Here is a 72089-nt window from a genome sequence, read left to right on the forward strand (position 1 = left end):
GATGTTTGAAGAAGACATTATAGCTTGACCAATGAGAACAGAAAGGATGTTAGTGGAAAACTGGGAAACGAGGTTAGAGAGGGACCAGATTATATAGAACCTTGTTAAACATTGTAAATGTTTGAGGTTTTCCTCTCAGAGAAATGTGGAGCCATTAATAGGTTTGATGCAAATAAATAACATGATCCAACGGACTTTCAATATGATCATTCTGGCTGCTGTGTTGTGACCAGACAGCAGAGGAGGAAGAGTGGAAACGAGAAAAGCAGGAAGTCTCCTACGGTAATGTAAGAGAGAAACAACAGTGATGAAAAGTGAAGCGATTGTGATAGAAGTAATAATTTATCTGATTCTGGATATGTTTCATAAGTAGAAGAAACAGAATTTTCTAAATAGATTGAAAATTGAAATTATAGAAAGAGAAATTAAGGATAACCTCAAGTAATGCGGTCGAAGAAACTGGAAGGATGGAATTGGCATTAATTAAGATGATGAAAAAGCAGATTTGTAGGTAGACACTAAGAATTCAGTTTCAGATATGTTACATTAAAAATGTCTACTAGATATCCAAACAGGGAATCATCAAGTAGGCAATTAACATTGAGAGTCTGCAGGTCAAAGAAATTGCCCATATTGGAGCTATGATTAAGGATTCATTGTAATGCTGATGGTATTCAGAACTCATGTTGAAATTACATCAGCAAAGGGATGAATTAAGTGGTGAGAAGACTCTGGACTGATCCCAAGGGTACTTCAACGTTAAAAAAAAAAAAAAAAAAAGTTCAGAGAGAGGAAGATAAAACAACATATACAAAAAAAAAAAAAAATGAAGAAAGTATTTACACAAGAGGCAAATAATCAGCTATTTTAAAGGTGCTGATATTTCAAATAAGATATGGATTAATAGTTTTCCATAGGATTTAGTAATATGGTGAGCAGTAGTGACTGATGGGGTTGTTTTGATATATTAATTTATCGACTGGTTCATTTATGTAGACCAGAAAAATCATGAATGAATGGTGATGTGATAAATGTAATTAGTGGGTATTTGGCTGAAACTACTCATTTTGGAAGTTGGGTGTGTTTTCAGAAAATCTAGGCATTTTTTAATGTACTCAGAGGGTTATAATGTATTCACTAGTCTCATAAATAATCTGCATTTTATATCTCATGTGTTAAATATAATTCATTAAAGTAAACTCAACCATAACAAGCTAAGCATTATATTATTAGGAGATTCATAAAATAGCTGTTTAATTTTTTTGAACTATTTCCTACCTTTTGCTTTTATTACGACAAAACTTGTCAAAATCCAAATCTATCAACAGCTAAATGAATATACTAAATGTGTACATTTGTACAATGGATATTATTCAGTCATAAAAATAAATGAATTTCTGACACATGCTACAGGATGGCTGAGACTTCAAAACATTAGGCTTAGTAAAATAATCTATACACAAAAGGATATCATATGATTCCACTTATATGAAATATCCAGAATAGGCAAATTCAACAAGACAGAAAGTAGATTAAAGTTTACCAGGGGCTGGTGAGAGGTGTGGGGAGTTATTGCTGAATGTACAGAGTTTGTTTTGGATGATGAAAAGGTTTTGGAAGCAGATGGTGGTGGTGGTTGCACAAGGTGGTGAATGTACATAATGCCACTGAATTATACACTTAAAAATATCTATTGAAGTCCATAAGTGCATTAGTAGTTTAAAAAGAAGTGGCTTAAAACACATTTTGATAGGTGCTCAGTTTTGAGAATCAATCAAGTTTCCTATATGAAAAACTCCTACTTAGAAAAATAGCCCTCAAAATCTTCTTTCCAGCATCACCTCCCAGGACCTGAGCTAAAAATGTCAACTGGCTTCCTAAAGCTGGCCCAGATATTGCCCATGACCTTTCATTTTGTCTTCCATCTTCAAGTGCACAGTATCATCATAGGAATCACCTCAGCATTTGAAGCCCATACATTCATTCTTGATACTTTATGGAAAATGATTCAGTAAAGGAATGTGATGTATTCTGGTAACTACCTACCTGTTGATATTCACACCACCACCCAACATTTTTTTCTTCTTAAAAAAATAGATCCTGACTGTTGTGGAAAAACAGTTCTTTTTTTAATAGCCTAAAGGGAATAACAGTAGAAGTGTCAACCCATAATAAATTCTGTGTTATTAAAAGTATTAAAAAGTGATTTCCTGTTTGCATAAAACACCATTCTGTTTCTCTTAATTTATAACTTTTAACATTGAAGTTATTTATGTAGATGCACCACAGTCTAGCAGCACATTACTCTTACTGCAGGTATCATTAATCATGTAATGAGACAACTTGGAGTTCAACCTATAGAACAATTTAGCCTCAAGGCTGAGGACCCAGTCAGTCTTCCATCTGATGTAAACTGAAAGTCTCTGTAGACCACAGAGTAAATGCCAGTTTGAATGGTTCCATAATGTAATACATTTTTCCTTAAGAAAACCCTTCCTTCATAAAAAAAAAATCAACTTTTAAATTCAATAATGTTCTCTTTTACCAGCTTAGTTTTTCTCAAACATATTAATGAGTTTCACTTCAAATTATTACTCCAGAATCACTGCCATGATCAAACAAGCACTAGTATAAAAACAAATGCTTCAGGGATTTGTTTCATCATGAATAATATCATCAGTGATAATGGGCATAACAACTTTATGAGCCATTGTATGGTCTTACAATTGGGAAATTAAGTGAAAAGCAACTGTGCCTTTCTTGGGACTTAGTTTACTTGATGCATAAAATTACATTTTCAGACAGATTGTCCTATTCACTATATGAAGGTTGGATATGGTGTATGTAGTTTTCATAACTGGATATTGGAAATAATTCATTTGGGGTTAATCATACAGAAAACTGAACATGTAATTTTTATTTGAGGCAATAAAGATATCTAATCTAAATATTTTTTCAAGATAATATAGACCATGACATAGGCCAAGAAATATATTATTAATATTATGAGTAATAATCATAATGGAAAGGGTTTGGAATCTTGATCCTTTTATAGATAAACTGAGAATTAAGGTAGCATCTTCCATAAAGCAACTCCTGCTAGTCCCTGTGTGTTTCAGGAATGAAGTGTACCACTCAGTAGACGAAAGTCTAACTTTAAGTTAGCGAAAACTAATAGGGCATGTAGATGCATGTGAGAGTGAGCATAATCAAGACTTTTATTTTTCTACTTCTAATCGGAAAAAAAGTTCAAATTCCATTATGACATAATTGTTCTAATAATATTGATCTCTTTCCCAAGTACAAGGCTGAATTAATAATATTGCTTGCAATTTTGGCACATAATCCAAAAGGCCATTTATAGTTTCAGAGTGGATTAAGTAAGAGTCATGCAACATTTGAGTGCCCTGAGTTGTACATTCTGACATCCACAGATCCATTAAAACACCCTGTAGCCCTGTGACCACTCACCAATGACCTGCCCACTAAGAACCAACGAACTTAAATCCAAGCTTGCCCTCATCCAAGAGAGCCCCACTTCTCCATTTTCATGAGAGTATTGGAAACTGAAACGAAACACAGGGTCTTCTCATTTCTTCTGTGAAGAGGAGGAGCAGGAACAGTGCTTTTCAGAATTAGAATCAGTGAATGCAATTTAGCTTGGTTGTTTAAAATAGTATTTTGGAGGGAGTGGCCAAGATAGCCAACTAGAAGCAGCTAGTGTGCATGGCTTTCAGAAAGACAAATGGTAGGGGCGAGTAAATACAACACTTTCAACTGAAACATACAGATACTCACATCGGTACTAATCAAGGAAATAATTGACCCATGGAGAACAAATAAAGCAAAACAGAACAATGGCCCACTTGGGAGAAACAAGGAGCCAGGAGAACTTCCCTCGCCCAGGGAAAAGATGAGTGAATGTGCAATCCTGGGAAACCACTCTTGTCCCATGAATCTTTGCTACTCTCAGTCCAGGAGATCTCCTTTAGAACCCAGTCTACCAGGGCTTTCAGTCTGACAGACAGAGCTATGCGGAGTCTCTGTATAGCAGCCACTCAGGAATGCATGGAGACCCTGAAGCCTTAGATGCTTGGGCTTTCCGGTAAAAGTAGCTACAGTTTTGGCAAAGTGGGAGGTTAGACCCTCATACATACCCCTAGGAAAGAAGCTGAAAGCAGGGGACTGAGCAGCAACAACTTTTAGGCCCCATTTCCACAGCACCTCACAAGATTAGACCCACTGGCTTGGAATTCTACTGGTAGTGGCATTGCACTTCCCTAGATAGGAGATCCCAGTAGGAGGGATGGGTCGCCATCTTTGCTGTTTGGGGTAAATGGAAGGCTGGAATGTTACCCATTCCAGCCTTCAGGTTTTGGAGAGTCCAAGACAACTAGGGGTAGAAGGGATCCTCCAGCATAGCACAGCTGCTTTACCAAAACGTGGCCAGACAGCTGCTTTAAGTGGATGCCTGATGCCTTCCTCCTCACTGGGTGGGACCTTCCAGCTTGGGCCTCCAGCCACCCCTGTCCGTGGTCTCAGAGATTTGTAATCTCGCTGGGATGACGCTCCCAGAAGAACAGACAGGCTGCCATCTGTACTGTTTTACAGATTTTGCTGATGATACCTCCAGGTACTGAAATATCCAAGGCAACTAGGGACTGGAGTGGGCTCCAAGCATACTACAGCAGCTTTATGGAAAAGTGGCCAGACTATTACATGGGTGTTCATTCCCATATCTCCTCACTGGACAAATCCTCCAGGTCTGGGCCTCCAGCCACCCCCAGCAAAGCTATCATGCCTGTAGCAACTCAGCAACTCCTTGGACAGAGCCTCTGGGGGCAACTAAAAGCCTCTCTGCCACTGCCTCTGCAGTGAAACTGCCCTTGCCACTCTCAGACTGACAAAGGAGCAAAGACCCTAAGTGCCGTATCCACACCTCCAACAAGCTGCAGTCCACCCAAGGAGAGGAGGCCAGTCTATCTCCCACGAGTCTCATGCAGCTCCCACTGCTTGTCACTAGACAGGGAATCCCCGGCTTGGGCCCACAGCACAGACCCTTCATCCTGGGTTGATAGCATTGAGCAATTGCTGACCTGCATCTCTCTGGGGTGGAGCTCCCAGGAGACAAACAAATGACCCTTAGCTACAACCACTACTAAGATCCCTCTCTCTGCAGCTTACAAGTTGAGGAAAGAACATATGCACTGAGATTGCTGCAGAACTGCAGTGGACAGCCCAGGAGTGCCAAGTCACAATCCACAGCTAGCACTCAAGTGGGAGAGGAACTCATACTTTCAGAACATTGAGAAAGAACATGGCTGCAACTGTGAGGAAACATAGGGGAGCCATACAACAAAGCAAGAGTCTACTAACTGACCAATAAGCCTAAGGGTCATCTGCTGGGTCACATCTCAAAGCTTCAACACCAAAAATACCTCACTAATATACCCCCCTCTGAAACCAGAGACAAAAAGTCAGCTTCAAATAAAGACCCTACACAAAGCATTGACCCTGTGAAAACATGCAGAAATGAAGTCTACTGTCTGCACTGAATCTATACTGGAGTCATAAGAACACCTATGGGCAGAGATGGGAAAGAACCAACACAAGAACTCTTAACTCAAATAGCCAGAGTGTCATATATCCTGCAAACCACCACACCAGTTCTTCAACAAGAGTTCTTAACCAGGCTGAACTGTCTGCAATCACAGAAATAGAATTCAGAATATGAATAGGAGCAAAGATTATTGAGATTCAGGAGGATGGCAAAACCCAATCCAAGAAAAATTAAAATGACAATGAAGTGCTAGAGGAGCTAAATGATGAAATAATGAGGTTTTTTTTTTTTTTTTTAAAGAGAACATAATAGGCCTGATAGAGCTGAATAACACAATACAATAATTTCACAATGTAATCACAAGTATTAACAGCAGAATAAACCAAGTGGAGGAAAAAATCTCAGAACTTGAAGATGGGTTCTCTGAAATAAAACAGACAGAAATAAAGAAAAAAGAGTAAAAAGGATGAGCAAAACCTCCAACAAGTATGGGATTATGTAAAGAGGCCAAATCTCTGAATCACTGGCATCCCTGAAAGGGAGGGGGAGAAAGCAAACGACTTGAAAAACATATTTCAGGATATCATCCATGAAAACTTCTGGGACCTTGCTAGAAGGCCCCACAGTAAAATTCAGGAAGTACGGAGAACTTCTGCTACATTCTACCCAAGAAGATCATCCTCGAGATGCATAATCATCAGATTTTCAAAGGCCGAAATGAAAGGCCGAAAAGAAAGAATATTAAAGGCAGCTAGAGAGAAAAGACAGATAACCTACAGAGGGAACCTCATCAGGCTAACAGTGAACGTCTCAGCTGAAATCCCACAAGCCACAAGGCATTAGAGGCCTATGTTCAACATTCTTAAAGAAAAAGGTCTTCAAGGAAGAATGTCATATCCAGCCAAACTAAGGTTCCTAAGTGAAGGAGAAATAAGACTCTTTTCAGATAAGCAAAAGAACTGCTTTACACAAGGTCTTGAAAGTAGCCTAAATATAGAAAGGAAAGGCCACTACCAACTAATAAAAAAACACACTTAAACACACAGACCAGTTATCACTGTAAAGTAACCACACAAACAAGCCAATACAATAACCAGCTAACAGCACAATGACAGGATGAAATCCATACATATCAATACTAACAATGAATGAAAATGGGCTAAATGCCCCCACCTTAAAGGCACAGAGTAGCAAGCTGGATAAAAAACAAGACCCTATGGAATGCTGTCTTCAAGAGACCTATATCACTTGTAATTACACACATAGGCTCAAAATAAAGGGATGGAGGAAATCTATCAAGCAAATAGAAAACAGAAAAAAGGAGGAGTTATAATACTGATTTCAAACAAAAGAGATTTTAAAACAACAAAGATGAAAAAGGACAAGGCAGGGCATTACATAATGGTAAAAAGTTCAATTTAACAGGAAGACCTAACTATCCTAAATATATATGCACCCAAAACAGGGGCACCCAGATTCATAAATCAAGTTCTTAAAGACCTACAAAGAGACATAGACTCCCACACAATAATGGTGGGAGACTTCAACACTCCACTGACAGTATTAGACAGATTATTGAGGAAGCAAATTAACAAAGATTTTCAGGACCTAAACACAACATTGGATCTGATAGACATTTACAGAACACTCCACCAAAAAACAACAGAATATACAGTCTTCTCATTTTCATGTTGCACATACTCTAAAATCAACCACATAATTGAACATAAAACAATCCTTAGCAAATGCAAAAGAACTGAAATCATACCAAACACACGCTTGGAACACAGCACAGTAAAAATAGAAGTCAAGACTATGAAAATCACTCAAAACCATGCAATTACCTGGAAATTAAACCACACGTTCCTGAATGACTTTTATGGAAATAATGAAATTAAGGCAGAAACCAGGAGGTTCTTTGAAAGTAATGACAACAAAGATACAACAAAACAGAATCTCTGGGACATAGCTAAAGCAGTGTTAAGAGGGAAATTCATAGCACTAAATTTCCACATCAAAAAGATAGAAAGATCTCAAACTAACAACCTAACTTCACAACTGAAAAAAATTAGAGAAGCAAGAACAAATCAACTCCAAAGCTAGCAGATAATGAGAAACAACAAAAATCATAGCTGAGCTGAAGGAAATCAAGATGTGAAAAACCATCAAAAGATCAATAAATCCAGGACTTAGTTTTTTGAAAAAATTAATGAAATAGGTCACTAAGTAAATGAATAAAGAAGAAAAATGAGAAGCTCCAAATAAACACAATCAGAAGTGACACATACAGGGAATGTTATTACTGACTCCACAGAAATAAAAACAACTATCAGAAATGACTATGATATGAATACCTCTACACACACAAACTAGAAAACCTAGAAGAGATAGATCAATTCCTGGACACATATACCCTCCCAAGACTAAGGATTTGATTCCCTGTACATACCAATAATGAGCTCTGAAAATGAAGCAATAATAAATAGCCTACAAACCAAAAAAATGTCTGTGAACTGATAGATTCACAGCCAAATTCTACGAGATATATAAAGAAGATCTGGTACCATTCCTAAAGAAATTAATCTAAACAAATTGAGGAAAATGGACACCCCCTGAACTCATTCTATGAAGCCAGAATCATCTTGATACCAAAATCTGGCAGAGACAAAATAAAGAAAGAAAACTTAGGGACAATTTTCTTGAAGAATATTGATGCAAAAATCCTCAACAAAATACTTGCAAACTGAATGCAGTGGCACATCAAAAAGCGAATCCACCACAATCAAGTAGGCTTCATCCCTAGGATATGACTCATCACATACACACAACTAAAGACGAAAACCGCAGGATTATCTCAATAGATGCAGAAAAGGCTTTTGATAAAATTCAGCACCCTTCATGTTAAAAACTCTCAATAAACTAGGTGTTGAAAAAACATACCTCAAAATAATAAAAGCCATCTCTGACAAGCCCACAGCCAACATTATACTGAATGGACAAAAGATGGAAGCGGTCCCTTTGAAAACTTGCACAACTATGCCTTCTCTCACCAATCCTATTCTACATAGTATTGGAAGTCCTGACCAGAGCAATCAGACAACAGAAAGAAATAAAGTGCACCCAAATAGGAAGATAGGAAGTTAAACTAACTCTGTTAGCAGACAACATGATGCTGTATCTAGAAAACCCCATAGTCTCGGCTCAAAAGCTCCTCCAGCTGATAAACAACTTCAGCCAAGCTGCAGGATACAAAATCAATGTACAAAGATTACTAGTGTTCCTATACCCCAACAACAGCTGAACCAAGAGCCAAACCAGAAATGCAATTCCATTCACAATTTTCACAAAAAGAATAAAATACGTAAGAATATAGCTAACCAGAGAGGTACAAGATGATCTCTACAATGAGAATTACAAAACACTGCTCAAAGAAATTAGAAAAGACATAAGCAAATGAAAAAACATCCCATGCTCATAAATGGAAAGAATCAATATCATTAAAATGGCTATATTGCCTAAAGCAATTTAGAGATTCAATGCTATTCGTATTAAATTACCAATGACATACTTCACAGAACTAGAAAAACTGTCTTAAAATTCATATGGAACCAAAAAAAAAAAAAAAAAAAAAAAAAAAAAAAAAAAAAAAGCTCAGTCAGGGCAATTCTAAGCAAAAAGAACAAAGCTGGAGGCATCATGTCAACCCAACGTCAAACTATTCCGAAAAACTATAGTAATCAAAACAATGTGGTACTGGCACATAAACAGGCACATAGACCAATGGAACAGAATAGAGAGGCCAAAAATGAGGCCATAGATCTATGATCATCTGATCTTTGACATAGCTAACAAAAACAAACAATGGGGAAAAGACTCACTATTCTATAAATTATGATGGGATAACTGGCTACCCATAAGCAGAAGATTGAAGCTGGAACCTTTCCTTACACCACACACAAAAATCAACTCAAGATGGGTTAAGGACTTAAATGTTAAACCCAAAACTATAAAACTTGCATAAGATAACCTAGGCAATACCATACTGGATATAAAAATGGGCAAGGATTTCATGGCAAAGACACCAAAAGCAATTGCAACAAAAGCAAAAATTGACAAGTGGGATTTAATTAAACTAAAGAGCTTCTGCATAGCAAAAGAAACTATTATCAGAGTAAACAGACAACCAATAGAATGGGAGAAAATATTTGCAAACTATGCATCTGAAAATGGTCTAATATCCAGCATTTATAAGGAGCTTAAACAAATTTGCAAGAGAAAAGCAACCCCATTAAAAAATGGGCAAAGGACATAAACAGACACTTCTTGAAAGAAGGCATACATGTGGCCAACAAGCATCTGAAAAAAAACTCAATATCACTGATGGTTGGAGAAATAGAAATCAAAACCACAATAAGACACCGTTTCACACTGGTCAGAGTGGCTATTATTAAAAACTCAAAAAATTACACATGCTGGTGAGGTTGCAGAGAAAAGGGAATGCTTATACATTGTTGGTGGTAGTGTAAATTAGTTCAACCATTGTTGAAAGCAGTGTGGAGATTCCTCAAAGAGCTGAAAGTGTAACTGTCATTTGACCCAGCAATCTCATTACTGGGTTTATAGCCAGAGGAATGTAAATCATTCTACCATAATGACATATACCACAAATGTTCATTGCAGCACTATTCACAATAGTAAAGACATGGAATCAACCTAAATGCCCATCAATGACAGATTGGATAAAGAAAATGTGGTACATATACAACATGGAATACTATGCAACCATAAACGAGAACTAGATCATGTTTTTTGTGGGAACATGGAAGGAGCTGGAGGCTATTATACTTAGCAAAATTAACACAGGAACAGAAAACCAAATATTGCATGTTCTTACTTATAAGTGGTAGCTAAATGGTAAGAACTTATGAACACAAAAAAAGAAACAAGAGACAATGGGGTCTACTTGAGTGGGGAGGTAAAGAGTGGGGAGGAGAACAGAAAAGATAACTATTGGGTACTGGGCTTAATACCTGGGTGATGTCAGTAATAATATGTACAACTAACCCCCATTACTGTGTTTACCTATGTAACAAACCTTCACATGTGCCCCCAAACCTAAAATAAATGTTTTTTAAAAGTAAATAAAATAATACCCTTTTACCTTAAAACCATTCACTTGGATTTTGGAATAGTTTCATAACTGAGAAAAAACCTTTTAGAAAGGAGAAACCGTTAAGTAAACTAGTTCTCCATGATATCCCCTTTTATTGGGTAGACTTCTTTGTATAGAAAACTAAAAATGTGTCTGAATTTTTCAGGCAAGGACAAATAATATCACAACAAAATATCTTTCAAATCATGAAACAATAATATTTGAAGTAATTCTTCTTCTTCTTTCTTTCTTTTTTCTTTTTTTGGTTTTAATGGCTTTTTAGGTAGGTGATTGAACTCACTAAGTATGCCTGGATTTTCCAGTGTAAATAAATATTAATTATGAACTTACAGAAAAACAAATTTCACTTTTTCATCTAAATAGTCAGTTATTGTATTTACTGGGAAATTTCCAGGAATGTCGCTATAACAGAAGGCTTTTAGCAAAATGATCTCTTTCTTTGAAATAAATATTAGGGAAAATATTCTGTATTGCTATCTTTAATACAAACATGTTTAAAGGTTTATCTGAATTCTTCTTCAACTTCAGTAATACATGAAGTAGAGAACTCCTATTCACTATTCCAGAGTATGGTATTATAAAGACAGATTTTACTCCTCATTCTCGTAATAATAATAATATTTAATATGTCAGGCATTTTGCTAAACATTTCACATGTGTTTCACCTAGCATTATGGGATACTTACTATTCTAGCCCCATTTAACATATAAGTACCTTGAATGTTGGAAATGGTATGTAACTTGCCAAAGACACAGGCAGGGAAAGGCAGAGCAGAGCCTTGCTCTTCACTTCTCTGGGACTCAGTTTCTTTATCTGAAAAATAAGATTGTCGGACTGGATGTCCTTTTATTATAAAATGTCATTACTCTGGGATTTTCAGAGACCCTTCAAAATAATGCAGAGCCATCTACAGAAAGTAGTTTGGCTTACATAAAACTGGGATGTTATGGATAACTCTAGATTTTCTTCATTGTAAGCATCTTAAAAGTCTTGATAAAGTTGTTATTAAAGTCTTATTACAGGTATTTGAGGTCAGGTATGGTGCCTCAAGCCTGTATTCCCAGCACTTTGGGAGACCAATGGGGAAGAACTGCTTGAGCCCAGAAGTTCAAGATCAGTCTGGACAATGGAGGAAGATCCTTGTCTCTCAAAAACAAAACAAAACAAAACAAAACAAAACCCTGCTGGGTGTGGTGGTGCATGCCTGTGGTACCAGCTATTCCGGAGACTGAGGTGGGAGAGGATCCCTTGAGCCCAGGAGTTAGGCTGCAGTGAGCAATGATCACTCCACTGCTCTCCAGCCTGTCCCCCAGTCTGTGTCAAAACCAAAGTATTTGATAAAGGATTTCTGCTCTCCTGCTTTTTTATTGATTTTCATTTTTTTTTCTATCTTTAATGAATTGTCAGGGCCCAGTGAGGAAACAGAACAGATTGATGAATCTATAAATTAAGATCAGGTTGGCTGGGCGCGGCGGCTCATGCCTGTCATCCCAGCACTGTGGGAGGCCGAGGGGGGCGGATCACAAGGTCAGGAGTTCGAGATCAGCCTGACCAACATGGTGAAACCCAGTCTCTACTAAAAATACAAAGATCAGCCGGGGGTGGTGGCATGTGCCTGTAATCACAGCTACTCAGGAGGCTGAGGCAGGAAAACTGCTTGAACCTGGGAGGCAGATGTTGCAGTGAGCTGAGATCACACCATTACATTCCAGCCTGGACAACAGAGACTCCATCTAAAAAAAAAAAAAAAAAAAAAAGATCAGGTAAGATGAGGCTGAAGAAATGGTCTTTCTAGCTGTGTTCAGGCCTCGAGCTCTAGCCTTTCGGCAGGCTGTCTACCTTTCAATCCAGAAATTAAATTTCACATGGTATCCACAGCTCTTACATTTGATCTAAATATCTCCTCAGACCCTGGTATGAGGAAACAGCTTCAGATCTTGTTTGATTAATTACTATACAAAGGGTTAATCAGGAGTACTAAAAACAAATGTCAAGTCAAGGCAATAATCAGGAAGCAGTAAATATCATGGTTTAGAAGTAAGCAAGGCTAGGGCTGCTAAGTTTCGTAGGAATCCATTTGTTGCAAAACATATTTAAGATGTCCATTATGTATAAATTGTTCATTTCATTCAGTGTTTTATTTTTGTTTTTGTTTTTTTTTTTTTTTTTTTTACATTGCATTCCTATGTCTCTCTGTTTTGCACAGATCCTCTCTTTGTACTTGGAGTGTAAGTAATTTTAACAAAGGCAAAAAAGATCAGCCACTGTTGTTTATTGAACTACCATGTATTACATACTTCTCTATTTATTCTGATTTAAATCTTCAGACAATGTTGTGAGGACAGGAGTATTGTACTCATTCACCAAATCTCTTAGACCGTTCAGGGTGCTATAACAAAATATCTTAGACTGAGTAATTTATAAAAAAAAATAGAAATATATTGCTTACAGTTTTGGAGGCTGGGAAGTACAAAAATAAAGTGCCAACAGATTTAGTGTCTGGTGAGGGCTTACTGTCTACTTCAAAGCTGGCGCCTTAATGCTGTGTTTTCACATGGTGAAAGGGACAAACAAGCTCTCTCAGGCCTCTATAAGAGTGCTAATCTCATTCTTGAGGGTGGAGCCCTTGTGACCTCATCACCTTGTAAAGGCCCCACCTCCTAATAGTATTTTAATATACAAATATTGAAAGGACACACACATACAGACCATAGCACTAAGCGAGAGAACTGTGGCTCACAAAAGTCCATTATCTTTCCATCGTGTCATGATATGTATTCCTATATATAATTGTTTTCAGTTTTTAGAACGATCCTAAGCCAATAACAAAATTATAAATATAACATTAGAGCTCAAAATATCTTAGACATTATCTTGCCTAATACCTTCCTTTAGAAACAGAGTCTGAGGCATGAGGACGTTAAGTGACTTGCTCAAAATGGATATTTAACAAACACTTGTTGAGTGACAGAAGAACAGAAAGCAAAAGGAGAATTTACTTTATCTGCAATGAGATCTGATTTTATGAAACATAGATACAAGCCTATTGGGGGCAACAATGTATGGGACATTCTTTGATGAAAACATCCTTGGAGGTTACTGAATACTGGCATTATTTCAATTTAAGTTGTGAAATAAATGGATTTTAAAAGTGCGCTTCCATTCACTTTTGACAGTAAGTCAGACAGCTTTGATTAAAGCAGAAAATGCTGCACAAATGAACTCAAATGTAAGTGAAAATTTTCTGTCAACTATAGGAGAGCAAGAGCCACATTAAACACAGCAGTTTGAGTTTACAGGGCTTTTTGTAAAATCCCTGGGCTATGAAACAAAATAAGCAATGATAATAAATAGTAACAGTAAAACTAGTAGATTTATTATTGACATAATTTAATATTTCTCCCTCAGACAAAGAAAAGATAAATAAAACATATCCACTGTTGCTCTTTGCTTCACACACTGGGCTAAAGAAAATACACTTTCCTGGATAGAGTTTCTTGTTTTTTGTTTTTGTTTATGTTTTAAGTTGCAGACAATGGAAATGTTTTGGCTCAGCTAAAATTTGCAATCTAACCATTTCCATTAGTGAACAACACAGGATACAGTCAGGCAGTTAAGATTGCTGACAGCATCCGTGTGCTTTCTTGCAAGGATCCTGTTCATAACCAAACCTCAAAGTTGGGCAAAAATAAGTGAAGTCTGGGCCCTTGAAATTTCTTTTTTTCCTTTAGGGAAAACAAAAATGTCACATACAACCTTTATTGGAAAGCATTTGAAGCACACTGAGATAAGTTTTTGTGAAATCGGTTCTCGTTAAAATTCATAAGCAGAACTGAAGCTAGATTGTATAAAATATTAAGGGTGGGGAAAGCTAAATGCAACCAGAATACCTAGGCACGGCTTTGGGTTGCAGATTTAGGAACCACTGTGTTCTTCCACTGAAAGTGCAATGTCTATGTTATTACTATTGTGAGAGGAACTGACTAACGACATCCCTGAGTTAGCAAGGCATATTACCGGGACCACAGAACTGTAGTGTAATGGGCCTGCCTTGCTTCAGGGTTTTCAGCTCTTGTGTTGGAAGTGTTCTTGTAAAATAAAAACATCCTGCACTGAAGCTAAAATAAATAAAGATGTATTTTGAATAGAACACTCTTCTTGCCTTCCTTTCCAACTTCCCTGCCTGTCTAAAAGAAAAATATTTTTTATTTGTTGGTGACATAGCACCATGATTAATTGCTTCTAACACCAAAAATAGAAGAGCAATCCTGCGACTCTCAGACACTGCGAAGCTGGTCTTGTTCATAAACTCAGAAGAGGCTCAGAAAATGTCTCAGAATAACCCATGATCCTGGCAGCAACAATTTTCCAACATAAATCTCAGTAGGAAATATGGCTTTCCGCTCTGTTCCTTTTACTATTCCTGTAGCTTGTTGCCTGGACTAGTAGAATTCTTCTGTGCAATCGCCCTACCATGACTGTGAAAATAATGTTTCCACTTCCCAATTTTGTGTGTATGAGAACTAGAGATAAAGGTAATTGATGCTAATTACTATCGCCTCCTACCTCACCTGTTTTAATTTGTTTTCATGACCAGAGAAAAGATGGTAGATAAACCTAGGAACACCATAAATATCGAGCACTGTGCTTGCAGCATTAGGAATTAGATTGCCTTCACTAACTTAATTATAGCATGGTATACAGCACATGGAAGAATGGAGCCCAGGTTAGATAAATGACTGTCTTTTCCATCGAAAGTTGGGGTCTATCAATATGGGTTATTAGCAATAAAGAACCACAGTCTTGGGACAGATGTAATTCACAGATTCCACTAATAATGCAACGTCCATAATGGGGTTTAGATACAAAATTCTCCTCATTCTCTCAGCTGCCACTGCAGGTGGTATTCACCCCAAATCCACATGTCCCCAGGATCACCACAATTAATATTTACACAGAAAAACAAAACTTCCTCCTTGACTTGGACTAACACTTCCAATGTGAGGGTCTGTTTTTGTGCAGGATTTATGAACCTTCCTAGTGTAATCATGGCATTTTGGATGACGTGTAGGATTTCCAGTTCACTAGCAAGCCTTTCTGTAATGTGAGCTGTCAGACATTTTAGTCTCTACTGTAGTCCACAGAGACGTAGCTCTGATTTGATGATCTGCCTCTTCTGTGAACCTTTCAAATTCTCATTGTTGGTTGCTGCTCTGCTGGCTCCTTTGCCCTCCCCTCACGTGATGGCACTTCCTTTCATAATTCAGGAAGCTTTTCAATCGATAATTGCATGTTCCTATCACAGGTAGTAAAATTGTCTTAAATTTTCTTTGTTAGTGAAAATGGCATGATTAAGACTTGTCTAGCACTCTATTTTTATTGAACAGGGACCTATAGGCTAAAAGGGAGTTGTTATAATCTGTCTTTTAAAAAGTAAGCAAAAAGCTTTCTTAAAACTTTTGGCTTTAAAATGAGAGAATACAGCAAATTCAACAATCCATTCAAATTAAGTTAACTGTTTTATTGTGTTTAAGTAGGTCCAAGTGGAGCTTTCACATGTTTTCATTATTCAACCCCCTGTGATGATATTTTCCAGCAATTATGTACACTGCAGTTAGGAGTGAAGAATAGGTCAACAGGATACCTTGGCAAAGTAATGGAGAATGAAAAATAATCTGATTTGTCTCACTGGGGATGCTAGTTATATTAATTTGGGGAGGAGAGTCTTCTCTCTGTAGTTTCATTTTCTCACACTCTAAAGCAGACTGGGCTCCCCAAATTCAAATATAGACTTGCAAACTTTTTCTTCATTTTGGCTCCTGGAGCTGAGTCTTTGGTTTCAGATCACCTGTATGTGAATCCTGGTTTTTCCTTGTTCTAGCTACATGCCCAAGTTACTGAACCTCTTTTAATCCTTAAGAGGTCAAGTTATTTCACCTCTTTTAATCTCCATCTGTTCATTTGTGAAATGGAGATGACTGCAGTTCCTAACGCATAGGGCTGTATTGGGGATTAAATGAGAAATGAGATGAGATCATCTTTATCACCATACAGGGAACAAGTAAGTGCCCAATAAATGTTACCTGTGGTTATAGTGTATTTCTGCACATATGGGTTTGTGAGTTTCACCACTCAGGTAGCTGAATTGATTTGTAAAGGACTATCTTAAAATCATCAATGCATAAAGAGAGACAAATGAATGATGAAGTAAAAGAAATAACTAAATGCATTTTAGAGCAATCCAGTAACAGTGTTTTATAATTAGTTTTGCTGTGGCCTCCCAGAGTGAAGGTAAGTTAAATTTTTTCTCATCTTTTTTGGCAATGAACAATAAGTTCCTAATTTCTATTTTCCATGGCCTCTCCATTTAAGTCTGACTTGGTAGGTCAACACTGATTATTTAAAAAATAGTCAAGTAAATTTATTTCTGTTTTTTTCTTAATAACCTTATGGGGAATTTAAAGCTATGGTCTGTACTTCAAATTTGCTTTCTAGGATTTGGCTGATTAGAGCAGGAAAACAATCTTAAGCTCTTTCTTGACTAGTGACGGATTGCTGCTAATCTTCTCATTATATATATTACATACAAATTTGCTGCTAAGCATTCATATATTCATATATATACACATACACAAACATATATATTCATATGTATATATACACATTTATGATGTGAAAACTAATCCCAGAGTCAGTTGGGGTAGAGATAGTCAGTATTTCAGTAAGATGTGAATTAAAACCATGGAAGCGAAGTTGTGTGTTTAAAAAAAAAAAAAAAAGGAGACTTCTGTTTTAAGTAGCACAGAACCATAACAATAAAACTCAGCAACTGAATCTCACTATAGCTAAAAATAGGTTTAGTGGTTTCATTCATTCAAAATTTTTTTTCCTGAATGCCATCTATTTGCCAGGCATGATGCTAGGGTTTGGGAGTAAAAAATGAAAAGGATTTATTCACAAACATCTGCGTAAGAGAATTCCCAAGTAATGCGCCCAAGGTTATGCCTGATGAATAAGGCCAGAGCATAAGTTCTCTGTCTCCAAAGTCCATGTTTTCCTCCACAATATCAGGTTGCTTATTTTAGCAGACACAGTTGATGCCCTGTACTGATCCTCTCAGATCCCTTTTCCTAACTCTAGTTTGTTCATCTCCTAACTTCTGCATGTTGTGCTAGTAAAAGTTTGCACTTTGACCTGAAAGGATTGCTCTTGGACACTGGAGTCTCCTTGCCTGAACAGAGTAAGAAATGTCTACAACTGGCCTTCCTCACGTTTCCCTAACACCCGAAAAACCCAGAGTGGCACAAAGTCAATGATTGGTGTGGTATTATAAAAGTCCATTTCCTTTACCACAAGGTAAAGCAAACTCTAAAGTGTAACTCATGCTCCAAAGCTCTCCATAGGATGAGGCTGAGCCCTCACCTGAAATTTCTTGGTGTATTTTCCTTGTCTATCTTGCTGTCTCTACTCTATTACTGATTTTTTTTCCTGGGCATATTCTCACCACACAAATTTTCTTTTAGGGAGTGCTCCTGGGAGATTCTGACTAAAGGCATCTATATTTTGAGCTTTTTGTTTGTTTGATGTTTTACTATGAGTTCTTCTAAGTTTTAACTGAAAGATCGTGGAAATAAGTTTTTATGAGATTTGTAGATCACATTGTGAAAATTAAATTAAAATTCATCATTTGACACGATAATTTAATTAATAAAATGTGAGTGTCGTTTATTTAGTGACCTTGACCAAGTCATTTTATCTATTCAGGTATCAACTTGCTATAGATTGAATGTTTGTATCCCTGTAAAATTCATATGTCGAAATCCTTAGCCTCAGTAAGATAGTATCTGGGAGTGGGGCCTTTGGGAAGTTCTTAGATCATGAAGGGGAGCCCTCATGAAAAACATCTTTACCCTGACAAAAGAGATCCCAGAAATCTCCCTTACCCATTCAATAATGTAAAGACACAGTGAAAAGATGGACATCTATAAAACATGAAGTGAACCATCACTAGCCATTGAATCTGCTAACGTCTTGATCAAAGACTTACAGCCTCCAGAATTGTAAGAAATACATTTCTGTTGAATGTAAGTCACCCAGTCTATGCTGTTTTTGTTATAGCAGCCCAGCTAGACTAAGGCAAGATTTTCCTTGGAAATATGAGTGTTATTTAGTCAAGTAGTCACCACGGTCCTATAAGCCTCTAAAATTCACTGAGCTACTAAATCTTTCTTAACCTATAATCATGTCAATTCACCATTTTGATGGAACCTATATATTTGAGGCAGATAATTTGGTGCTACCCAGTCACAGTCAGTTTATTAGCAGTTGACACTTAAGGTAGACTACCTCTGTGTTAATATACAACCTATGTAATGTAACATTTAATAACCTTTCTGCTTTAGAAGATATTATGGTTTTGAAAAATACACATGTGTGGCATAGGGTATAAATAACCTAGTGAATGTAAATACAATAGTAAATTCTTTAACAGAAAGTGGCATGTGAACATTAAATATAATGTGTACCATGTCATTCATGACACACAAAAATGATAGTTTAAATAACAGCCTCTATGAACAGTATTCACATTTTTTTGTTTTGTTTTGTTTTTTGAGATGGAGTTTTGCTCTTGTTGCCCAAGCTGGAGTGCAATGGCATGATCTCGGCTCACTGCAACCTCTGCCTCCCCTGATTCCCGGGTTCAAATGATTCTCCTGCCTCAGCCTCCCAAGGAGCTGGGATTACAGGCACCCGCCACCACGCCTGGCTAAATTTTTGTATTTTTAGTAGAGATGGAGTTTCACCATGTTAGCCAGGCTGGTCTTGAACTCCTGACCTCAAGTAATATGCCTGCCTCAGCCTCCCAAAGTGCTCAGATTACAGGCGTGAGCCACCATGCCCGGCCCAGTATTCACATTTCGACATTTTATTTTCATCTGAGTAACGAGGAAAAAGTAATTTAATGCTTTAATTTACCTTTTTTAGTAGAGCAGATTTCCAGTAACAATAATCAAGTTATACTTTTATACAACAGTAAACACATTAAAAGAACTGTGGTTAAAATTCATGTGCTGCATTTGCAAAAAAAATAAAATAAAATAAAAGTTTCTCTTTCAGCTTTTTCAATTAAGGTAGCATGGTCATTGTCAATTTTAAGTGTTTAATATGTTATTAAACATGTCATATGAAATAGTATAATTCAGGATTTTACCCATTTTAAAGTACCTTTGCTGCAAAATGAGGCATAGTGCAGAATCAAATAGTGGAAACAGTGAATAATAAAACATTAAAATTCTGGCTGACATTAATTTCACCTATTCCTTGAATAATCTATTTATTCAATCTGCAAATATTTAAGAAATAAAGCAACAAAATATATTTTACATTAATAATATAATCCATGAGAGAGGATAAAGAGATTAAATGAATGAATAAAAGATGTACTTTGCCTTACTCTCATATTCCACTCTCAGAAAAAGAATATAAATAAAATAAATCTAAAAGGCTGTAAAATAATTCCATGAAAACATTGATTAGGTGATGAGCTTGTTTTATCTGAAGGTAGCATAGGAATAAAATTTTAAAAAGTTCTCAAAGGACAACTGGAAAATCCCTCACTGGACCTTTTTTTGGAAGCTTTGACTATTGGACATCAAGACCAGGTTATCATATTTTGTGTATGCTTCACAAAGCACAATTAGGCAATTTGTAGGCAATTTTTTAGGTCACCACAACTAGAAATCACATGAACTCTGCTCAGCAATAAGCTGTTCTCAGAACAGACTTTCCAACTCACTGCTGGATTTCTCCATTCAGCTGGATGACCCTGAGGACTGACCACTGTCAGCCAGCAGGTTGTCTAGCCTTTTATTCCAGTCGTAATAAGGTGACAGTGTTAACCATGAACACTTGAGAAGCACCCCATCCTCCTTCCAATTACAGACTGTACCACCTTGCTCGGGACCTCTGCTCCTAGTTAGCAAGGAAGGCTGCAGCAGTTGCTACTGCTTATTCTGAAAGAAATGTAGAACTTGACAGCAGCCTTCTGAGTTTGGGTCAGGAAGATGTTCTTTGGACCAAAGCAGGCTTCTTTACACACAGCTCAGTTTCCAGGAAGTTGCCACAGATGTGCCCAATAACCATGTTCTTGTCACTCAATCAGCAGAAGCTACCATTATGCCCTTCGTTCCTACTGGCAGAGGGAGGAGTATATTTCATCACTATAATCAATAATGACTTGTGGACCGTCCTTGAAGAGCAAGAAATGCAATGTAGAGATAAGTCTATAATAGAAAGATATAGTATAGCAGTGCTCAACCATTTTATTTATGTGCTTCTCACATTTCTTATGACCCATGGCAAGAATGGTCCACTGACTCTCACAAACAATACTTAGCAAACTAGTCATATATCTCAACACTCTTGGCATTCATGATTTGAGGACCAATATGCGTGAGAGTTGTAACTATACAAGTAACCATATGCTATGGTTGGATATTTAACTGCTCTAAAACTCATGTTGAAATGTGATCCCCAATGTTGGAGGCAGAGTCTAATGGGAGGTGCATGGATCATGGGGGTGGAGCCCTCGTGAATAGATTAATGCCTTCCAGGGAGTGCGGGCAGAAGGTGAGGCAGAAAATGCTGATGTAGATGCTGCAGCAAGTCATCCACAAGATCTAGCTAAGATAATTGATGGAGGTGGCTACACTAAACAACGTATTTTCAGTGTAGACCAAACAGCCGTCTATTGGAGATAGTGAATCTTCTGATGAATCTGGGCAAAGCAAACTGAAAACTTTCTGGAAAGAATTAACCATTCTAGATTCCCTTAAGAACACTTTTGATTCATGGGAAGAGGTCAAATTATCAATATTAAGAAGGGTTTAGAAGTTGATTCCAGTTCTCATGGATGACTGGAGAGGTTCAAGACTTTAGTGGAGGAAGTTACTGCAGATGCGCTGGAAATGGCAAGAGAATTAGAATGAGAAGTGAAGCCTGAAGATGTGACTGAATTACTAGAATGTCATGGGAAGATATGAACAAATGAAGATTCTTCTTATGGATGAGCAAAGAAAGTAGTTTCTTGAGATGAAATCTACTCCTGGTGAAGATGCTGTGAATGTTGTTGAAGTCACGCGCGCACACACAAAGATTTAGAATATTTTATAAACTTCATTCATCAAAGAGTGGCAAGGTTTAAGAGGATTGATTCCAATTTTTGAAGGAATTTCTGCTATGGGTAAAATGCTGTCAAACAGCATCAGGTGCTACAGAGACATCTTTTACAAAAGGAAGAGTCCATCAATATGGCAACTTTCATGGTTGCCTTGTTTTAATTAATTGCCACAGCCACCCTAGCCTTCAGCAAACACCACCCTTGTCAGTCAGGAGCCATCAACATTGAGGGAAAATCTTTCACTAGCAAAAAGATTCTCACCTGAAGGCTGAGATAATTATTAGCATTTTTTCTCGATAAAGTATTTTTTTTTTTTTTTTTTTTTTTTGAGACGGAGTCTCACTCTGTCGCCCAGGCTGGAGTGCAGTGGCCAGATCTCAGCTCATCACAAGCTCCGCCTCCCGGGTTTAGGCCATTCTCCTGCCTCAGCCTCCCGAGTAGCTGGGACTACAGGCGCCCGCCACCTCGCCCGGCTAATTTTTTGTATTTTTTTGGTAGAGACGGGGTTTCACCGTGTTAGCCAGGATGGTCTCGATCTCCTGACCTCGTGATCCGCCCGTCTCGGCCTCCCAAAGTGCTGGGATTACAGGCTTGAGCCACCGCATAGCTTAAGTAGGGTTTGTATTAGTTCTTTTTCAAATGTTTGGTAGAATTCTGCAATGAAGTCATTGTGGCCCAGGCCTCTCCTTACTGGAAGATCTTTTGTTACAACTTTGATTTTGTTACCTATTATTGCTCTATTCAGGTTTTGGATTTCTTTCTGGGTCAGTTTTCCTAGGTTGTATGTGTCTAGGAATTTGTCCATTTCTTCTAAATTTTCCAATTCTTTGGCATATAGTTGGTTACAGTAGCCAGTAATAATGCTTTGAATTTCTGCAGTATCAGTTGTAATGTCTCATTTTTTATATCTGATTTTATTTATTTTGATCTTCTTTTCCTAGTTCATCTGGCTAATGTTTCGTCAAATTTGTTTAACTTTTCAGAAACCAACTTTTTGTTTAAATGGGTTTTTGTATTGCTTTTTAAATATCAAATTCATTTATTTCTGCTTTGATCTTTATTACATCTTTTCTTTCACCAATTTTTGGTTTTGTTTGCTCTTGCTTTCCTAGTTCTTCAACATACAATTAGATGGTTTTTTTAAATTTTTCTCTTTTTTGATGTAGGCAGTTATAGCTATAAACTTCCCTCTTAGTACTGCTTTTGCTGTATCCCATAGGTTTTGAAATATTGTGTTTGCATTACCATTCGTTTTAAGAAATTTTTCATTTTCCTGCTTAATATTATCATTGACCAACTGGTCATTTAGGAACATTTTGTTTATTTTTTCTGTATTTATATAGTTTCCAAAATTTATATTGTTATTGATTTATTGCTTTATTCCATTGTGGTCAGAGAAGATGCTTGATATTATTTCAATTACTTTTGAATATTTTAATACTTTTTCTGACATAACATATGGTTGCCTATCCTTGAGAATGATCCATGTGTTGAGTAAAAGAATGTATATTCTGTAGCCATTGGATAAAATATTCTATGAGTATCTTAGATCCATTTGGTCTATAGGGCAGATTAAGTCCAAAGATTTTTTATTGACTTTGTCTGAAAACTCTGATCAATGCTGAAAGTGAGGTGTTAGAGTCCCCAGCTATTATTGCATTGGGTCTTATCTATCTCTTTAGTTCTAATAATATTTGCTTTATATATCTGGATGCTTCAGTGTTGGGTGCATGTATATTTAAAATTGTTATATCCTCTTGCTGAATTGACCCCTTTTTTTATTATATAGTGACTTTATTATATAGTGACTTTTTCTTATATATAGTCACTATATAGTGACTATTATATAGTGACTTTTCCATAAAGTCTATTTTGTCTAATGTAGGTATCTACTCCTGCTAATTTGTAGTTTCCATTGACATGGAGTATATTTTTCCATCCCTTTATTTTTAGTCTATGTTTATCTTTATACATGAAGTGTCTTCCTTGTAGGCAACAGATGAAAGGATCTGGATTCTTTATCGATTCAGCCACTGTATGTCTTTTGATTGGACAGTTTAGTCCACTTGCATTCAACATTATTATTGGTAAGTAAGAACTTACTCCTGCCATTTTTGTTGTTGTTGTTGTTAACTGGCCATTTTGTTCATTCTTTCTTTTCTGTCTTCCTTTAGTGAAGGTGATTTTCTCTGCTGAGTTGATATAGTTTCTTTGCTTTTTTATTTTGTACATATGTTGTATGATTTGGTTTGAAGTTACTATGAGGCCTACAAATACTATCTTACAACCCAGTATTTTACATTGATAACGACTTAATTCTGTTTACATAAACAAACAAGCATGCAATTATATATATATATATAAACTAATAGCAATGCTATACCTTAACTTTTCCCTTGGTTTTTTACCTTTTTGCTGTCTTTATTTATATTTTATTATACTGTCATTGTCTTGAAAAGTTGTTGTATTTATTATTTTTGATTGGTTCATTATTTAGTCTTTCTACTTAGGATAAGAGTAGTTTACACACCAAAGTAAAGTGTTATATTAATCTGTGTTTTTCTGTGTACTTACACCTGTGAGTTTTGTACCTTCAGATGATTACTCATTACTCATTAACATCATTTTCTTTCTTTTTTTTTTTTTTAATTTATTTATTATTATTATACTTTAAGTTGTAGGGTACATGTGCATAACGTGCAGGTTTGTTACATATGTATACTTGTGCCTTGTTGATGTGCTGCACCCATCAACTCGTCATTTACATCAGGTATAACTCCCAATGCAATCCCTCCCCCCCCCCCCCTCCCCCCCTCCCCCCCTCCCCATGATAGGCCCCGGTGTGTGATGTTCCCCTTCCTGAGTCCGAGTGATCTCATTGTTCAGTTCCCACCTATGAGTGAGAACATGCGGTGTTTGGTTTTCTGTTCTTGTGATAGTTTGCTAAGAATGATGGTTTCCAGCTGCATCCATGTCCCTACAAAGGACACAAACTCATCCTTTTTGATGGCTGCATAGTATTCCATGGTGTATATGTGCCACATTTTCTTAATCCAATCTGTCACTGATGGACATTTGGGTTGATTCCAAGTCTTTGCTATTGTGAATAGTGCCGCAATAAACATACGTGTGCATGTGTTTAGAGCTTCTGCACAGCAAAAGAAACGACCATCAGAGTGAACAGGCAACCTACAGAATGGGAGAAAATTTTTGCAATCTACTCATCTGACAAAGGGCTAATATCCAGAACCTACAAAGAACTCAAACAAATTTACAAGAAAAAAACAAACAACCCCATCAAAAAGTGGGCAAAGGATATGAACAGACATTTCTCAAAAGAAGACATTCATACAGCCAACAGACACATGAAAAAATGCTCATCATCACTGGCCATCAGAGAAATGCAAATCAAAACCACAATGAGATACCATCTCACACCAGTTAGAATGGCAATCATTAAAAAGTCAGGAAACAACAGGTGCTGGAGAGGATGTGGAGAAATAGGAACACTTTTACACTGTTGGTGGGATTGTAAACTAGTTCAACCATTATGGAAAACAGTATGGCGATTCCTCAAGGATCTAGAACTAGATGTACCATATGACCCAGCCATCCCATTACTGGGTATATACCCAAAGGATTATAAATTATGCTGCTATAAAAACATCATTTTCTTTCTAATTCACATACTTTCTTCAGCATTTCTTGTAGGACAAGTCTACTGTTGATGAAATCCCTCAGCTATTGTTTGTCTGGGAAAGTCTTTATGTCTCCGTCATTTTTGAAGGGCCATTTTTCTGGATGTACTCTTCTGGGGTTAAAGTTCTTTTCCTTCAGCACTTTCCATATATCATGTCACTCTCTCCTGACCTGTAAGGTTTCTACTGAAAAGTCAGTTGCCAGACATATTGGAGTTTCATTGTGTGTTATTTCTTTTATCTTGTTACTTTTAGGATCCTATCTTAATCTTCATTTTTGGGAGTTTGATTATTAAATGCCTTGAGGTAGTCTTCTTTGGGTTAAATCCGCTGCATGTCCTATAACTTTCTTGCACTTCAATATTGATATTGTTCTTTAGCTTTGGAAAGTTCTCTGTTACTATCCATTTTAATAAACTTTCTACTCCCACCTCTTTCTCTACCTTCTCTTTAAGGCCAATAACTCTTAGATTTGCCATTTTGAGGTTATTTCAGGTTTTGAGGCCCAGATTTTGTAAGTCTGCTAATTTTTTTTTCTTTTGTCTCCTACTACTGTATATTTTCAAATAGCCTGTGTTCGAGCTCACTAATTCTTTCTTCTACTGGATCAGTTCTGCTATTCAAAGTCATACATCCCTATTTCTCCAAAATTGGTCCCTGGTGCATTATTTAGTTCATTTGATGAGGTCATGTTTCCCTGGAATGTCTTGATACTTGTAAATGTTCATCAGTATCTTGGCATTGAAAGGTTAGGTATTTATTGTAGTCATCACTCTATGGGCTGGTTTGTATGTGTCGTTCTTGAGAAGATTTTCTACATATTCAAAAGGACTTGGGTGTTGTAATCTAAGCTATATCTGCTTTAGGGGGCACCTCAAGTCCAATAATGCAGAGGTTTTTGCAGACTTGTATAGACATCACCTTGATGGCCTTGGACATGATCCAGGAGAATTCTCTGTATTACCAGGGAACAAGTTTAGTTCTTTTCCCTTACTTTCTCCGAAACCGAGTCTCTCTCTGTTCAGAGCCACCTGAAGCTGGGGGTGGTCTTGTTCTGTTCCCTTACTTTCTCCCAGAGTCTCTCTCTCTGTTCAGAGCTGCCTCAAGCTGTGGGTTATGTAACATAAGCACTCCTGTGTCAACCACCACTATGACTATGCTGGGTCAGCCCTGAAACCAGCACAGCACTGGGTTGCCCAAGGCCTGGTGTAGCCATTCCATGGCTACTGTCTATGTTCACTTAGGGCCCTGGAGAACTACAATCAGCAGGTGGCAAAGTCAGGCAGGCCTGTGTTCTTCCCTTCAGAGTGGCAAGTTCCTCTCATGCCTAGATGGGTCTAAAGGTTCCATCCAGGAGCCAGGAACTGGAGTCAAAAATCTGAGTAATCTATTTGCTGCTCTATTGTACTGCAGCTGAACTGACATTCAGACCACAAGACATAGTCCTTCCCACTCTTCCCTCCCTTTTCAAAAGGCAGAGGAGCCTCACGCTATGTCAACTGCCATCACAGGCCACAAGAAGTACTATCAGACTACTGCCAATGTTCCCTTAAGGTCCAAGGGCTCTTCAGTCAACTTGCAGTGAACTCTGCCTAGCCTGGGATTTACCCTTCAGGGCAGTGGGCTCCCCTCTGGCTCAAGGCAGGTCCAGAAATGCCATCCAAGAGCAAAGTTCTGGAATCGCGGACCTCAAGACCCCACTTGGTACTCTATCCTGTTGTAGCCAAGCAGGTACCTAAAGTACAAGACAAAGTCACCTTTACTTTTTCCTCTGTTTTTCTCAAGCAGAAGGAGCCTTGCCAAATAGCCACTACAGCTGGGAATGTGCTTAGTCTCACCTGAGGCCAGCAGGTCTCAGGGTCTCACCCAAGGCCCTCTGTGTAGTATCTTGGTGTCACTGCTGGTTATTCAAGGCACAAGGTCTCTTCAGTTAGCAATTGACAAATCTTGCCAGGAATGGGTTCTTCCCTTCAAGGCAGCAGGTTACCTTCTGGCTCGGAACATATCTAAGAATGTCATCCAGGAGCTAGGGCTTATTAAGAGGGCCTCATGACTCTGACTTGTCTCCTATTCTGCTGCAGCTGAGCTGGTATCCAAGATGCAAGACAAAGTCCTCCCCAGTCTCTCCCCTCCACTCCTCAAATGGAAAGAAGGGGTCTCTTTTGGAGTCACAAGCTTTTCAGCCTGGAGTCAGAACTCCCTTAGCCACCCTGGTTGGTGTCTCAGTAGGCCATGTGCCCCCCATCCCCCACCCAACCATCTGAGTCCTTGGTTCCAGGCCCAGTTCAGCACTAGGTTCACCTAAAAGTTGGAGTACTTGTGCTTTCAAGTTTATTAGGGCCCCAGGGCACTTTAGACTGTGGTGATGAGGTTTGTGGAAACTCAAGTTTGGACCACTAAAATCACAATTCCCCTCTTACTAGGACTGACTTAAATGCTTCCTTCATGGACAGGCATCAACTGAGTTTGGTCCAGTTTTCATGTCTTTTATAACTAGGCAGCACTGTGATCAATGCTTCACAATTGCTGTGATCTTTCTCCCCTAACACCCAGAGATGCTGTCCGCGCCACACTGCCACTGCTAGGGGATGGTAAAGGGGTAGCATTGGTGATTCAAGACTGTTTTTCTTACCTTTTCAGTGCTTCATTCAGTGATATTGAATTAAGATCACTTGATTTTCAGTTCTTATGAACATGTTTTTCTTGTATAGATAGTCGTTAAATTTATATCTTTGTGTGGGAGCAGATCGGTGGAGCCTTCTTTTCCACCACTTTGCTCCCCTGTCACATTTTCATATGTTGGCTCATTCATTCATTCTTTAAACATTTATTGAACATATACTTAGGGAAACCCTAAGTAAACAAAATGAAAGGAAGTACCAAGCCACTTGATTTAGGCTGTGGGTGTGATGATGATGAGGAGGAGACAGGTTTGAATTTTTTAAAGTTATTGAGTATGTGAGAGGGTAAGAGAGAGTCTATAATGACTAAGTCCTGAGGTTGGATGGCTAGGTAGAAGCCATTCCTCTTAGCTGAGATCGAGGATGAAAGAGAAGGACGAGTTGGTGGCAATTAATTCAAATCTCCAGAGGTAAGGAAGTGTGTGGCCGATGAGATCAGTGTGGGCCACACAGATGCCACATTGTACTGGCTGTCTAGGTGAAGATGTTCAGTGGGAAATAGAAAACGTGAATTTGGCTATCAGGAAAGGGGCCTGGGCTGGAGATGAGGATTTTCTATCTCAGGAGAAGTCCTGTGAGGCCATAGGTTAGGTGAAATCAAGTGTTATGCATATACTGGCATATATTTTGTCTAATCTCCTGCAAATACCACTGGAAACTCAAATTACACAAAGTCTAATAAATCCAGGGAAGAGATTAAAGGAATAAATGAAGTAATCACCCAGAAATTCTACAATCAGAAAAAAATTTTCTGTGTTCCCTTAAACTCTCTTTTTAAAGCATATATTTATACCTTTGCTTATGTATTGTCTATGCTTGTGTATTTGTGACATACATAAAGTTATGTATTCTGACTATTCAATCTCACATCTGCTATCATACATCTCTTTTAGGATTCTACTCTTCATCACTTTTGTGTAAACATGAGCTTACCCCAATACCCAGACACTTATCTGTTCTAACTACTATGTTTTTTCTAGGAAGCTGGTAACTCCACAGTAACTCAAGTTTCTCATGATATACAGAGCAAGGGACTGGAAGAAATTGTGGACCCCGGAGGCTGGACCTCCATGATGCATTTTGTGTCTAACTAAGAGACGATGATTGCCAAATATTTTGACATACAACCGTTTATCCCAATTGAAGCCTTCCTTAGAAATCTAATTTATAAGCATGAAGAAGTCTGAGCACTCTGAATGAAGCAGGGACTGCAAGCCCAGAGTCCTCTCCACTCGATTCCCTTTCTTCCCCCTCAGGGCAGTGGGCCCTGTTACTCATAGAAATCTAGGGTGTATCCTGAGCACTACTGAGAAAGTTCAGTGCTAAAAGACACTTCCTCAGACATGGACTTCATCTAGAGTTGCTAGATATCCTGAATACACAGGATATTTACTCTATATGCTTTTGTCATGCATCTTGTGTTGACTTTATCAGGAAACTCCAAATGTCCTGTATTTGGCTTTTTTAATTTAACAAGTTGCAAACATTCAACACTTAGAGTTACTTTTTCACCACAGTAATGGGCAATTAAATTACTTAAGACAACATTAGCTGAAATTATACCTCGACAAATAAAGATCTGGGCTCTCATTCAGGTTTAGTTGAAGGAAAATCAGAATCAGTGACTTAGAATTAAAGGAAATATTGATGGAAGGAAACGTCTGTTCTTTGCCAAAGCCCCAAGTCATGAACAAGTAACCACCATTAAATGAAACTACTAATCAGTATCATCAGCCTGTCAATGACAGCCTCACTCCAGTAACTAAGTTTCTGAAAGTGAACAGATCAGTGACTGCCCCAAGACTTCTGAAAAGCAGCCAATCACTGACAAAACTCTGGTCCCAAAAGGTAGCCAATCAGTGACAGCTGCTCACTTCTTGACGGAAGCAGTCAGAAAGTCTATCTATTCACTGGCTTTGCTTCTGAAAGTCCACCGGAACACAGCAGCCCTAGTCTAGTGACCATGGAAACACAGCTGAAAGTCCATCGGTCCCTAAACACTACCAATTCTGTACGTCTGCCAATCCCTGACACCCCAGACTAACCAAAACCTTATATAGGATTAGCTCTGGCTTTGTTTTGAAGTCCGTGCCTAACAAGTTCAGTTCTCTCTTCAGGAAAATGGGTAGTTCACTTTTTTTTTGCATCAGATATTCAGTTCAATCTGTTAGTTAAGCTTACAACCTTTCCACCATTCAATCTCTATTTACAAACTTGTTCAGACTTGTGAGTGACAGACACACTGACCAGCTGTGAGATATTTATTTATATATTTTGAGACAGAGTCATGCTCTGTCGTCCAAGCTGGAGTGCAGTGGTGCCATCTCAGCTCACTGCAACCTCCACATCCTAGGTTCAAGCGATTCTCATGCCTCAGCCTCCCAAGTAGCTGGGATTACAGGCGTGCACCACTGCGCCCAGCTAATTTTTGTATTTTTAGTAGAGACAAGGTGTTTCACCATGTTGACAAGGCTGGTCTCAAACTCCTGGCCTCAAGTGATCTGCCTGCCTCGACCTCTCAAAGTGTTGGGGATTACAGGCGTGAGCCACTGCACCCGGCCTGGCTATGAGATTTTCAAATTCAATCTCTCATTCTTGCAATTGTTGGTATCATCTCTCTTTATTCATGTCTATTTGAACCTTGCGATGCCCAAACACAAGTGCAAAAATGATGAAATTTGTGAAAAGTAGACATCTATTAAATAAGGAAAAAAGTCCTTTCAAAGCTTTTTGTGCAGTACCAAATTGTTCATTCAATACAGAAAATTGTGGAAATTCAGGTACAAACAATCATATATTATCAGCTGTGCATGAATTCCTCAGCTAGTTCCAAAGACAATGATAAAATAGCAAGTTTTTAAATAACACAATGATAAAATAACACATTTAAATTAAGAAGACAATCACAATAAAAGTTGTAATGACTTTTCACAATGTATACAATCATCAGTCTTTCAACTCAAACTGGAAGCAAATTTTCAAGTGCCAAGACCAAATCTACTGCAATAATAATAATGACAAAAAATAATAGTTGTATTTACTGTTACAAAAATTATCAAACATCTAAATGCCTTACCTTTTTATGCCATGGTCACATATGCACATAATGACTTTACAGAATACATTTTTCCTCTGTGAAATTGTTTTTTCATAAAAAATACTTTCTCATCAGGCTGTTGTGAGTAAAGTTTTTTACAGATGTTATTTTAGAAACAATAGCTAATTTCCAGCTGTATCTAAAAAGCTAAGTGCTAATGATAACATGGTTAAAGTTGAAGCAAAGCATGCATGATTCTTTGATGAATGTTGGCTGTGTTGCCCATATTCTGTTTAATGCCTCTCAAACAGCATCTGATGTCCTATATACTGGTATTGAAGTCATAGTCATAAAACAGCTCTCTTACTTCAGTCCTTACATTTTTTAACCTGAGAGATTATAGGATTTTTGTGATTTTGTTAGAATGCAAAATTTTTCAATTCCTATTAAAAAATCCATTGACTTTCCTGTACAAATGCATTTAAGAGAATCTTTAATTTATTTGAAGCTCTGGTGCTATATTAACCATATTTTGACTCTAAAGAAAAGGCCCTCAGAATTCTTGTTGGCTTTTAAGATAAGCTGCTGAGCAAAGCTTGCTTATTTATTCTTCATCATGTTCAATATCTCTCTAGCAATAACATTATATGCAATGAAAAAAAGCAACAGTATTATTGATGTGCTCCACTGATTAAGGGAACTTGTTGAATGTGTTAAAGAATTGATGAAAAATGAATTCCTTTAAGTATCAAGGCTGTTTTTTTTTTTAAATGGACAACATTACTTGTGAATTAAAAAAAAAGAAATTTTGACCTAAAGTGGATAATTATTATGGCATTTGTCAAGCCTATGATTTTAATTGGATTTCACCACTTTAAGAATTTCATTTAGTAGCATCTATGTCACTAAGTATTCTTGCAGCATGGGGCCAAGAAGACGGGGATAACAATTGATAACCATGCTTTATTTTGATGGAGAACATTTTTTTAAAAAGTTAAGAGATGCAACACAATTCTGAAGAATGGAAAAGTAAGCTATGACATGAAAGAATTATTTGCTTTATCAAAGCAAATTTGAAGAACAGTTCTTAGAATTGTTAACTTTGGGCCAGTACATGTTCAGTATACCAGCTCATAATGCTAATGTTGAGCATATTTTCTCATTAATGAATCTTCAAAGGGCAAAATAATGAAATAAGATGGAAGGGACCTCTGTAGAAGCTACTATACAATGTAAATGGAACAAAGACTAACTGCAAGAAACTTTATAAGCAAATTCTGCAAAGCAAGAAAGTGTTAAAGAGAGGTAAATCCTGTAGAGAATATAATTAAAGAGAGAGGTAGATGGTTTAGAAATTTATAATTTATTTTAGATAAACATCAAATAATGTTTTCATACAAGAATATCACACACATTTTCCCTTTATCTTGATGTAAATATGCATAGACAATGTTAAGGGCTGAATTATCTTTCCCAAATATTCACGTTAAAGTTCTAACCCCTAGTACCTCATATTGTTATTTATTTGGAGATACGGTCTTAATTTTCTAAAGAGGTAATTAAATTAAAATAAGGTCATTAGGTTGGGCCCTGATCTTTTATGACCAGAATACTAATAATAAAAGGAAATTAAGACACCTACACACAAAGTAAAGACACAGGGAGAAGATGGTATCTACCAGCCAAGGAGAGAGGGCTCAGATGAAATCAACCTTGTTGACCCCTTGATCTTGGACTTCCAGCCTCCAGAATTGTAAGAAAATTAATTTATGATATTTAAGATACCCAGTCTGTGATACTTTGTTATGGGAGCCCTAGCAAACTAATAGACACAATGAGAAATAATTCAAATTTAACTAGGCATCTTGCATTTTTATTTGCTAATTCTTGTAGCCCTAGCTGAGGGAGAATGAAAGGCAAAGCTGTCTCACACTGTCCTCAAGAAATGCAGCCTGGATGATGAACAAAAGATGGCTTTATAAAAAGTGGTCTCGAATGTACAAGAAAAAGTGATTATAATCTCACGCACACTTTTCCAGAGGATAAAATTTTAAAAAAAAAATTCCTGATTCAGTTTTATGGTACCAGCATCCTGATAAAGAAACTTAAGGATAAAAGCACAAAAAGAGCAATGTATAAGCCAATTTATCACTCATGAACGTAGATGTAAAAACCCTGGGCATCTAATAATAGTAAAGAAAATCTGCAATATATTTATATGTATTGCAGATACACAAACACACTTGGAACAAGCTAATTTATCATTAGAAAGTCAGCTAATATAAATTATTGCATTACTGTAAGAGAAAAAAATTCACATAATTATATGAAAGAAAGCCTTTGTAAAATTGAACATTTATTAAGCATTGAAAAAAAAAAAGACAAACTTTTTAACAATCTAGTAATAGAAAGTTCTTCAACCTGCTACAGATTATTAGTCAATGTTAAAATTTTAAAAGATATGTGTTGAACCAATGATTTTTTTATGGTCATTCAACATTGTATTTCAGGTCCTTACTGCCACACAATACATTGAACTTGTACAGGATGAAACAAAATTGTTATTATTCACAAATGATGTGATTGTACACATGGATAACCTAAAATAATCTGAGGAAATAGATGAAAAACAATTAGTTTTCCAGATACTAATTAATAAAACAAAATTAATTAAGTCTACCTATCAGGAAAGAAGCTGCAATATAAAACTAAGAAGTATCAACTGCCATGGGAGTAAAAATGTCAAGTACTTGGAAAATATCTAATGCAAAATGTACAAAACTTTTACAGAGAAATTTTGTATCCTTTATGAGGGACATTTTAGAAAACCTAAACATTTGTTTAGGAAGATGTTGTTTAGGAAGATGTAAGTTTTCATGAATTGAAATGCACAATAACAATACCTCGTTATGTGGTCTCCATATTGTGTTTGTTAAATAACTTAATTCTTACAAAGTTGGATGAAATTGGTTAGGCATCTTTGCCTTAAGTTTGAAGATACAGAAGCTATGGGTCAAAAATTCAAGTAACTTGCCTAAGAGCATATAGTTAAGTAGCAAGGCCAGAACTTGAATATCTATGTCTGTCTCAAAAGTCCCTGCTTTTTTCACACCAGTGAAGTAGACACTGTCAGTGACCTGCCCAGTTACCCTCATATACCTCTTACCAACTTTGTGTGTCCCTTTCCAAGTTTCTGCATGCTTTGCTGCTGAGGCGTCATACATTTAACCCTCAGAGGATTTTCTTTGGGCATTGGAATCTTCTTGCCCACAGAGATAGAAATGTTTAGTAATTTTATACCCTTCCCTCCAAGTCTCCAGGTAATCCATTGTCTCCTTTCAGTACAGAAAAACTGGAAGTGCCTAGGAATTTTCTATTACCACACCCAATCCCATAGTAGTCATAGCCAATGACTAAATGATTTGACATTACAGAAACCTGAAAGCCAAAATGCTTTTAATGAGTACTTTTTTTTTTTTTTTTTTTTGAGATGGAGTCTCACTCTGTCACCCAGGCTGGAGTGCAGTGGCATGATCTTGGCTCACTGCAACCTCTGCATCCTTGGTTCAAGCAATTCTCCTGCCTCAGCCTCTGGAGTAACTGGAATTACAGGCGCACACCACCACACCTGGCTAATTGTGTATTTTAAGCAGAGACGGAGTTTCATCATGTTGGCTAGGCTGGTCTCGAATGCCTGACCTCAAGTGATCCACCTGCCTCGGCCTCCCAAAGTGCTGGGATTATAGGCATAAGCCACCACACCCAGCCTGATGAATACTTTATGCTCCTGAGCTCCCCGTGGGATCGTGTTGAGTCTGAGACCTCAATTGAAATTATACAGTTACCTAGTTTCTTCCCCTTTTCTATCATGAATCCTTCACTCCCTTGATGATTTCTCTAGGGAGCAAATTCTTAATAAAACACTTGCATCTGAAACCTCGGCTTATCTGGGAAAACAACACTTACTAAACTGTAAGATATATTTACTTCAAATTCACAATCTAGATATACACCTCCAAATTATGTGGATGTGTTCATTGTATGAGCTTTAGTAAATATATTATGAATGTGGAATTCGACATAATAAAGTGAATATTCAATTCAGATAATGTTTATATAATTATTATAGTGATTTTTACCCAGTAATTTTATCTACCTGGCTTTCAGTTTTCTCCTTTGATAAATGAATGTATTGAGTCAGATATTCTCTAAGGCAGTAGGTTTTAACTGGGGGTATTTTGCTCCCCAGAAGACATTTGGTAATAGCTGAAGACATTTCAGGTTGTCACAACTGAGGAGAAGTGCTACTGGTACTTCTAGTGGGTAAAAGCCAGGGAGGCTGATAATCAACCTACAATGCCCAGGACAGCCCGTCACAACCACAACAAAAAATTCAACCCCAAAATATCAGTAGTGTTGAAGTTGAGAATACCTGATATAAGATTTTATCTTCCTCTAAGATTCAATGAACTATTAATTCTAGTTCAGTCTACAATTATGTCAATTCATGTATTTTAATTCTATGAGAAACCAGTCAGCTTAGTGAGATAACTTAGTACTAACCAGTTAATTATTGGTTTGTTTATAAGCAGGTGATGGTCAGTTAAGGTAGACTATCTTTGAATGGACACGCAAATTTCATAACTTAACATTCAGTGACCTGCTTGCTGCTCTAGAAAATACTTTTTAGAAAACGTGGAACAGGCCTGGCACAGTGGCTCACGCCTGTAATCCCAGCACTTTGGGAGGCTGAGGTGGGAGGATCACGAGGTCAGGAGATGGAGACCATCCTGGCTAACACGGTGAAACCCCATCTCAACTGAAAATACAAAAAAATTAGCCAGGTGTGGTGGCGGGCACCTGTAGTCCCAGCTACTCAGGAGGCTGAGGCAGGAGAATGGCATGAACCCAGGAGGTGGAACTTGCAGTGAGCCGAGATCACATCACTGCACTCCAGCCTGGGCGACAGAGCGACACTGTCTCAAAAAAAAAAAAAAAAAAAAAAAGAAAAGAAAGAAAGAAAGAAAAGAAAAGAAAAAGAAAAAAATGGGGAACAGAGGACAGAGATTACATAATAAAAGTAAATAAAGTGCTATTTTGTAATATGAAGTGGCATTCTGGAATGCCTAAGATTGAGGGGCCTGCATCTGGTGAGGGTCTTCCTGCTGTGTGAGAAGGCAACAGGGCAAGAGAGGGACAGAGATCAAGAGACCAAACTCACAGCCTCAACCCTGTTTGTATTCAGCATTAATTCGTTCATGAGGGTAGAACTGTCATGACCTAAACACTTCCCATTAAATCCTACCTCCTAACACTGTTGCACTGGGAATTTAGTTTCCAACACATATTTTTTCAGGAAAATATTCAAACCACAGTACATTACCATCTTATAACACACAATAATCATAGGCAGTTTAATTAGGAAGCCATATGAAGAGTGTGCACTTTTTGACTTCTTATCTTAATCTCAGTAACTCAGAGACACTAATTTAATATTCTAATTTACTGTTCTTAATAGAGGAGGTTTCCAGTGACAGTTGCCATGTAACGGTTTTATGGAACAGTGAACACATTAAAAGTCATTCTTGTTAGAAGTCCATTTGCTATATTTACCAAAAAAAGTTCCTAATGCATTTTGTTACTTATCATATATCATAATCATCATGAATCACATGTGTTTAATGTGCCATTAAAACACCCTAAATTAAATGATGAAATGCTATCCTGTCTAGTTCTGTATTTTACCAATTTTAAAACTCATTTTCTTTATAATGAAGCAGAATTTGGAGCCAATATGAGAGGAAATAAAGAAAAATTATTGACATCCCATAATGGAATTAATTCAACACACTGTATAAATAATCTGTTTCTATAAAACTCTCATTTTAAAAGAAATAGGGAAGCATAAGGAAGGACAAATTATTTGGGGTTAATAAAAAAAAGTATATGAAGGTGAATAAAGAAAATGAAATGAAGACATAGAAGTTGAATTTCACAGGTAAAAGCTTGGCTCTACAGGCTGGCTTTACTCTTGTTTCCAAGTTCAAAAAAGAATGCATAAGCCTAAAGGTCTATAAAATGATTCCATGACAAATGGATTAGTTTAAGAAACTGCTTTACCCCAAAACAATATAATGATGACATAATAGGCTTTCAAGTGGCAAATGAAAAATCTCACTGGCCTTGTGGTTAATATTGGAGCATTCAGGCCGTTGGAAATCAAGATAAGAATATCCTATTTTGTGTCTTTCCCAATCTGCTACTTGCTATTTCATCATTATATTTATGATCAACAGGATTTTGTGAACTGTACCTTGAAGATCAAAAACTGAAAATGCAGAGATATGTTTATATATTATAGAAAGATACAGCGTAGCAGTATTCAAACTATTTATTTATTTAAAATATTTCTTATGATCCACAGAAATAATGGCCTACTATCTCTCATGAGCAGTACATAGCAAATTTATTGTGCATCTCAATAACCTTACTGCTCAAGATAATTTTTGAATAAAAATATTTGTGAGTATTTTAAATAAATGGCTAATTATGTTATTTTTAATAAAAAGTTCTATCTACAAAATGTACATAGTCTGTAAATGTAGAAAAGTATATCAAATATCATTAAGGACATCTTCACCTTGTAAAATAATGAGATAATGTTATCTGTGTTTACAGATTTTATTGACATTGATACAGAACAATATCCAAGGTATGTTATTAATTGAGAAAAGCAAATAGCAAAACAATACATACTACTATTTCATTACTTTTATATAATAGATACACATGTTTATCCACATGGAGATGAGAAAAGAGATTGAAGTAAAGAGATAACTTTATTATGATTGTATGCTTGACATTTTTACAGTGAGAAAACAGTAATAGAGAATCACTTCAGTATTTTCACTCTTATTAGTAGCAAATCACTTGCAAAATACTTCACCCCAGAAATTGGTACAGGGGTGTGTGTGTGTGTGTGTGTACCAGGATGAAAACGGATGATGTCTTGTGAAGGATCCTTGTCTAATTGTCAGAGATCTGGGTTCTAATCCTTCCTTTGGCACAAACTGCTTGGCAGACCCTGGGAATGTGCTCCAGGCTCTCCATACATATAACGACAATTTCTAAGGTCCTACCCTGCTTTACTATTTTAATTGCTTACAAAATGATCAGAAGTCAGGTAAAAGCATGCATCAACTCAGTGAGACTATGTTGTATCTTAGAACTCATCACTTCATGGTTGTGTCACAATATTCTTTTTGAGAAAGTGAAAAGGTCAGGGTTCGAGACCAGTCTGACCAACGTGGTAAAATCCTGTCTCTACTAAAAATACAAAAAAATAGATGGGTGTGGTGGTGCACACCTGTAGTCCCAGCTACTCGGGAGGCTGAGGCAGGAGAATCGTTTGACCCCGGGAGGTGGAGGTTACAGTGAGCCGAGATTACGACACTGCACTCCAGCCTGAGTTACAGAGCGAGACTCCATCTCAAAAAAAAAAAAAACAAAAAAACAAAAAAAAACACAAAAAAGTGTTTCCAATGGGATATAGCACTTTTGTATACAGTGCTTATACAAAAGGCCACACTATAGCTGAAAATATGACTAATCTTTTTTTTTCTCTGAGTGATTATCACTTTCTTATAAATGATGTCCCCAAGCCAGTGTTGTTTTCCCGATATCTGTCTTAGTTTATTGTCTTCTGCCATAACAGAATAGCACAGACTAGGTAATGTATAAAAGAAAGAAATTATTCTTCACAGTTTTAGGGGCTGAGAAGTTAAAAAAAAATGTCATCAGCATCTGCTGAGGGCCTTCCTGCTGCATCATAATATGGTGGAAGGGCAAGTGAGCATGCGAGAGAGAGAAAGAGGAAATCAGGCAGAACCCACTCTTTTATCAAGAGTCCATTCCCATGATAACTATCCCACTCCCATGATAACGACATTAATCTATTCATGAAGGTAGAGTTTCAGTGAGCCAAATCCCTCTTGAAGGTCCTGCCTCACAATACATTATATTGGCAATTAAATTTCAACATGCTTTTGGAGGGGGCGTACAGACTATATCACCACGGAAACAATGAATACCAAGAATGTGATTGCTAATCCGCTCCTCCTTGTTGACAAGAACCAATCCAAGCCAGAATTCATTCCATATCTGCCTTGGGAATATCAAGCACAAGCACAAACATATAAATAACTCCTGTGAAATCTCCATTACTGAGATGCCCCAACTTCCTATTTGGGGGTGTTCTCATTTGATGCAGTCCACTAAATAAACCTGACCTTGTTTGACTACAGATGTGTTCCTACTTGTCTTTGACTCTCAGGCTATCACAGGTCCTTTTGGCCATGAAAAATATCACTCATATAACATAAATTGCATCTTCTGTCAAAAGGCACTTCCTTCAGTCAAGCAAACAGCCTCTCTTTGAAATCCTATTGAAATAAAACACACAAACAATAGCAGAGAGTGATTAATCCATATCCTTAAAGATAGTTTTGTTTATATTCTCAAATTATCTTCCCATTACCCATACCTACAACACTTCATTAATTGCTTAGGATTTTTTTTTTTTCATTTACAGATAATGTTAAAGACATCCACAAATTGTAGGCAATTATATTTGAAATGTTAGGCATATTCCTCAAGAGATTTTTATTCATTATCTATTGCTATGTCACAAATTACTCCAAAATTTAGTGATTTAAAGCAACAAACATTTATTATCTCATAGTGTCTGTAGGTCAGGAATTAGAGAGCATATTAGATGGATACTCATGGCTGGTCAAGGTCTTTCATGAAGTTGCAAGAGATCTTTCCTTGATTGAGACCAAAATAAAATATTTAATGTAAATTAATTGCTTAGTTTATTTTCTTATTGACAAATGTGCCATTGAATAATTGTAACCAAAACACAGACATTTAAAAAGCATTTTTCCTATGTACAGCACAATATGAAAACATTACAAAAGTACTATGAATTCATTTTTTAAGATGAAAAATCTGAGGCTTACACAGTTTGGATATTTCACCTTTCATGATATCAAGATATAAACATAATTTCATAATATCAGGATAGACACACAATTTTTTATCAGGATATAAACACAGATTTAACTAATGACCCAAATAGTACTTTCTGTACAAGATCAGAACTTTCAGAGAAAATAAAATAATTGTAAAGAATAAAGACATAGAGAAGGGACAGAGAGAGAGACAATAAATTAATGTTTATTAACTGGACACTTAATATGTAACATAAATATTTTATACATGATCTAACTTAATCAAGTCTATTGTCTTGTTTAAAAAAGTCTATTTACAACTGATTGTCCAGAAATATCTCCCTTACTGGTGAACATTCCAATAAAACATTTTCCAAATAAGCAGAAAAATCATGTCAAAATTCTCTTCTCCATGTATAAGCACTGAGGTCCAAAGGGGACGTCGTTATATTTTGTCCTGGTATCTTTATCCTCACTTTCCTATGACCTTTTTCTTCAGCATACTTTTGTTTCTCATTTTCTTTCCTTCTGTAGAACAAAGATGAAGTATCTGTTATTTATACTTTTTCATAAAATGCCTACAGGGAAAAGGAGTTTTGCTGGGGATAAGCCCCCAAATCTGGCCATAAACTGGCCCCAAAACTGGCCATAAACAAATTCTCTGCTGCACTGTGACAGGTTCATGATGGCCATGACGCTCATGTTGGAAGGTTGTGGGTTTACTGGAATGAGGGCAAGGAACACCTGGCCCACCCAAGGCAGAAAACTGCTTAAAGGCATTCCTGAACCACAAACAACAGCATGAGCGATCTGTGCCTTAAGGACATGCTCCTGCTGCAGATAACTAGCCAGAGTCCATCCCTTTGTTTCTTGTAAGGAATACTTTTAGTAAATCTATAATCTATAGAAATAATGCTTATCACTGACTTGCTGTCAATAAATATGTGGGTAAATCTCTGTTCGGGGTTCTCACCTCTGAAGGCTGTGAGACCCCTGATTTCCCACTACACACCCTATATTTCTGTGTGTGTGTCTTTAATTCCTCTAGTGCCACTGGGTTAGGGTCTCCATGACCAAGCTGGTCTCAGCAGAGTTTCAGTCAATTTTTTTTTTATTTCTTCTCAGCATTAGGTTTGTGAGACTCTTATTTCTAAATGTCGCTATTCAGAAAGCAAGAAGTTACATATTTAAAGAATGATACATCAAGCAGGACCTAAGGCTTTTAAGTATTTAATGTGAAAAATAAGATTAAATTATACTTAATTTCAAATATTACTTTCAACATTGAAAGTTATAAATATTAGAGAAAGAAAAAAACATTGGAAGTATAGTTTATGTGAAACTGTACTAGACAGGGTTGCTTGTGTGACTCACATATGCAGTTTTAAATAGGTGTCAAGTGAAGCTGTGCACTTTTTTTTTTTTTTTTTTTTTTGCTCACAGCAGTAAACATTAGGCTAACATTATAGTCAAAGTAATTCAAGATTTGGACTTAGAAAGAAATGGCTTCAGATTCTAGTTTTATCATTACTAGTTAAGTAACCTTGGGCAAGCTTGTTAACCTGTTCATGACTCTGTTTATCAGTAAAATGAGATAAATAATAATGCTTAATTTTTCTGGTTGTGGCAAAGGTTAGAGCTAACATAGATAATTTGGCTAATATAGAGTAAAAACTTAGGAAGTGAGCTTTAATCAGTCTTAGTGTACATTTATTTATTTGGTTATGGAAAATGTGCTGTTTAGCTAGAAAGATGTTCCCCTATCCCTTCTTAGCTACTCAGTTCTTAGATGGACCGTACTTGCAACTTCCCTCCCCATCTGTCAATTACCTACATTCAGTAAGTGCAAAAGCCTGAACTTGCTTTCAGAAATATATTTCCTTAGGTACCAATCAATAGCTTCTTTTGTGTGAAATTTCCAGATGCCAAGTAGGCTTACCTCACCTATGTATCTGGTTAGTAGACTGAAAATCTTAGATTTTTATTTGCTCAAATGTGAGCAATACATTCAAAATGAGTTCTCATTTAAAATTCTAAGATATTCTTTTAGATAGCTTGACAAAAAATGGATAAATATGATTGTGCTTTCAATCCTGGCAATTTAAAAAATTGATAGACAAGAAACATTGTTTTACATTTTACAGATATAAGATTTTATATATAATCAGAAAAATACCCCATAAAAGTTATAACTAATTCTTAATCAGTTTTTAAAATCCTTTTGTATAAATAGCTTCCAAAGAATAAATGATATGTTGATAGATCTTTAAGGATAAATATTTTTATACTTAAATGTGCTCAATCATAAACTGTGAGGATATAGAAAGATAAATATCCCACTACCCTTTAAATTTATAAAAGACTGATTATTTTAAGTCAGTAGAGACTAGTTTATTTTAGCACTAGGAAACATTATAAAGTCTAGCCTGTTTGAAGATGCAAAATTTGAGAAACATTAAAGAGATTTACACTCTTTCAGTTCTATCAGGAGGAATTCACCAACCAATGGGGACTCCACTCAGCTATATACTAGTTTATATTTTAAATCCTTTGGTTATTCTGTAGAGAAAGACCCTTTCACGAGTAGTGATTTTTGGCTTTTCCCCAAATCCCAACTCTGTAGACTTTCCCTGCAGTTTCAGAACCTGAAAGGTATATTACAATGGGTCCATTTCTTTTTCTTCCTACAAACCAGTGTTCAAAGTACATGTTACCATGGAGTTCATCCTAAAACATTTATACCACCTAAACCTTCATTACCCAAAATCCAAAGTAGCCCAAACACTGCAATAGTCCTGACAGTGCTGCACAATACTTCTGTGAATATTCTTCTCATATCTTCCTGCCTTCTCTGTGGTTATAATGTACCCTTCTGTTTATTTCTGTGGTAATAACCCAATGCAGACTAATTACTATAAATGAGACATTTGGATCTTAGTCTTCCACCCAACATCAGTGGGTAATACTAGAACTATCTATAGAAAATCAATTATGGGCTGGGTGTGCCTGTAATCCTAGCACTTTGGAAAGCTGAGGCAGGCAGATCATGAGGTCAGGAGTTCAAGACCACCCTGGCCAATGTGGTGAAACCCCATCTCTACTGAAAATACAAGACTTAGCTGGGTGTAGTGGTGCATGCCTGTAGTCCCAGCTACTCGGGAGGCTGAGTCAGAAGACTGGCTTGAACCCAGGAGGCAGAGGTTGCAATGAGTGGAGATCACACCACTGCCCTCCAGCCAGGGAGACACAGTGAGACTCCATCTCACATAAAACAAAACAAAAGAAAGAAAGAAAGAAAGAAAGAAAGAAAGAAAGAAAGAAAGAGAAAGAAAGAAAGAGAAAATCAATTATGAAGAATTAAATGATAAATGGAAACAGACAGGTCTACTTTTTTAAAAAGTAATGTAAAAGAATTGATGTTTTTGCTAATCCTAGATGTTTATTGCATCTGTTGAAATGTAAAGTTCTGAAGACCTTATTCATCAATGTATCATCCATATCCCAACATGATGCCTGGCATATAAGTGGGGCTGAAGCAAATTGAAATTGTTCTCAACCCAAAACGAATTCTTGTCTAGAAAGGAAACATTAAAGTTCATAGAAATTTAGTGCAAATCTAACTTTAATTTTGGTGCCAGGGCTCCCCGGGGGTTTGGACTGAGCAACTTTCTGAAAACAACCGAAAGTGCCAGATGAAATACGAAAAGTAACTTTCTCAAAACATTGACAAGCTGATAAAACAGGAAAAAATGATAAGACTACATCTAAATGGAAACTGGCACTAGATAATTGATTTGAGCATGGAAGCCAATTTTACTCTGAGAGCATTTACTAAATTTGACGTTAAGTTTTCAAAATCCTGGTTTAGGGTACAAAGGGCCAAGGGCAGACCTGCCCAAGCCTGAAGACTAATAGGAATTCTTCCCTCATAACTTTTTACCACATGGGCTACCTTCTCAGGATGAGGGAAAACTAGAGGTAAAGCTCTCTCACACCCTGCATACTCTCAGGAACTGCAAGGAATGCTACCTGGAGAATAAGCAAAAGGTGGCTTCATAATAAGTGGTCTCAAATGTTAAGAACAAATGATTCTAATCTCTCACACCCTTTTCCAGAGGCAAGTGAAAAGGAGCATGCCAGACTTGGTTTTGTGCTGCCAGCTGCCTGATACAGAGACCTGGGGGGAAATGTACAAGAATAGTAAATTATAGGCCAATCATAGGCCAATCTCACTCATGAACATTGATGCAAAAATGTTAGATATATTAATAGCAAACCTGACCTGTGATATAAAAATAATAACACTCTTGGAGTAGGCTACTTTACCATTAGAAAGGCAGCTACTGTAAATTATTGCATTATTCTAAGGGAAAATTAATATAATCTTTATAATAAAACACTTGATAAAATTGAACACACAGGCAGGATTTAAAAAGGAAAAAAATCTTCTTCATGACTTAGGAATAGAAAGGAAATGTTTTAACCTGCTAAAGAGTGACACTTTGAAAGATCTCCATTTGAGGCGAGGATGTTGTACACAACTTTTCAACCTTATCTTGCAGGTCTTCACGTCTACATTAAAACAAAGAGTAAAATATATATATATGAATTATAAACAATTGTCATTTTCACAAATGATATGAATGTGTATATAGACAATACAAAACAATCTGCAGTAAAAACTATAAGAAATAATAAGAAAGTTAATTTTTTCTAGATATTTATTCCTTATAACAAAGTTAATTGCATATCTATTTACGAAGAACAAGAATTTAAATATATTTTTAATACCATTTACAATATGATTAAAAATAGCAAGTATCTGGAAATAAATTTAACAAATATTTATGTGAACATTACAGAGAAAATTTATGGAATTAAGTCAAGAAAATTAAGAAATGCAGAAATTATAAGAGTCGTAAAAACAAAACAGGATAACACAACTCCTGGAATGATAAACAAGTTGAGCAAGGGCTCAGAAGCAAGGTCAATGCATGATACTAAATGACTTTACTATATACTGGCAATCAAGAATTTGCGTTTCAATTTAGGAAATCTGAAATATTAGTAATAGCTCCAAATCATCAAAATACTTTGGTATAAATCTGATAAAATATATTTAAGACTTACACAAAAACCTGAAAAAACACTAATGAAAGAAATCAAAGAAGATAAACATAATTAGAGGAAATTCATGTTCATGGATTAGAAGACTCAATATAGCTAAAATGCCTATTCATTCCAATGTGATCTAAAGGTTTAATGCAATCCAACTAAAAATCTCAGTAAGCTTTTTTAATATACAAAGATATCCACAAACTGATAGGAAAACTTATATGTAAAGACAAAACTACTAAGGCTGGGAATGGTGGCTTACATCTGTAATCCCAGAATTGGGGAGGACTAGGTGGGAGGATTGATTGAGCCCAGGAATTCGAGATCAGTCTGGACAATATAGTGAGACTCCACCTCTACAAAAATTAAAAGATTAGCTGGGAGTGGTGGCACACTTGTAGTCCCAGCTACTTGACAGGCTGAGGCAGGGGGATGGCTTGAACCCAGAAGGTTGAGGCTGCAGTGAACTATGGTCATGCTACTGCACTTCAGCCTGGGTGAGAGAATGATATCCTGTATCATAAAAAAGAGAAAGAAATCTTGCTTTACAACAAGACATCACACACTTTACAGCTTAAAATAGTGTCTACTTATTAGCTCAGTGTCTATAGGTCAGGTCAGGAGCCCAGGTACAGCATGGATGGGTTCTCTGCTCAGGGTCACACAAGGCTCAACTCCAGGTGTCAATCAGGCTGTGTTCTCATCTGCAGCTCAGGATTCTCTCATAAGTCCATGTGGTTGTGGTGGAATTTAGTTTCTTGTGGTTTAGGACTGGGTCCCTGGTTCTTTGCCAACTGCCAGCAGGTGGCCACTCTCAGCTCCTAGAGGCTGCCTACATTCCTTTCCATATGGTCCCTCCCTCTTCAGAGCCAGGAATGGAGACTCTCTCTTGCATCAAATCTCTTTCACTTTTTAAATCTTTCTTTATCAGGAAGGATCATATCTCTTTTAAGGGCTCAACTAATTAGTTCTGACCCACTATTTTGAACTGAATTGTGTCCTTCCACCCCAAAATTTGTATGTTGAAGTTCTCAGCCCCCAATATGACTATATTTATAGATAAGGCCTTTAAGAAGATAATAAAAGTTACATGAGATCATAAAGGTGGAGTTCTAATCCAATAAGGATGGTGTCCTTATAAAAAGAGGAAGAGACACCATAGATGTCTGCACACGGAAGAAAAGGTGGTATGAAGGCTAAGAAGATTGCTGGTCAGGAAGAGAGGCCTCACCAGAAACTAACCCTGACAGCACCTTGATCTTAGACTTCCTGCCTCCAGAGCTGTGAGAGAAAAAAAAAAAAAAGAAAGAAAATTCTGTTGTTTAAGCTACCCAACCTCGTGTTCTGTTACGGCAGCCTGGGTAAACTAATATACCCACTGAGAATAATCTACCTTTCTTTAATTGTGCTATTTAATACAACCTAATCACAGGATATCCCATCATACTCACAGGTTTCTCTTACTCTCAAGGCCTGGAGATTGTACCAGGGTATGGATAAATAGGGGTCGTTTGAGTTGTCTATTACAGTGTCCTCATTTGTAATAGAAAAGAAAATGGAAACCATTCAAATGTCCATCAACAGGAGAATGAATAAACAAACTGTGGTCCATCCATACAACAGGATAAAATTGACCAATAAAATGGAAGAACTACCGTCACACACAGCACTTAGAGAAGTGCCGAGTGAAAGAAGCCAGTCCCAAAAGGTTATATACTGTGTTATTATCTCTATATAGCATGCGGCATTCAGAAAAAAAGGCAAAGCTATAAGGTTAGATACCTGATCAGTGGTGGTCAGGGGTTGGATAGGAGTATTTGACTGCACATAAGAAATAGGAAGGAGTTCATTGTATTGATAGGACTGTTTTTTATCCTGATTGTGATGTAGTTACACAAATTTATACATGTGTTAAAACTCACAGAACTGTAGAAAAAGTCAATTTTACTCTACGAAATTTTAAAATAAAAATTTAAAAATAATTTGCCTCTAAGGATATCTGATAAACTTCATGAAGCTCCAAAGTAAGACTATTGTTAACGTTTTAATTTACTGAGAATAAAGAGCAAACTTTAAAACCACAGATTTGGCACTGAAATTATTAAAATTAAAATTCGGAAAATATTTAGTGATAAAAAGAACTATGGGGGCCGGGCGCGGTGGCTCAAGCCTGTAATCCCAGCACTTTGGGAGGCCGAGACGGGCGGATCACGAGGTCAGGAGATCGAGACCATCCTGGCTAACACAGTGAAACCCCATCTCTACTAAAAAATACAAAAAACTAGCCGGGCGAGGTGGCGGGCGCCTGTAGTCCCAGCTACTCCAGAGGCTGAGGCAGGAGAATGGCGTGAACCCAGGAGGCGGAGCTTGCAGTGAGCCGAGATCCAGCCATTGCACTCCAGCCTGGGCGACAGAGCGAGACTCCGTCTCAAAAAAAAAAAAAAAGAACTACGGGATTAATAATTTAAATGTCTTTTTTATTACAACAAAATGCTAAGTTTTCAAGCAAAATACTCAGGAAATGGCTGCCATTCCAATTCACATTAAAATGTGGCCAAATTTACCATCCAAAAAAGGAGTCCTGACTTTTAATAAATTTTCATGAACTACACCTAGAAAATGTTACAGTGTGTTCATCCAGCTACTCATTCATGCTGTTGCCACGTTTCTGCTAGCGACACCATCACACCTCTACACAGAAACACATTTTATTTCAAAGCTAATATCAAATTAGTAACTGCAAGTGATATATTGCTCTAAAATCGAGAAAGTCACCACGGTTGTCCAGCTGATGTATTAATGAGGAAATTAATTCTGCCAGCAACATGAAATACAATTAAAAAAAATGAATTTTGAGCCACCTAAAAGTCAACTGATCTTCATTTCTCTTGAATTTACCCTTGTTGCACTAGGACCTCTGGCAGGGGACCAGCCTGTTGCTACTACTGTTATTGTGAGACTTCTCGCCTATGTCGTCGATGAGGGGCAGATGATTGGAGGAGTCCGCAAGGCTTTCCAAATACATTTTTCTTTTCCTCCTGTACAGCTCCTGTGGAGCAAGAACCTGAAAAACTACTACTCTTACATGAATGAGCTAGGTATGGCAAATTCATGCCTTTGCAAATATAAGTGTAAAGCTAGCAACCAATTTGTCACTTAGAAGAAGCTATACCAAGATACTAAAAGCACCATCTTTAGTTTAAAGGGGTCCACTTTGTCCAACTTAAGAACCTCCACTAGGTCAGGGAGTGTTAGTACCTGGGAGAGCTGGATCACAGAGAAGAAATATGAAAGAGTCAAGAAATGGCAACAGGATCCCAAGGTACAGTGGATACGGGTATGGATCAGACTGTAAGCTTGCAATGGTTCTTTCTTCCTTGGCTCTGAAGTATCTATGTTGTCTGTTTTCACTGATCAAATAATGACATCACTACAAAAATTCACTTTACCCATTGCTTTGTGATTATAGTAGAGCTGGTGTATTGTAACATGGGCCTTCATTTATCTCTAAGGCAGAGAACACCCACATTTTTGCAGAGTAAATGAAGAGAATACATTGAATTCAGAAGAGATTATCTAATAAATGAGTGCACCACCTTCTGGAGCATTGTATAAGTGTAGATTGAGTATAAATGACCATTGGAGTGTGTAAATAATTCATTAGGCAGGAAATGAGAATCAGCCATTTTACTATTAGAAACATAGTGATATTCCTTTTTTCTTTATAAGGAAGGCTTTCATGACAGATGAGAATCATTCATCTCATCAAATGTCTTTTCTGCCTTTTGAAAAAGTGCAGTGCTAATGCATTTTCCCTTCCTCCTCTGTATGAATGTGAATTCTTATTACACACATTTTATTGTTGGTAGAGAGAAACTATAACCCTGGCTTTAGAATGAACATGACACTCTCCAGGGTTTTACTATAAATAAAGCAGTGTATTGTCACTTCTCTGACCTTACATGCAACAATTTAGCCTCCTCCCCCAACATGCTAAGGTTTAACACCCAACACTTCTAGCATAGGGTTTTAATTCACTACAATGGAAAACGGTTTTGTCAAAGGATGTAAACTGGGAAATCTGCACTTGAGCAGCATCGATTTACTGAATTTTTTCCCAGTTTTTCCAAACAATCAATAGCAGTTTCCCTAAAATTGCCTGAGATGAATGAACGCATTATCGTGTATACACACATACACGAACACGCACCTATGTTTATGTTGTGTTAACATTTTTCAAATTTAAATAATGTCAAGAAGAGAAGATTCATTAACTTAATAATTCTTTTTTTAGCTTAAGGGAGAAAAAGGAAAAAAAGAGAGGAATTAGGACAAGTTAATTTGAAAAAATAAGCCTAGGAGAGGGCTGTTGTGAGAAACTCTCCCCCTCTGGCTTGAAGAGTGTACCAACAGAGCTGCTAGTAAATCTTGCACGAGAGATTCCGGGAAGACGGGGCTGGAAAAGTTCTCAGATGGCAGCACCGCATCCACCGAGTCACCACCACATTCATCCAGCATATTATGGCTCACAGGAGCCTCCTAGCATTATGTTACAACAAAATGTTTATCAGTATCTCTCCTTGGATTTTGTGATTACTACCACTTTTGTTTTGTTGTTTTACGTTTTCTACAATGTGCAAATGATTCAAATATTAAACACCTTTAAAACTATCATTCAGACTCTTGGAGTTGTTAATATAGATCCAATTTACCGTCACTTTTTAGTGAGTTCCTCCTCAAAACTGTTAACACTTTAACAGAATGACATTTATTGATTTATCATAATTATATGAAGATATTATTAGGGAAATTAGATAAGGTAGAAGGGCAAAAGCAGATACTAATAATAATGACTAAATGCTTTATTTGTGCTTGACCAGTTTTAAGTATTAAATGCATTAACTAAGGTCAGGCACCGTGGCTCACACCTGTAATCCCAGCACTTTGGGAGGCCGAGGTGGGTGGATCACCTGTGGTCGGGAGTTTGAGACTAGCCTGACCAACATGGAGAAACCCTGTCTCTACTAAAAATACAAAATTAGCCAGGTGCGGTGGTGCATGCCTGTAATTTCAGCTACTCTGGAGGCTGAGGCAGGAGAATCACTTGAACCCAGGAGGCGGAGGTTGCAGTGAGCCGAGATCGCGCCATTGCCCTCCAGCCTGGGCGATAAGAGTGAAACTCCATCTCAAAAAACAAATAAATAAATAAAATAAATGCATTAACTAATTTACCCTTCACTCAAACACATATGTAGGTATATCATTATGTCCATTTTATAAGTGAGAAAACAGAGGCCTTGAACAACTAGGTAACATGGCTAAGGTAAAATAGATAGATACACAGCCAGGATTTGGGCCTAATGAGCAGGGCTCCAAAGCTTGTGCATTTAACCACTTTAATTTGTCTTAAATATGCGTGGGTATATGTATGTGTGTGTGGATGTGTGTGTGTGTGTCGGACACATGACTAGTGGGTGAGAGAAATATGTAACTTAAAGTCTGTAGCCCAAAGCTGCTTTAAAATCCTATCAAAAGAATCAGTGTGGTATTCTTCCCTTGACACTAGATGGACATTTTGGCAGATTCTATTATTTTTCTGCATCTTCTCTCCAACGAAATCTCTTGATATGAAGCCCGTACACTTACCCACTGCTGCAATCAAAGTCTTCCCCTGTCTATATCTCTCTAATTCATCCTGGATTTTATCAAACATCCAATAGTTTCATCCATCTGAAAAGATAAATTCGTATTTTCATTTTGTCTTTTTTTCTTTATGTTTAAGTTTAAAGCATCTTGTCATATGCTTTTCTTTTTTTAATGTATAAGATAACTTTCCATAGTAAGGACATTCATCTTCTTTCATATATGGTGCAACTATTTTCCTGGATTTTTCAATTTGTTTTGTGATTTATAATTGGATATTTTCTTCTATATATACTATTACTAACAATCATTTTTTAAGTAGTTTCTGCATCTGTCTTCAAATATTAAGAAGTTTTTGCCTTCAGTAGACATTTATGGAAGTAAGGTATGGACCCTTGTGGAACTTGCAATCCAGTGGAAGAACCAGAGATGAAGAATGATCACAGCACAGTGTGACAAGCACAGAGCAAAGTGCTATGGAATCAAAGAGCGAAATTGTTACATTGTTTCTGGAGGGTTGATAGTTACAGAGAATATTTTCATAGGGTTTAAAATAGGGCTGAGAGTAGAGTAAAAAGAGAAGTAATAGAAGGGAGTAGCAAGAAGTGAAGCTCAAGCAGCAGAAAGAAGTCAAAATGTCAGACACATCTTTTTCCTCTTGAAGATCTGGATCTTGCATCATGGTGATGAGAAAAAGGCTTACTCCATGCATTCTTGTCTCTTATTTGCTCCAACTCCAACCTTGACTTTGCTCTTTCTTTATATATTGAACCACCAATGATTCCTTAAGATGATATGTGTTCTCATCCTGAATTTTGCACACAATATCCTGATCTTTCTCCTGCACTTGAACTTTGGTGCACTTATTTTTTGCTGGTCTGTATGGCCATCTTCACATCTTTATACTTTCCCCTCCTCAAGTGGAATAACTGTTCCTCTCATGAACTAGCATTCACCCTGGGCATAAGCCTTCTTTACCATCCAATACCTCAGCTGTCATCATTTTCACTCACATGTAGCAAAAGGATAAGCTATTTGACATGATGTACTTTTAACTCCACAGTACTAGCAACGCCTAACAAATAGTAGGCACTGGATGAATCTTTACTAAATAAACAAATGAGTGATTGAGTGACTGAGTAGTTTAACTGGAATATTGCTCTGGCTGAACCATGGAGCCATGGACTTGAAAAGACAAGTTGTCCAGATGGCTTTACTCTGCTGGAAATTTCTTGAACATTCTCTAAGAGAAACTTGTTTACTATGGAAAATAAGACTCTCTCACTAAAAGATTACTATATGCACAGATAGTTAGATTAAATAAAATATAGTCTGTAGACACACAGACTCTAGAAACAAGGATATAATATATGGGTTTTAAGAAGTCTACAAGGACTGGGTCATTAGGCAGTAGGCAATGGGGACACACTCACATCAAGGGAGTGGCATGATTAGAACTGTACCAGAGGCAGTTAATGGGGTGAACATATTAGATGACAGCTCCAAAGAAGAAGTAATAAAGGCAGGAACTAGAGAACTAGCAATAAAAGCAGAGAGATAAAGATGGATTTTAACAATTAACAAATATCTATTGAACTCTGAAAGGACTAATGTGAAAACTACGAAGAAATTCTCATAGTATTGCTTGGTAAATAATGCTTAGTCTCCAATATTTCTGCATTTTGACCTTGTTCTCTGCTCCGTGGGGCTGATCTCAATGGAAAGTGTCTCTGGATTTCCCTTGTCCTTTATTGGCTTTGACTTACTGGGGGACGGGGTACCAGCAGGAGACCCAGAGGAGGAAGGTGAAGTATTTACTTCTTTCCCACCCTAGCTCCTTCTTCATCTCACTGGGGTTTTGGTAGCAGCAGCGTCCTGCCAAGGCTATAGCTTATTTTCAGAAGCCTCTAGTCCATATACCCACGGATCATCAGACTCTGCTAAGACCATGCTGCCTCAAGTATGGAAGATAAAATCTATCAACTGAAGCTAGTCCTTGGGGACCTTATGGTTCTTAGATGATTCTAGAAACTTTTCCAAAACTGTGGAAACTGTCCCTTCATTAACTTATGTTCAGTTTGACCTTTTGATGGAGGCTTTATGTCTCCGTCTGGAAGCCTATTACTGTTATAAAGCCAAAGGTACTTTTAAGGAAATAGACAATACCAGCTATGGAAATGGAGCTATCATTAGAAGAATTTAGGTTTTTAATTATTTATTAATAATTGCCACAAAGATAACACACTAGTGTTATCTGTTTGTGAACAAACTGAGCAGATTCTGAGTTCTCTATACATTCCTTGCCCTCTATCTTCAATGGATCACCCTACAACCAAGCATCTTAAATTCTGAAGCTCTGGCCATGCACGGCGGCTCATGCCTGTAATCCCAGCACTTTGGGAGGCCGAGGTAGGTGGATCTTGAGGTCAGGAGTTCAGGGACAGCCTGACCAAGATGGTGAAACTCCATCTCTACTAAAAATACAAAAATTAGCCAGGCACGGTGGCAGGCACCTGTAATCCCAGCTACTTGGGAGTCTGAGGCAGTAGAATTGCTTGATCCCAGGCGGCAGAGGTTGCAGTGAGCTGAGATCGCACCACTGCACTCCAGCCTGGGCGATAGAGACTCCATCCCCCGTCGCCAAAAAAAAAAAAAAAAAAAAAAAAAAAAAAAAAAAATTCCAAAGCTCTGAGATCATCTTTACATTTAATTTCTTTCAATCTCCATGAATAGCCAATTGACAAGATTAGTCATCTTTCTCTACAGCAATGCTAAATTTTATGCCAAGCCTCTTATTCAAGTGTGAATTCTGATTCTCTCTAAACCGCACCATAGCATGTCCTGAACTTGGAATTGTTTTTTACCTGTTGTTTTATGGATGTTGTATTGTTACTCACAGAAGTCCAGGAGCATCCTGGGGTTAGATACAAATTTGTGACTAACTTTCAAATTTTCATCTATATTTCAGTGTTAATAATGTATTTGACTTTATCTCTCCCTCTTTTTACCCTGTGTGATCAATAATACTGTTAACTTGATTAGATTGAAGGTTGCAAAGTACTGTTCCTGGGTATGTCTGTGAGGGTATTGCCAAAGGAGATTAACATTTGAATCAGTGGACTGGGAGAAGCAGACCCATCCTCAGTCTGGGAATGCACAATCTAATCAGCTGCCAGCAAGGCTAGAATGAAGCAGGCAGAAGAATGTGGAAGAACTAGACAGGCTGAGTCTTCCAGCCTTCATCTTTCTCCCATACTGGATGCTTCCTGCCTTCGAATGTTAGACTCCAAGTTCTTCAGCTTTTGGACTCTTGGATTTACAGCAGTGGTTTATCAGGGACTCTCAGGCCTTTAGCCACAGACTGAAGGCTGCACTGTCGGCTTCCCTAGTTTTGAGGTTTGGGGACTTGGACTGGCTTCCTTGCTCCTCAGCTTGCAGACGGCCTATTGTGGGACTTCACTTTGTGATTGTGTGAGTCAATACTCCCTAGTAAACTTCCCTTCATATATACATCCATCCTGTTAGTCCTGTCCCTCTAGAGAACCCTGACTCATACACCCTGAAAACTCTATTTTTGTTAATCTCTTAGAATGAGCTTCCCTTCTTAAATATAACGACCTCTAAATGAACCAACCCAAATGTATGGGTATGATTACTAACTTTTGTACAGAAACCATAATGATCCATTCCTTTTAAAAATATAATTTCGCATGGTGGTATGTGCCCATCCCACAAGGCTCTTTACCTTGCTCTAAGTATCTGAAACGCCTGCTCACTCCCAGGTGGGAAGAGAGCAGGGCTGCTACTGCTGCTGGACTGAGGCATATCTTCGGAAACAATGAAAACCAAGACAAAATTAGCAAAATCTCTGAAATGTAACAAAAGCAGTGCTAAGAGGAAAGTTTATAACACTAAATGCCCACATGATGAAGTCAGAATGATCTCAAGTGAACGTTTTAATATTGCACCCAGATGAACTAGGAAAGTAAGAGCAAACCAACCCCAAAGCTAGCAGAAGAAAAGGAATAACTAAATTCAGAGACAAGCTAAACAAAATGGAGATGTGATAATTCGCACAAAGAATCAAAAAAAGATAAGTTGGTTTTTTGAAAGAGTAAACAACACAGATAATCACTAGCTAAATTAACAACAAAAATAGAAAATCCAAATAAGTACAAACAGAAATGAAAGATAACATGACACCTGATGCCGTAGAAATACAAAAGATCCTCAGAGACTGTTATGAACACCTCTATGCACACAGACAACAAAATCTACAGGAAAAGAATAAATTCCTCTAACCGTACAACCTCCCCAGATCAAATCAGGAAGAAATTGAAATCTCGAACAGACCACTAATGCATTACTAAATTGAAGCAGTAATAAAAACCTACCGACCAAAAAAAAAAAAAAAAAAAGCCCTCTACCAGATAGATTCACGACTGAATTCTACCAGACATGCAAAGAGGAGCTGTTACCAATCATACTGAAACTATTCCAAAAAATTGAGGAGGAGTGCTTCCTCTTTAATTCACTCTATGAAGCCAGCATCATCCTGATACAAATATCTGGCAAAGGCACAACAAAACAAGAAAACTAACGGCAAATACATCGGATGAACATAGATGCAAATATCCTCAACAAAACACTAGTAAACTGAATACAGCAGGACATCAAAAAGTTAACTAACCATGATCAGGAAGGCTTAATTCCTGGGATCCAAGTTTGGTTCAACATATGAAAATCAATAAACATGATTCACCACATAAACAGAATGGGGAAAGGATACCCTATTTAATAAATGGTGCTGGGAAAACTGGCTAGCCATATGCAGGAAGCTGAAACTGGACCCCTTCCTTACACCTTATACAAAAATTAACTACAGACAGATTAAAGACTTAAACATAAAACCCCAAACCATAAAAACCCTAGAAAAAAAATCTAGGCAATACCATTCAGGACATAGGCATGGGCAAAGATTTTATAATAAAATATCCAAAAGCAATTGCAACAAAAGCTAAAATTGTCAAATGGAATCTAACTAAACTAAAGAGCTTCTGCACAGCAAAAGAAACTATCATCAGAGTGAGCAGGCAATCTACAGAATGGGAGAAAATTTTTGCAATCTACCCATCTGACAAAGGTCTAATATCCAGAATTTACATGGAACTTAAATAAATTTACAAGAAAAAAAATCGTCTCCATCAAAAAGTGGGCAAAGGACATGAGCAGACAGTTCTCTAAGACATTAATGCATTAATGTGGCCAATGAGCATGAAAAAAAGCTCAACATGACTGATCATTAGACAAATGCAAATCAAAACCACAATGAGATACCATCTCACGCCAGTCAGAATGGTGACTATTAAACAATCAAGAAACAACAGATGCTGGCGAGGCTGTGGAGAAATGGGAATGCTTTTACGCTGTTGGTGGGAAGGTAAATTAGTTCAATTACTGTGGAAAACAGTGTGGCAATTCCTCAAGGATCTAGAACCAGAAATACCATTTGATCCAGCAAACCCATTACTGGGTATATACCCAAAGGAATATAAATTATTTTATTATAAAGATGCATGCACACGTATGTTTATTGCAGCACTATTCACTATTCACAATAGCAAAGACATGGAACCAACCCAAATGACCATCAATGATAGACTGGATAAAGAAAATGTGGTACAAATATACCATGGAATACTATGTAGATATAAAAAGGAATGAGATCACGTCATTTGTAGGGACATGGATGAAGCTGGAAGCCATCATCCTCAGAAATTAATGCAGGAACAGAAAACCAAACACCATATGTTCTCACTCATATGTGGGAGCTGAATAATGAAAACACATGGACACAGGGAGGGGAACAACACACACCAGAGCCTGTTAGGTGGGGCGAGGGCAGGGAGAGCATCAGAACAAATAGCTTATGCATGCAGGGCTTAATATCTAGGTGACAGGTTGATAGGTGCAGCGAACACCATGGCACACGTTTACCTATGTAAAAAACCTGCACATTCTGCACATGTATTCCAGAACTTAAAGTAAAATAAAATTTTAAGAAATTATACGATCATCTCAATAGACACAGAAAACCTTCTGATAGAATACACCATTTTTTCTTGATAAAGACCCTCTACAAACTATTCATTAAAGGAACATTCCTCAAGATAATAAGAGTCATCTACATACAGCCAACATCAAGTTGAAAGGACAAAAGTTGAAACTATTCTCTGTTAGGGAACAGGAACAAGCAAAAGATGCCCACTCTCACCGCTCCTATTCAACATAGTACTGGATGTCCCAGCCCGAGCAATCAGGCAGGAGCATAAAATAAAATACACATAGAAAAAGAAGTCAAATTATCTCTCTTCATTGATGATACGATTCTATACTTAGAAAACCCTGAAGACTCCGACAAGAAGCTCCTAGACCTAATAACTGATTCAATAAAATTTCTGGACATAAAATCAATGTATAAAAATCGGTAGCATTTCTATATATCAACAACATTCAAGTTTATAGCCAAATCAAGAAAGCAACTACATTTACAATAGCCACAAAAAAATTAAATGCCTAGAAATATATATAACCAAGGAGGTGAAAAACCTCTACAAGAAGAACTATACAAAACACTGCTGAATGAAATCATAGATGACACAAACAAACGGAAAAACATTCCATGCTCATGGATTAGAAAAATCAATGTCACGAAAACATCCATATTGCAAAAAGCAACCTCAAGACAACACTATTCCCACCAAACTATCAACATCATTTTTCACAGAATTAGAAAAAAATGACTCTAAAATTTATATGGAACTGAAAAAGAGCCTGAATAGCCAAAGTAATCCTAACCAAAAAACAAAAAACAAAAAACAAAAAGCTGGAGGTATCACATTACCTGACTTCAAACTATACTATGAGGCTACAGTAACCAAAACAACATGGTACTGCTACAAAGAGAGACACACAGACAAAAGTAACAGAATTGAGAACCTAGAAATAAAGCCATACACTGACAATAAGCTGATCTGTGCCAAAGTTGAAAAAAATATGCAATGGGTCAAGGACCTCTTATTCAATAAATGGTACTGGGATAACTAGGTAATCACAACAGAGGAATGAAACTGGACCCCTTCTTATCATCATACACGAAAATTAAGTCAAGATGGATTAAATACTTAATGGGAAGACCTACAATGCTAAAAATCCAAAAAGAAAACCTAGGACTTACCCACCAGACATTGACCTTTGCAAAGAATTTATGCAAAGTTTTCTAAAGTAGTTGCAACAAAAGCAAAAATTGACAAGTTGGACTCAGTGAAACTAAAGAGTTTCTGCAGAGCCAAAGAAACTATCAATTGATCAACCAGATTGTCTACAGAATGGGAGAAAATGTTCACAAACTATGCATGTGACAAAGAACTAATATCCAGAGTCTATGAAAAATGTAAACAAATCAACAAGTAAAAAGCAAATAACCCCATTAATATGTGGGCAAACTACGTAAACAGACGCTTCTCAAAGGCAGACATGCAGGTGGCCAACAACTATATTAAAAATACTCAATATCACTAACCATCAGATAAATACAAATCAAAACCACAATGAGTTACCATCTCACTCCAGTCAGAATGGCTATTACTGAAAAGTCAGAAAATACCACTTTGGCGAGGCCATAGAGAAAAGAATGCTTACACATTGTTGCTGGAAATGAAAATTATTTCAGCCGCTGTAGAAAGTAGTTTGGAGACTTCTTAAATAATTAAAAATAGAACTATTATTTGACGCAGCAATCCCATTACTGTGGTATATCCAAAAGAAAATAAATTGTTCTACCAAAAAACACATGCACTCATACGTTCTATTAGTCTACTTTGTGTTGCTATAAAGGAGTACCAGGGGATGAGTAACTTATAAAGAAAAGAGTTTTATTTTACTCATGGTTCTACATGCTGTATACACATGGCACCAGCATCTGCTTGGCTTCTAGTGAGGACTCAGAAATGTTTTACTCTTGGAGGAAAGGAAGAAGGAGCAGATATGTCACATGGAAAGAAAGCAAGCAAGAGAGAGACGAGGGAGGGTACCAAGCTATTCATGAGGGAGCCACCCTCATTACCCAAACACCCCCACCAGACCCCACCTCCAACATTGGGGATTACATTTCAATATGAAACTTGAAGGGAACAAATATCCAAACCATATTATTTTGCCCCTCACCTCCTAAACCTCATTTACTTCTAACATTTCAATATATAATACACCTGTCTAATAGCACCTAAACTCATTGCAGCATCAACCCAAAAACTCAAAATCCAAAGTCTCATCTGAAACTCAAGGCAAGTTCCTTACAGGTATGAGCCTGTCAAATAAAAATAAATAAGTAAAACAAGTAATTTACTCCCAAGATACAATGATGACACAGGTGGCATTGGGTAAACATACTCATTCCAAAAGGGAAAAATCAGGCAAAAGAAATGGGCAACAAGCCTCACACAAATCTGAAACCCAGCAAGGCAGATATTAAATATTAAAGCTCCAAATAATGTCCCTTGACTCCATAGCCTGCCTTCTGGACTGGTGTAAGGGGTGGGTTCTAAGGCCCTGGGCAGCCTTACCTCCATGGATTTGCTGGACATAGCCCACATGGCTGATCTCATGGGTTGGACTCTGGTGCCTACAGGTTTTCCATGCTGAGGTTGAATGCTGCTGCTGATTCTACCATGCTGGGATCTGGAGGTCATCAACCTTGTTTCCACAGTTCCACTAGATGGGGATTCTGCGTAGTGCCTTCAGCCCCATAGTTTCCCTTGGCACTGCCCTGGGAGAGGTACTCTGTGAGGGCTGCATCCCTGTGGCAGGCTACTTTCTGTGCACCCAAGCTTTCTAAAACATCTTCTGAAATCTAGGTGGAACCTGCCAAGCCTCCCTCGCTCTTGCAGTATTTGTTCCTGCAGGCTTAACACCACGTGGAAACTGCTAAGGCTCACAGTGGCTTGCACTCTTCAAAGCAGCATTCTGAGCTATGCCTGGGGCCCTTTGAGTTATGCCTAGAGCTAGAGAAGTGGGGATGCAGGGATCAGACTCCCGAGACGGTTCAACACAGTGGCACCCTGACTCTGGCCTTCAAATCATTCATTATTTTCTCCTAGGTCTCTGGTTCTGTGATAAGATGGACTTTCCCGAGGATTTCTGAAATGACTTCTAGGCCTTTTTCCCATTGTCTTAGATATTAGCACCTGGCTCTTTTTTAGTCACGGTAATCTATCAAGTAGTTGCTTCACAGGCTTCTTGGATTTCTCTCCTGAGGATACTTTTTCCTTGTCTGTGACATGGCCAGGAACTGCTAATTTTCTAAACTTTAATGCTCTGCTTCCCTTTTAAATTGAAGTTTCAACTTTAAGTCACTTATTTGCTCCAAAATCAGATTGTTAGATGCAGGCATGTCATTTTTTAATGCTTTGCTGCTTAGAAATTTCTTCCCCAGATACCCTAGGTCATTATTCTTAACTTCAACCTTCTATGAATTCTTAGGGCATGGACACAATGCAGCCAAGTTATTTGCCCTGGGAAAACCACAGGTGACCTTTACTCCAATAGCTTCCTCATTTCCATCTGAGACCTCATCAGCATTACCTTCACTGTCCATATTTCTATTAGCATTTTGGTCACAACCATTTGCCAGTCTCTACGAAATTCCAAACTTTCCCTCATCTTCCTGTCTTCTTCCGAACCCTCCAAACTCTTCTAACCTCTGCCTATTTTCTAGCTCCAAAGTCACTTATACATCTTCCAGTTATCTTTTTAGCACCACCTCACTCCTTCATGCCAATTTTATGTATTAGTCCATATTGTGTTGCTATAAAGGAATACTCACGGCTGGGTGATTTATAAAGAAAATAGGTTTATTTGGCTCACAGTTCTTCAGGCTGTATAAGCATAGCACCAGCATCTGTTCAGCTTATGCTGAGGCCTCAGGAAGGTTTTACTCATGACAGAAAGGAAGGGGGAGCTGCTGTGTCATATTGCAAGAGAGTGAGCAAGAGAGAGAGGAGGGAGGGTACCAAGCCATTCATAAGGAATCTACTCCCATTATTCAAACACCTTCCACCAGGCCCCACCACCAACACTGGAGATTACATTTCAACATGACATTTGGAGGGGGAATTTATCCAAACCATATCATATATTCATTATAGCACTATTCATAATAGCAATGCCATGAAATCAACCTAAGTGCCCATCAATGGTGGATTGGATAAAGAAAATGCAGTACATATACATCATGGGAATACTATGCAGCCATACAAAAGAATGATGTCATGTCCTTTGCAACAATATGAATGCAGCTGGAGGCCATTATCCTCAGCGAATCAACACAGAAACAGGAAACAAAATAATGCATGAAACGTTTGGTACACATGGGCATAAAAATGGGAACAATATAGGGAGAAGGGGTGCAAATATTTCGTTTTTTATTATTATACTTTAAGTTCTAGGGCACATGTGCACAATGTGCAGATTTGTTGCACATGTACACATGTGACATGTTGGTGTGCTGCACCCATTAACTCATCATTTACATTAGTTATATCTCCTAATGCTATCCCTCCCCTCTTCCCCCTCCCCACAATAGGCCCCAGTGTGTGATGTTCCCCTTCCTGTGTCCAAGTGTTCTCATTGTTCAATTCCCACCTATGAGTGAGAACATGCGGTGTTTGGTTTTCTGTTCTTGCGATCGTTTGCTGAGAATGATGGTTTCCAGCTGCATCCATGTCCCTAGAAAGGACACGAACTCATCCTTTTTTATGGCTGCATAGTATTCCATGGTGTGTATGTGCCACATTTTCTTAATCCAGTCTGACATTGATGGACATTTCGATTGATTCCAAGTCTTTGCTATTGTGAATAGTGCCACAATAAACATACGTGTGCATGTGTCTTTATAGCAGCATGATTTATAATCCTTTGGGTACCTTTCAAAACTACCTATTAGGTACTATGCGTACTACCCAATATATCCATATAACAAACCTGCACAGGTACCTCCTGAATCTAATATAAAAAATGAAATTACAAAAAGGAGAAGATACTTTTGCACTTACAATCATAGAGTCTAGAACATTTTGGATTAACTAATGGTAGTTTAGTACAACCATTAATATATTTTTAATTATTAAAAGATTATATTTTAGAGTAGTTTTAGGTTCACAGCAAAATTGAGAGGAAGACACAGATTTCCCATATACTCCCTGACCTCACATATGCACAGACGCCCCAATTATCATCATCCCTCATCAGAGTGTGGCACTTGTTACAATTCATAAAACTATGTTGACACATTATAAACATCCAAAGCCCATAGTTTTCTTAAGGTTTACTCTTGGTGTTGTACATTTTATGGGTTTGGACAAATGTATAAATACATGTATGTATTTATATATGTATCCATTATTATGGTATTATACAATGTATATTCACTGCCCTAAAAATCCCCTATTCTTCACCTGTTAATCCCTTCCCCAACATTCATATCTTGGTAACCACTGATCTTTTTGCTCTCTACACAGTTTTTTCTTTTCCATAATGTCATATAGTTAGAATCAGTATGTATTCAGATTAGCTTCTTTCACTTAGTAATATACATTTACGTTTCCTCCATATCTTCTCATGGCTTGATAGTGTATTTCTTTTTCGTACTGAATATTATTTCATTGTCTGGATGTATCACTATTTATTTATCCATTCACCCACTGAAGTACATCTTAGTTGTTTCCAAATCTGGGCACTTATAAATAAAACTGCCATAAACCTCCATATCCAGGTTTTCAGTAGACATAAGTTTTCAACTCCATGGGAAACTACCAAGGAGTATGATTATTGGATTGTATTATATGAGTATGTTTAGTTTACTTTTGCAAGAAACTGCCAAACTGTCTTCCAAAGTGGCTGTTTCATTTTGCATTCCCACCAGCAATAAATGAGAGTTCTCGTTGCTCCCTATCCTCATCAACATTTGATGTTGTCAGTGTTCCAGATTTTAGCCATTGTGATAGGTTTGCAGTAGACCATTCACTTTTTACTGTTTTCTCATTCAACTTGCCTTAATTAGCCTCACTTTTTTCAACCAGTACAACTGTCTCTTTACACACAGCTTTCTGACTAGAGCTACCTGTGAAGGAGACTGCCTCTGAGGAGAGAAAACAAAGCAAGAAATAACCAGGACTTCCTGAATGCCAAAAGGGGTGTCACTATTAGTAATTCTAATTCTAGAAATGCTGTGCCAGAAGAAATGAGACAACACTTCGGAATCAGGAGAATAGAGATTATAAATCAAGGGATAAAAAAAATCAAGAATGCATTCTGAAACAGTTAAGCAGAGGTAGGAACAAAGAGAAAGGCAAGACAGGAAATGAAGCATAGTATGTGCAATGGACATTTTTTCAGTCTTGTCTACAGTGATTTATCTACTAAAGGTGGGGTTGTAGAGGAGGCTATTCTATCATCTGGCACTCTGTGAGGTGTTTCTAAGTCACTGCTTCTTTAGATCTGTCCATCAAAAAGTTATTGGAGAGGGGCTATAGGCTGTCACCCCACAGGTGTTGCAGAAGACCTTAGAAGTCCAGAATAGCCTGAACCACACACTGTGCCTCAGCATTCCTTCCCCAATAACTGAAATTAGTAAGTTGTGAAGAGGAGTGGGGTTGAACCATTATCTGTGAGAGATTAGAGTCATGGTGCATCAGGGCTTAACAGAAGAAAGGAAAACTGGCAAACAAAATAAGAAATCAGAGCAGAAGCCACCTCTTGTGTGTGAAACCCAAATCTAGGTAGTCTTCAACTTCGGACACAGATAGAATACCAGATGTAAAACTTGCAGATGTAAAATATTTGCCAGATCTTTGTATGAGGCCAGTATGTTACCAGTATTGGTCAATATCTTATTAAGATGAGAAGCTAGATCTTGTGACTGAGTCTACCATTTGAGCAATCTTAGCATCTGCAGCTGAGTAAAATTCTGGTAAGATCAGGATGGACACTTTCTATTAACTTATGCACCACAAAATGAATAGAATGATGATGGCTCAATATTCAATGGTAAACCAAATAGACACTAGAATTTAATTACAATAGAAATTATCATTAATTTTTGTTGACTTAAGAAAATGCACCCTTACTGAAACTATTCATTTGTTCTATTTTTGCATCTCATATTTTTTTCTTTTGGTATGTTAAACTTGGGAATCCCCACATGTTTTCCTTTGGATAGGATTTGAGTCACTCTGTCCAGATGGGAAATTGAATCATATGGTGTTTTCACTGCATGAAGTGAAAGTCTAGATACCATAAGAGTGACTGGCCAACTGCTCAGATAGCATCATCAAGTCTGTAGATTTGCTACAGTTTTTTCAAGAGCTGCTCTTCATCATGGAAATTTATTTTCTAGCAGAGTACTATTCTGATTTTCTTGGAACAAGAAAAAAATTAAGGGACTGGAACAAAAGAGGAATACTTAAAATTTCAGTAGTTGCTTTTTACTGCAGGACTCTGACTAAACTTCTCTCTTTCTAGAATTACAAAAATTAAAAGGGACTACCCTCTCGTTTCTTTTATTTCACTATCTGTGGTTTCAGTCACTTCCAGTCAATGCAGATCTGAGAATATTAAACGAAAAATGCTAGAAATAAATAATTCGTAAGTTTTAAGTTGCCCATTGTTTAAGTAGCATGATGAAATCTCATGCTGTCCCTCTCCTTCTGGCCTTGGATGTGAATAATCCCTTTGTTCAGCATATCTACACTCTCTGTGCTCCTCACCTGTTAGTCACTTGGGAATCATCTTCATTAGCAGATCAACTGTCATAATGAAACAGAAGCTAGAAAGAAATTATTTAGGCAGATAGTGAGAGCAAAAGAGTTCTCGGCAAAGCTTCCCTTTTAACAAAAATCAGCCAAAGAAATTATTTTTTTCTAACAAAGAGCAGCCTGAACAATCAAGCTGCAAACATAGATAAGCAAGCCGGAAGCTTGCATGGGGGAATGCCGGCAGCTGTGCCAATGGAAAAGGGCTACCTGGGGACCAGGCATATCCAACATGGAGGCTGCATCTTCCCTTCTTTTTTGTTACCACATGTATAGTAAAGGAATGGGCAACATGGTGCCAGCCAGGCAAAATAACCCATCTGCATAATAAAAGATGAGGTTGGAGGCTGCCAGTTTTTTGTGCCCTATGCAAATGGCACACCTGGTCCAACCAATCTTTTGTGCCCTATGTACACCAGACATCACCTCCTCAAGCTAATCTATAAAACCCCCTGCATTTCACCATGGAACTAGAAATCCATTCAGGACCCCTCTCTCTGCAACAGAGAAAGCTTTTCTCTTTTTTTGTCTATTAAACTTCCACTGTCAAGCTCATTCTTTGTGTGTCCACGTCCTAGTTGTCCATGGCCGTGAGACAATCAGTCTTGGGTATCACCCCAGACAACAAGGCCACTTCAATAATATTGCAGTGTTTGTGTTTAAGTCACTCTAATTTTACTTAATCGGGGCCCAAAGTGCAATAATAGTGAAGGTGACAGTTTCCATATGCCAAAGAGAAGGGAAAGAGAGAAATCATATGCTGAGATTACTCAACTCTATGTAAAAACCTATCTTGTAGCTGTAAAATTGCGAAAAAGGAAAAAGAAATTTGTACTAGTTTGCTGCCACATCTCAAATTGCAAAAGTTATGGCCACGGTGTATGATAAATACTTAGTTAAGATGAAAAAGGCATTACATTTGTGGTTGGAAGACATGAACAGAAATGTGATCTTATATATGACAGTTGGGTTTGGTACTATACGTAGTTTCAGCCATCCACTGTGGGGATTCATAGGTAACACCCCAAATAAAGGGGGACTATTGTATTAATATAAGAAATAGTGGGACCTTAAAAGGACCAAACCTTCTAGAAAAATCTGAACACTATAACCTTGAGTGTATATGGCATATCTTCTTCTTATCTGATATATATATTTTTCTAACTAAAAAGATTCTTTTTGCAAGGCTGTCTCGGGATTGTATCAGGGGAGTTTTTCTCGGATGCTGCAGGGTAGTAGAGAAAGATCATTTCCACTGTTTTCTTACCTGAGGAGTCCTCAGGGGGTATAGAAGATAAATAGCTACAATTACAAGAAAAAAGGAGCCTACTAACTCCAGAAGGGATGTCACCAATGAGAATACTGTTGTTAAGTCACCTTTAGAGAAATGCACGCACAGTGACCAATAAGCACTTTGTGCCTTGAAAGAAACACGTCTCATTACTCTAATACTTATCCCAGCCTAGCTTTTAAGAGATAGCCTAAGCAGGAGCCCATATAAAAGATTAACCCAAGAATTTGTGAATAGTGACCATGCCTTTAGCTTTCCTGAACTCCTAATACATAAATTGACAGAGAACAGTAGTTCAAAGAACAGATGAACAATTTTATCTCTTCCTAGCTCACTCCTGGCTCTATTTTTCTTTTTCCTTTTCTTTCCTAATAAACTGTTTTACATTTTATTATTTATTCATCTTACAGTTTTTCCTGCTGTGTGTGCTCTCAAATTTCCTAAGTATGAATGAACTTTATTTACTTCACGTATGCTTCATCTTTCCATTTATGATTGACACACTTAGGTAACATCACACTGGGCATGACAAGGTCCCAAACATACTCCTTTCTGCATATGTTTCCTGGAGCTTACTTCTAACACCCCAAAATTAATGTAGCAGGAACCATCTTATCTAGATTTATGATTCCTAAGGAAGATTTAATTCTTGTGGTGTCGCCTAAGGTAATTGAATTAGCATCATGTCACACTTGAGGGTGAACAACACACACTGGAGATTGTTGGGTGTGCAGGGGTAGGGAAAATATCAGGAAGAATAGTTAATGGATGCTGGGCCTAATATCTAGGTGATAGGTTGATCTGTGCAGCAAACCCCCAAGGCACACATTTAACTATGTAACAATCCTGCACATCCTGCACATGTACCCTGGAACTTAAAAGTTGAAGAAAAAAAACTTCTTGTGACGTCATTGAATAAAAAAGATAAATTAAGAATTATTTTCAGAAAATTATTTTCTATGACATAAGTATTCAACTGGGGGTGGACAAATATAAATGAGACCAACTTTGAGACCCAATGTTTTTTATTGGAACTAACTCCTAGAGAATAATATGTAATGAGAAACTAGCAATTTTAATGGCCAACAATCTATGTCAGTGCATCCTTAATAATTTTACTAATATTTAAGCCTAAAATATGTATCTGTTTGGGGGTGTGGTTATGTTGATACAATTACTTGCAGCAATCACAAATCACAATTATTTTTTGGCAATTTCCTTAATCGCACCAGGGATAAATTTCAATAAATTTCCAAAAATGGTTGTATCTTGCTATGTGTTACAAATAAAATATAAAGCAAGTGTTCTAGCAACAGATGTTGAATAAGTAACTGTATGTTCTCTGAGTTATTATGAAAAGGGTACACTCCTAATCTAGCCTACCTCCTCCTTATGATTAAATTCAAATTCAGACTTCTTAGTCAATATCATGTAAATGTAGATATACACTTCACTCTTCTATTCTTTTCATGATCTGTTAAATCCCAAAGATCAGTAACAGTCTTACATCCAGTTCTTTTTTCCATACCTCGGGCTTTAGTATATATTGCACGTAAAGTAAGTTAAAAAGTTACAACTGACTTCTTACAAGTGAATGAGTTTTCCCCATAAGTTTTTCATTTATGGAAAGATTATTCCTGTCTCTGGCTTTGAATAGTTTGAGTTTATACAGTGTTTTCTCCAATTTTCACCTGTTATACACATGTAAGATTTTAAGCAATTCATTTTGTGATATAGTCAAATGAAGGTGAGTCATGTATGTCTTCAACTTTTCAACATGCTCTGTGGTCTCATTCATTGAATGTAGTTATTTCAAGACTGTAAACAAAATTAAAGTCATAATTATCCTACAAAAATATATGGATTTCCATATATTCAACAAGTATTTCTTGAATACCTACTGTGCACAGATTTCTGTGCTAAGTGATAATACACAATAACAAAACTATTATGTATGAAGATGAAAATAATTGTTGACTTTTTATTTCCTACAACATAGTACCAAGAGAGATTTGCTACCTTTATTAGCTATAAAAGCACAGATAGTAAGGTAGTTGTGGAACCCATCACTCATGTTGAAATTGCTATTGAGTCTTTGTCCTTTTGTACTTAGATTCATTGAGTAGAAAGCATTTGTTCCGCGTAATAATAAGTTATGCTTTATTATCATCTGTCATTTTCTGCCTGAACTCTACACCTTGAAGTAAACATCAGAGGTAAGAAATAATTGGGTGTGCTGATAATGTACTGTGGTGGGGTGAACTGAGGTTTCTCTGCCTCTTAGACAGATTGGATTTAGCAATCAGAGTGAAGCAATGGGGCATAATGTCTTTCATTAATAGTTAATACAAGAAGGTTATAACATCATCAGGGCAGGGAAAGGGGAAAAATCTCTTAATATAAGAAGATAATATTTAGTTAGAAATAAAGCCAAAGTCAAGGTAGATAAAGAAGAGAAATGTCTTTTGTGGTCAAGTTGGGAATATTTGAAAGAAAATTGCCTCCTACAAGATGTGATATGAATAATTTCAGACACTACAGGGAAAAAGAAGCAGAGTGGAAACCTTAAACTATTCTCATTCCCGTCCTTGGAACCAAAGCAAACCCCTCACCACACCTTTCTGGGCAGAACCAGCAGTATAACTGGGCAGATCAAAAACAATTTACTTGCATCATAACCAAAGTTTCAAATTTGCAAGTCTTAACGTGTCAAGTTGCTTGCCTGATGCAAAGTTAATGGCCTGAAGCATCAGAACAAATGAAAGCAAAGAAAACCAGTTGTTGAATGAGATAAAAGTGGGGGAAGGTGATTGAATTAGCAATTTAGGAACAGCAAGAAGGAGCATGTGCAGTCATCTCTTGTAATGCTTGGAGGACTGGTTCCATGCCCCCCGCAGATACCAAAATCCACCAATGCTCAAGTCCCTTGTATAAAATGGTGTAGAATAAGCTACAAACATTCTCCCATATACTTTAAATCATTTGTAGATTACAGGCATGCATCACTTTGTGACGACAGTACTTTCTGAGAATGCGTTGTTAGGCGATTTCATCATTGTGTGAACTGAGCAGCATGTGACTGTACAAAACCATAGTGTATTCTAATACAATGGTAAGTATCTGTGTATCTAAACACCTGTAAACAGAAAAGGTACAGTAAACATACAGTATAAATAACAAAAAATTGTACACTTGTATAGGCCACTTAAAATGAATGGAGCTTGTGGAACTGGAAGTTGCTCTGCATGAGTTAATGAGTGAGTGGTGAGTGAATGTGAAGGCCTAGGACACTACTGTACACTACTATAGACTTTATCAGCACTGTCCACATCAACTACACTGAATTACTTTTACACAAAAATACTTTTTAAGGTATTCTTCTTTAATAATAAGTTAACCTTAGCTTACTATAACTTTTTACTTCAAAAAATTCTATATTTTTTAACTTTTTGACTCTTGTAATAACACAGCTTAAAACACAAAAACATTTTACAGCTATATGAAAATATTTTCTTTCTCTTTAAAATTTTTTATTTTAATTATTATAGGAATATAACAGTAGTATACATTTATGGAGTATATGTGATGTTTTGAAACAGGCATACAATATGTTGTGATCAAATGAGGGTAATTGTGATATCAATCACCTTAAGAATTTATCTTTTTTTTTTTTTTCTTTTGAGACAGAGTAGTCTCACTGTCACCCAGGCTGGAGTGCAGTGGCGTGATCTTGGCTCACTGCAAGCTCCACCTCCTGGGTTCACGCCATTCTCCTACCTTTGCCTCCCGAGTAGCTGGGATTACAGGTGCGTGCCACCACGCCCGGCTAATTTTTTGTATCTTTAATAGAGATGGGGTTTCACTGTGTTAGCCAGGATGGTCTTTATCTCCTGACCTCGTGATCTACCCACCTCAACTGCCCGAAGAAATTCATCATGTCTTGTGTTAGAAGCATTCAAATACCACTCTTTTAGTCACTTTTAAAAATACAACAAATTTTTGTTAACTGTTGTCACCCTATTGTGCTACCAAATACCAGGTCTTCTTCATTCTATCTAACTGTAATTTTATACCCATTTATCATCCTCTCTTTATCACTCCATCCCCACTACCTTCCCAGCCTTTGATAACATCATCCTACTCTCTATCTCTATGAGTTCAATTTTTTTTTTTTGTACAACCAAGATGGAGAACAGTATAAAAATTTCTCAAAAAATTAAAAATAGAACAACTGTATGTTCTTTCTTTATATTCTTTTTCTATAAGCTTTTCTATTTTTAATTTTTTACATTTTTTAAAAACTGAGACATAAGCACACACATCCTAGGCTTTCACGGGGTCAGGATCATCAGGATCACTGTCTTCTACCCCGACATCTTGTCCCACTGGAAGGTCCTCAGGGGCAATAACATGCATGGAGCTGTCATCCCCTGTGATAATAGCACCTTCTTCTGGAATACTTCCTGAAGGGCCTGCCTGAGACTGTTTTACAGTTAACTCTTTTTTTTTATATAAGTAGAAATAATGATAAATTGTATAGTATAGTAAATATATAAACCAGTAACATAGTCATTTATTATAAAGTATTATGTGCTGTATATAATTGCATGTGTTGTATTTCTGTATGACTGATTTGTTTATACCAATGTCATCACAAACACTTGAATAATGCATTGTGCTATGATGTTATGAGGGCTACAATATCACTATGCAATAGAAAATTTTCAGCTCCATTATAATCTTCTAGGACTACTGTCCTATAGACTGTTGTTGACCAAAACATCATTATGTGGCACGTAACTCTACTTATGTTATCTAATACAATATAAATGCTATGTAAATAGCTGTTACACTGTATTGTTTAGGGAATAATGACAAGGAAATAAGTCCATACATGTTCAGTAAATACACTTTTTTTTTTTTAGTATTTTAATCTGCGGTTTCTTGAATCCACAGATATGGAGACCACAGACATGGAGGGCCTACTGTATATGCTTAAGGAATGTCTAAGGAGTATCCCTGGAGGACTTTATCCCTCCTTTCCCATCCTTCATACAGGCAGTACGGCATATCTCTGTGTGTAGTACTCTATAAGGTATGCTGTAAGACTGCTGCCTTTCTTCACCACATGCATCTTTCTCCAATCTATTTGGTTTTAGAACAATAATCTTATTCAGTAGTGACCCACTTACGGCTTCATTTGGATGGGCCTGTATTTCAGTTCTGGAAAAAGCAGGCCAGACAGCGTTGTAAATAAGTGGGAAGTTCCCTCTAACCTTCTACGCCAGCTTTTACCCTGTGGTCTGCTCAACACCCAAAATATGCATTCCAGGGAGTAAGCCACCTGAAACTAAAAACTTGATGCTACTTCAAATTATTTTTTAAATAATTATTTACTTTAAATATTAATCCTCCTCAGTGTTCAATTTGACAATCAATTTCAGCTTTTATACCAATTCATATTCTAAAAAGATGATCAACATATTTTGAAAAATGTTATGTTCATTTTCAGTTTCCAGAAAACTATCAATAAGTTAAGCATGAGAAAGGCAAAATACATTATCAACTCCTTCTCAAATTCTGGTGGCGTACCTCGACAATACACACACAGTCACTACTAGAAGCTGGGCAAGCATATTGGCCACAGGGTTGTGAGTGGTGTGAGTGAGTCAAGGCATACACAAACATAACCATCATCAGTGACTAATGGAAAGAATAAAATGCCTTTTCTGAATTTGAACTATAGCACATATCTTTTATACCAGTAGCAATCAATCTTGGCTGTCCATTAGATTCACTTGGAAAGTGAGTAAAAATCCCAATGCTAAGGCC

This window comes from Macaca thibetana, chromosome X (genome assembly GCF_024542745.1).
Source record: "Macaca thibetana thibetana isolate TM-01 chromosome X, ASM2454274v1, whole genome shotgun sequence".
Classification (NCBI taxonomy): Eukaryota; Metazoa; Chordata; class Mammalia; order Primates; family Cercopithecidae; genus Macaca; species Macaca thibetana.